This window comes from Dendrobates tinctorius, unplaced genomic scaffold, assembly GCF_039654945.1.
Source record: "Dendrobates tinctorius isolate UK_male_01 unplaced genomic scaffold, ASM3965494v1 ptg000388l, whole genome shotgun sequence".
NCBI classification, from domain to species: Eukaryota; Metazoa; Chordata; class Amphibia; order Anura; family Dendrobatidae; genus Dendrobates; species Dendrobates tinctorius.
Genome location: NW_027362054.1, coordinates 7,326,724 through 7,398,812, shown reverse-complemented (window position 1 = coordinate 7,398,812; position 72,089 = coordinate 7,326,724). Strand labels below are relative to the sequence as shown.

General features: G+C 44.8%; 1 protein-coding gene across 1 annotated transcript; it reads right to left on the bottom strand.

The window, feature by feature from the left end:
- Positions 1-22,019: 22,019 nt before the first annotated feature.
- Positions 22,020-54,575, bottom strand: BLOC1S1 (biogenesis of lysosomal organelles complex 1 subunit 1). The gene is made up of 4 exons (XM_073563445.1): positions 54,370-54,575; positions 53,283-53,355; positions 24,995-25,127; positions 22,020-22,462 (listed from the first exon to the last, which is right to left on the bottom strand). The coding sequence occupies exons 1-4, from the start codon at positions 54,428-54,430 to the stop codon at positions 22,352-22,354; spliced, it is 378 nt and encodes a 125-aa protein (XP_073419546.1). The 5' UTR covers positions 54,431-54,575; the 3' UTR covers positions 22,020-22,351.
- Between the last annotated feature and the right edge of the window lie 17,514 nt (positions 54,576-72,089).

The following is a 72,089-nucleotide window of genomic DNA, read 5'->3' as shown; positions in this document are numbered from 1 at the left end:
CCTGTGCTGACTTTGGCCACTGTGGATCTACACAAGCAGATGATATGGCTCCTGAAACCATCGATTGTGGATACTTCACACTAGACCTTGGAAATCAAGGTCCCAGGATCTGGAGAGAAAAACAATCCAAGCTGCTTAAAGGGCCTTTTACATATAGCGAGATCGCTAGCGATATCCCTAAAGCATCACCGATTTAGTGATGCAATAGCGATATCGCTAGCGATCACGCTACATGTGACACTTACCTCTGACCGCCCCTCCGCTGGATATCGCTGATCGTGCGCGAACATCCTAGGCCATTTTCTTCTCTTTGGCATCCCGCTTGCACTGACTAGCGACGCATGGATGCAGGCGGAAGTCGTCATCATCGCTGCCGTCTGACAGGGAGGAGCGACCACCAAGCATCTCTGGATCGTTGCTGCATCGCTGGTGAGATCTGCCTGTTTGGCAGCTCACTAGCGACCATTTAGCGATGCACCAGTGATCCTGATCATTGTCGGGATCACTGGTGCATCGCTAAATGTAATGGGACCCTTAGGTCTAGTGTGACGTTTCCATAATCAGTGATGGTTTGGGGAGCCATGTCATCTGCTGGTTTAGGTACACTGTGTTTTATCAAGACCAAAGTCAGCGCAGCCGTCTACCAGGAAATTTTAGAGCACTTCATACTTCACTCTGCTGACAAGCTTTTTGGAGATGGAAATTTCATTCACCTGTCACACTGCCAAAAGTACCAATACCTAGTTTAAAAACAACAGTATCACTGTACTTGACTGGCCAGCAAAATCAAAATTTTTTGCCAAATCAAAATCTATTAAACTGTATATTAAAAAAAACAAAACACAAGAGCATTAAACTTATATTTTTCACATTATGCCTTATTCAAGAGTCAAAGAGTTTTACTTTTCACCATCATCGCAGTCAAGATTATAATAACACAGGATCCAAAATTTTACAATGTCATTGCAGCGTTAGCAGCTGGGGACAGAGATCCTTTGTTACCATCTATGCCTTCATGACGGCTGAATAAGCATTGTGTATATAGTATCATAAGCGCTAACAATGCTGCTTCCTCCTCCAGTCCGGCGGCTGGGGCGCAGCAGAAGCTGATGAGTCCTTACACATCCAGTTCAGCTCTAAAATGCAATAGAAAAGCTGAATTTTCCCTGCGAAAGGGACTAATATGCCAGCCTCAGTTACTGGGAAAATCAGCAATATGAAAATGTATTTAAAGTATTGATCTGGTCTCATAAGAAAAGTGACTCTATGTGACTGCAGATTGTCAAATCAAGACATTGGGTATTCGTGACAGCATGCTCACTGCACAATCACATCACAAAAAAGGCAAAAGTTATTTTAATGTCCAAATAATAAAATAAATGAACGCTCAAAACAGCACGTACAAAAAAACTTGAAAATGAGCTGGTTAGGCTATGTGCACACGCTGCGGATTGGTCTGCGGATTTGTATCTGTGGAATCACAGGTAAAATGACCTGCGATTTTACCTGCGGATTGGCCTGCGGTTTTCCCCTGCGGTTTATCACCTCTACAATGAAGGAGATGGTAAACTGCAGCAGAATCCGCAGAAAAGAAGTGACATGTCATTTCTTTCTGTGGATTCAAAACCGCAGCTTTTCCGCAGATAAAAATCTGCAGCATGTGCACAGCAGATTGTAAATCCAATAGATTTACATGCTACTGTACACTGTCTGCAGAACTGCTGCAGATCCGCAGCGGCCAAAACCGCAGCAGATCCGCAGCAAAAACCGCAGCGTGTGCACATAGCCTTAAGATCTTGGAAAGATTGCTTGTTCTTGTACTGGTTAATATAGTGATAGGAAAAGTGTAAAAAATATGATAAAAATTTGAAGAAAAAAAATACAATTAACATAAAACTATCTTTTAGTGTGTGACAGCAGCCAAACATAAAAAAGCAATATAAATTTAGTGTCACTGTAAATCGCACCAACCCGGAGATTAAAGATATTTAGTCACTTATACCACATGTGGAACGGTGTAAAAAAAATAGATAAAACCAATTCTTCACCTAGTATTGATTTGATCATTCTGCCTCACAAAAATCGCAGTACGGCTCGGCTCACATTTATCCTGCGCACAGTGCTGAGCACTTACACCAGGGTTTACTTCTAAATCTCTGAAATACGTGTTTCAAACGGAACCCCTGATGCTAGTTTCCCTATAATTAGGCAGATCGAGACATTGTGGACGCTGTCTGGCCTGTGATCCGTTGGTGTCCGTCTTTTAAAGTGTGCAAAATAGTGCGTTGGCCACAGTTTTGTTCACTTCTGAAAAGAAGGTCATGGCTGAACAGAGGTGAGACAGAGTCCAGAGTAACGCTGCTGCCTCATTATAGTGAAAGGATCCCTCGAGGCTCTCATCTGAATAATGTCATTCGGAGATTTAGATGGAAACCCCAATTTAAAGGCTCAGTGAAGAGCGCATGATAAAAGTGATCCAAAATGTTATGTAAAATGTTCATCGTAAAAGCTTCAACTCAATACAAAAAAAGCAAGTCTCCACTCAGGTCCATCATTTGTCAATGGAAATATAGGGAGCTTGCATATTACTGGTAACACAGAGGGTCTGGAAAAGTGAAATGGCTCTTCTTTTCCCAAAAGAAATCCAGCGAATTCTGCGCTCCCAAATCCAGATACCCCTCTCCCTTCTGAGCCCCACAGTGTACCTAAACCATAGCTAGCATCTACGTTTGGCATTTCTGATAAAAGCCTGCCTAATTTACGGGCTCCATGTCTCAAGAAGCATGAGCTGGGCACACTGTATGGGCACTACAACAGCAGATCTGCAATTTTCACTCAGCAACATCAACTGCTGCTTGTTTCTGGCAAATACCCATGAAGTCAAAATCGTCACTACACCTGTAGATAAATTCCCAGAAAGGTATAATTTCCAATATGGGGTCCCTTGAGTGGAGATTCTGCTCTTCTAGTACTTAGCGGCACTGTATATGGAGTCTGCAAACTACTGTACGATAAATTGTTCTCCAAGAGTCAAATAGTGCTCTATCCGTTCAAAGTCTTACTGTGTGGCTAAGCAGTACTGTACAGCCACATATAGGGTATTGCCACGTTCAGCAGAAATTGTGTGACAAATTTTGGTGCCATTTTTACCCATTTTCCCATGTGAAAATTGAAAATCTGGGGCTCGAACGGGTCTTTTGCCTCTGGTACCACATTTAGATCCCACGGTGAAATTCTTGGGATTGTGACCGGCCTGGACCTACCACAGGATTTTATGAATCATGACACCAATTTTTCTGCCGCAAGATTACAGTTACAATGGGGGAAATAAGTATTTGATACCTTACGGATTTTGTAAGTTTGCCCACTGACAAAGACATGAACAGTCTATAATTTTAAGGGTAGGTTAATTTTAACATTGAGAGATAGAATATCAAAAATAAAATCCAGAAAATCACATTGTATAAATTATATAAATTTGCATTTTGCAGTGAGAAGTAAGTATTTGATCCCCTACCAACCATTAAGAGTTTTGGCTCCTACAGACCAGTTAGACACCTGTCCACAGACTAAATTAATCAGTCAGACTCTAACCTTTCAACATGGGCAAGACCAAAGAGATTTAAGGGTGTCAGGGACAAGATTATGGACCTGCACAAAGCTGGAATGGGCTACAAAACCATGAGTAAAACGCTGGGTGAGGAGACTACTGTTGGTGCAATAGTAAGAAAATGGAAGAAATACAAAATGACTGTCAATCGACATCGATCTGGGGCACCATGCAAAGTCTCATTTTGTGGGGTATTCTTGATCATGAGGAAGGTGAGAGATCAGCCTTGTTAATGATCTCATGGCAGGTGGGACCACAGTCACCAAGAAAAACATTGGTAAAACATTACGCTGTAAAGGTTTAAAATCCTGCAGTGCCCGCATGGTCCCCCTGCTTAAGAAGGCACATGTGCAGGCCCATCTGAAGTTTGCCACTAAAAATTAGCTTTTAATTCAATCATTAAAAAACATTAAGTAGAAATAACTTAATACCTAGGCTGGTTAGAGATCAAAATAAAAGTTGCAAATTCAACATTACAAATATATCTGGTTGTTGACCAAGGGGCAAAAAACTACCATGCCCTAATGAGCCCTAATAAGGCCCTTCCTGACTGCATTGTCCTGTCCTGTCGGCCAGTGGTAATGAGACCCCATTTTTTTGACCCCTGATGAACCCTCACCAAACTGGAGGGGGAAACGCGTCAGGTTTCGTCTGCATCAATGGCTGATAAGTATATTGCTGCGCATTATATCTGACAGACCCTCTGTGGTACCATATGATGAATGGGTATTTGGGCTATTGTGAAATACCTTATGAGACAGAGATTTCTCTGAACAATCTTTTTCTGTTGCAAGAAATACTGCATATTGCATGCAACTTTTTTGTGTGTGAAATGTATTGATATCCTTTACACCTTTTGGGGATGTGAATTAAGCATTACTTCTGTATAGGGTTATTGAACTCCCTTATCCAGTTGCAACAGTTGGTGTTATCTTTGTCATATGAGTATCGGTTCTGGGTACCACAGGAGAAAAGGCCTATTGAGGTGAATTTATTAGCCTCAGGAGGTATAATACTCTACCCTGGTGCATCTAATATTACATATGGTATATATTTTTTCCATGTGTAATTTAATTTTTTAAGGTGGATTTGACCTCAGGCTTTTTAGAGGGTCATCCAAAACCCTTGTTCAGATGCAACAATTGCCACATACTAATGCGGTTTTGTCTGTCTTTGATGTGCAGTGTTTGAATTATTGTATGCGCGTGTCCTTATATTTGGACAAATGAATTTCCATATGTGCTGATTATTATATATTATTCTCTCTGTAGACACTTTTTATTGATTATTCTCATATGGGTCTGCCTATTGCAGCTGGTCAGTATTTTTTGACTGCGAGATAAGTCTTATTAAAGCTGCACATTCTATACCCTTGGCTTATTTTGAGATAAGACTCTAGTCTTTGGGTATTTGTACTACGAGATAAGTTTACAGTTTTGTACTACGAGATAAGTTTACAGCACTTTAGCACTTTTTGTATGAGACAATTAATGTCTCTTCACTTTTTGTTTGTCGGTATCATAGGTGTGAGTATGAGTATTTTTTGTGTCCACTATTTTTGTATACGTAGGGTGGTCTAGGGCGTTACTAGGGATGCCGACGTTGAGCTGGGGCGCCACATCGTCTACAATTAGGGTGCCACCTCCGCAGTCAGGAAGTTTTTTGCCCCTTGGTCAACAACCAGATATATTTGTAATGTTGAATTTACAACTTGTATTTTGATCTCTGACCCCCCTAGGTATTAAGTTATTTCTACTTAATGTTTTTTAATGATTGAAATAAAAGCTAATTTTTAGGGGTTATTTAGGTTTCTGTGCTTTTTGGTTCTACTTGATTATATAATCCCACATCAATTTTTCTTTGGAGGTTTTGTCCCGTCTGAAGTTTGCCAATGAGCACATGGATGATTCGATGAGTGAATGGGAGAAGGTGCTGTGGTCAGATGAGACAAAAATTGAGGCCTTTTTTTCAATAACTCAACTCGCCGTGTTTGGAGGAAGAGAAATGCTGCCTATGACGCAAAGAACACAGTCCCCACTGTCTAGCATGGAAGTGGAAACATGTTTTGGGGGTATTTCTCTGTTAAGGGCTCAGGACTACTTCATCGCATCAATGGGAGAATGGATGGAGCCATGTACCGTAAATCCTGAGTGACAACCTCCTTCCCTCCTCCAGGACATTAAAAATGAGTTGTGGCTGAATCTTCCAGTAAGACAATGACCCAAAACATACAGCCATGGCAACAAAGGAGTGGCTCAAAAAAAAGCACATTAAGGTCATGGAGAGGCCTAGCCAGTCTCCAGACCTTAATCCCATAGAAAACTTATGGAGGGAGTTGAAGCTCCGAGTTGCCAAGCGACAGCCTCAAAATCTTAATGATTTAGAGATGATCTGCAAAGAGAAGTGGACCAAAATTCCTCTTGACATGTGTGCAAACCTCATCATCAACTACAAAATATGTCTGACTGCTGTGCTTGCCAACAAGGGTTTTGCCACTCAGCATTAAGTCTTGTTTGCCAGAGGGATCAAATACTTATTGCTCACTGAAAAATGCAAATTATATAATTTATACAATGTGATTTTCTGGACTTTATTTTTCATATTCTATCTCTTAATGTTAAAATTAACCTACCCTTAAAATTATAGAATGTTCATGTCTGTCAGTGGACAAACTTACAAAATCAGCAAGGGACCAAATACTTATTTCCCCCACTGTATATAAAGCGCCTAAGGCCAAGACAAGCACTTTGAAAGTACTAGTTGCTAATCCTAGCTCCAGCCCTGACTGCAGGAACTCTAGAATGGATCCTACTGGTTCCTTATCCCCTATAGGTTGCTCTAAAAATTCCAGAGATTTCTTCCATGTCCTGAAATAAATCCTTGATGTTATTGGCTTTCTACTGTTTAAAAAGGGTGGAGACTAACCCGAGTGAGAAATCTTTCTGACTCAGTTTTGTCCTCTCAAATTCCAGATGGAAGCCCTTCACTTGAGAGTGGCATACTGGACCCTGGGTGAGAAGGTCCGGGACCACTGGCAGGATCAATGGATCTGACACCGACATTGACCTTAAGAGGGAAAACCACTGTCTTTTCGGCCAGAATGGAGCAATGAGAATCACCCTCGCCTGATCTTCCTCACGACCATTGGAATCATCGCTCCTGGAGGGAAGGCATAGGCAATCCTGAAGCTCCAAGGGACCTGAAGGGCATCTATCGAGTACGGGTTTTGCCTTGGGTTTAGCTATTACATAAGCGCTATTCTGTGGTTCTCTTCCCTTTTTTTTTTTTTAAGGGGGATCCACAGCACTCTCCTAGGCCCCGCCTCCTCCAGTCCCAAAAGCGCCCCTCCAATCCACCCCAGCCAGGACTCGCAGAGTTTCCCACGGTTCCCAGCCAGTATTCTCACCCAAGGTGCCACCATCTTGCGTTCGGCTCGACCCCTCCGACATCACTCGGACATGCCCACTTCCAGTGTGCCTTGCACGTAACATCATCTGAACGCACCCCTGGAGGCACAACCAATCACAGAGTCTGCGAGCGGGAAGACGAAAGAGGGAGAGCGGCGCAGCGGATCAAGACACGCACATCATTGTTGTCTGAACGGCGCTTCCTTTACCTGAATGCCGGTCCACAGGCATACCACCTGCTCTTCTAGTTCTGGGACAGGAGTGGGTAAGACATAAAAAATAAACTCTTCACAGCCGCGTTTCAACAGGAGGGTTCCCATCAAGGACAGGAAACCACTATTTCAGTAGGTTTCCGGGCCTTGCTGGGTGGATCCCTCTCTCGGGTGTGCCATCATGGGTTTAGGGAAAAATGGTAATTTTCCATTGACTCAGTCCAATAATATACAATTCTGTGAATTGCTAGAGGGTTAAAAGTGCTCACTACAAAGGTAGATGAATCCTTCTGAAGCTGCATTTCCCAAATAGGGTTACTTGTAGCGATTTCTGCTGCTTTGGCATGTCAAATGTGACATGGCATCTGCAATTTATTCCAGCCAAAATTGCGCTTCAGAATTCCATTAGCGCTCCTTCCCTTCCAAGCCCTGCAATAGTTTTCCACCACATATGGGGTATCGGTGTACTCAGGAGAAATTGCACAACTAATTGCATGGTTCATTTTCTCCTCTTACCCTTGTGAAATGTGGAGCTGAAGCAACATTTTTACTGGAAAATGCATTTTTTCATTTTCATGGCGCAACGTGTAACATTTTGTGAAGCACCTGTGGGTTAAAGCTGTTCACCACACCTCTAGATAAGTTCCTTGAGGGGTCTAGTTTCCAAAATGGGGTCACTTGTGGGGGGTTGTCACTGTTTAGGCAAATCAGGGTTCTGCAAATGTAACATGGTGTCCAACATCTGTTTCAGCCAATTTTGCGTTACATAAAGGCCCTTTTACATTTAGTGATGCACCAGCGATCCAACCAGCGATCCGACCCGGTCAGGATCGCTGGTGCATCGCTAAATGATCGCTAGTGAGCTTTCATACAGAAAGATCTCACAGCGATGCAGCAGCGACGCAGCGCACGATACTTAACATTCACACACAGCGATCCTGCGTCCTCCCGCCCGCCTCCACGCGTCGCTGGACGTCACAGCAGGAAGCTCAGCAGGAAGCGCCCGACGAGAAATGGAGCCGGACATTCTCGCGCGATCAGCGATGGACAGCGGGGGAGCCGGTCGGAGGTAAGTATCACACATAGCGATATCACTAGCAATATCGCTATAACGTCACAAAACCAGTGACGTTTTAGCGATATTGCTAGCGATATCGCTTAGTGTAAAACCCCCTTAAGTCAAATGGCTCTCCTCCCCAAATTGTATGGTTCATTTTATCCTGTTTCCCTTGTAAAAATGTAAAATGCAGGAAAAATTAAAATGTTGATTTTTTTCCTCCAATATTGCTTTAATCCCTGTGAAGCACCAGAAGAGTTAATAAGTGTCTTGAATGTGGTTTTCAGCACCGTGAGGGGTGCAGTTTTTAGAATGGTGTCAGTTTTGGTTATTTTCTGTCAAACAGGCCCCTCAAAGTCACTTCAAATGTGATGTGGTCCCTAAAAAAAAATTGTTTTGTAAATTTTGTTGGACATCAATTAACCAAAAAAATTAACAAAAAAAAAGTTTAAAAAATGATGCAGATGTAAAGTAGACATGTGGGAAGTGTTATTTATAAATTATTTTGTGCAACATGATGAACTAGTGTAAAGTATACAAAAACTGAAAGTTTGAAAATGGTTACATTTTCACAAATAAAACGCAAAACATTTCAACCTAAATATATCACTATCATAAAGTACATTATGTCACGAAAAAAATCTCATGGGATCCATTGAAGTGTTCGTAAAACCTGGCCTGGTCAGGAAGGTGAAACCCAGCTTGGGAGTGAAGGGTTAAACATTTCTTACCTTCAGCCTTCGTTTTTCAAACTTTAAATGACAAAGTTTGATTTGTCCAATCGTTTGTTGTTATTTCCCATGTTTGGCTGTATATGATCAACGTTTTTATATTTTTAAGTGATAATTTTTCTATTTGCATACAGTTGCACGGTGGCCTCATCCCTGGGTGTTGACTTGTTGCTTTTAACTTCTATACGTGTGAAGATCCAATAAAACTTTGAAAAAAAAACAAAAACAGGACCAATCAATATTCCATATCTTGTGTATAGGTCATAAAGGTCCCAGATGGAACAACAAATATCCTTTAATACACCTAACTTGACATTTTCAAAATTTGTAAGGTAAGTATCAAGGACCTGTCAGCAGTCTGTATTATGAATACCTAATCAGAGCACCACATGAAGACCCCCCACAGGCCACCCGGGGCACGAGCAAATCATTAACTAAAAACTGAAAATAAAGATTAACCCCTTCACCCCCAAGGGTGGTTTGCACGTTCATGACCGGGCCAATTTTTACAATTCTGACCACTGTACCTTTATGAGGTCATAACTCTGGAACGCTTCCATGGATCCCGGTGATTCTGACATTGTTTTCTCGTGACATATTGTACTTCAGGTTAGTGGTAAAATTTCATTCAAATAACTTGCGTTTATTTGTGAGAAAAACGGAAATTTGGCGAAAATTTTGAAAATTTCGCGATTTTCCAACTTTGAATTTTTATGCCCTTAAATCACAGAGATACGGCACACAAAAAACTTGATAACTAACATTTCCCACATGTTTACTTTACATCAGCACAATTTTGGAACCAAAATTTTTTTTTGTTAGGAAGTTATAAGGGTTAAAAGTTGACCAGCGATTTCTCATTTTTACAACACCATTTTATTTTTAGGACCACATCACATTTGAAGCCACTTTGAGGGGTGTATATGATAGAAAATACCCAAAAGTGACACCATTCTAAAAACTGCACCCCTTAAGGTGCTCAAAACCACATTCAAGAAGTTTATTAACCCTATAGGTGCGTCACAGGAATTTTTTTGAATATTTAAAAAAAAATTAACATCTAACTTTTTTTCATAAAAAAATACTTCAGGTTCAATTTTTTTAATTTTACCAAGGGTAACAGGAGAAATTGAACTGCAAAAGTTATTGTGCAATTTGTCCTGAGTACGCAGATACCTGATATGTGGGGGGGAATGACTGTTTCGGCGCATGGCAGAGCTCAGAATGGAAGGAGCGCCGTTTGACTTTTTCAATGCAAAATTGGCTGGAATTCAGATTGGACGCCATGTCACGTTTGGAGAGTCCCTGATGTACCTAAACAGTGGAAACCCCCTACAAGTGACCCCATTTTGGAAACTAGACCCCCCAAGGAACTTATCTAGATATGTAGTGAGAACTTTGAACCCACAAGGGCTTTACAAAAGTTTATAACGTACAGCGGTACAATTAAAAAATCATATTTTTTCCACAAAAATGATCTTTTCACCCCAATTTTTATTTTCCCAAGGGTAACAGGACCCTAAAAGTTATTGTGCAATTTGTCCTGAGTACGCTGATACCCCACATGTGGGGGTAAACCACCATTTGGGCGCATGGCAGAGCTCGGAAGGGAAGGAGCGCCATTTGACGTTTTTGGCTGGAATTGAGATCGGACACGATGTCGCGTTTGGAAAACCCCTGATGTACCAAAACAGTGGAAACCCCCCACAAATGACACCATTTTGGAAACTAGACCCCCTAAGGAACTTATCTAGATGTATGATGAGAACTTTGAACCCCCATGGGCTTCACAGAAGTTTATAACATAAAGCCATACAATTAAAAAATCATATTTTTTCCACAAAAATGATCTTTTCACCCTCAATTCTTATTTTTCCAAGGGTAACAGGACCCTAAAAGTTATTGTGCAATTTGTCCTGAGTACGCTGATACCCCACATGTGGGGGTAAACCACTATTTGGGCGCATGGCAGAGCTCGGAAGGGAAGCAGCGCCATTTGACGTTTTGGGCTGGAATTGAGATCGGACACCATGTCGCGTTTGGAAAACCCCTGATGTACCAAAACAGTGGAAACCCCCCACAAATGACACCATTTTGGAAACTAGACCCCCTAAGGAACTTATCTAGATGTGACCCCCCAGTGCTTCACAGAAGTTTATAACACCCGGGCGTGAAAATAAAAAATTCGTATTTTTTCCACAAACATGATCTTTTAATCACCATTTTTTTATTTTCCCAAGGGTACCAGGAGAAATTGGACCCCAAAAGTTGTTGTCCAATTTGTCCTGAGTATGCTGATACCCCATATGTGGGAGAAAACTACTGTATGGGCACACGTCGGGGCTCGGAAGGGAAGTAGTGACGTTTTGGAATGCAGACTTTGATGGAATGGTCTGCGGGTGTCATGTTGCCTTTGGAGAGCCCCTAATGTACCTAAACAGTGGAAACCCCCCACAAATGACACCATTTTGTATACTAGACCCCCCAAGGAACTTATCTAGATGTGTGGTGAGCACTTTGAACCCCCCAGTGCTTCACAGAAGTTTACAACGCCCGGGCGTGAAAATAAAAAATTCGTATTTTTTCCACAAACATGATCTTTTAGTCACCATTTTTTTATTTTCCCAAGGGTACCAGGAGAAATTGGACCCCAAAAGTTGTTGTCCAATTTGTCCTGAGTATGGTGATACCCCATATGTGGGAGAAAACTACTGTATGGGCACACGTCGGGGCTCGGAAGGGAAGTAGTGCTGTTTTGGAATGCAGACTTTGATGGAATGGTCTGCGGGTGTCATGTTGCCTTTGGAGAGCCCCTAATGTACCTAAACAGTGGAAACCCCCCACAAATGACCCCATTTTGAAAACTAGACCCACTAAGGAACGTATCTAGATGTGAGGTGAGCACTTTGAACCCCCAAGGGCTTCACAGAAGTTTATAATGCCAGGGCATGAAAATAAAAAAAATCGTATTTTTTCCACAAACATGATCAATTAGTCCCCAATTTTTTCATTTTCCCAAGGGTAACAGGAGAAATTGGACCCCAAAAGTTGTTGTCCAATTTGTCCTGAGTACGCTGACACCCCATATGTGGGAGAAAACTACTGTATGGACACACGTCGGGGCTCGGAAGGGAAGCAGTGACGTTTTGGAATGCAGACTTTGATGGAATGGTCTGCGGGTGTCATGTGCGTTTGGAGAGCCCCTGATGTACCTAAACTATTGAAACTCCCCACAAGTGACCCCATTTTGGACACTAGACCCCCCACGGAACTTATCTAGATGTGTGGTGAGCACTTTGAACCCCCAAGTGCTTCACAGAAGTTTATAACACTCGGACGTGAAAATAAAAAAATCATTTTTTTCCACAAAAATGATATTTTTGCCCCCAATTTTTTATTTTCCTAAGGGTAACAGGAGAAATTGGACCCCAAAAATTGTTTTGCAATTTGTCCTGAGTAGGCTGATACCCTACATGTGGGGGTAAAACACTGTTTGGGCGCATGGCAGAGCTTGGAAGGGAAGGAGCACCATTTGACTTTTTCAACTCAGAATTGGCTGGAATTGAGATCAGACGCCATGTTGCATTTGGAGAGCCCCTGATGTGCCCAAACAGTGGAAACCCCCAATTCTAACTCCAACCCGAACCCCAACACGCCCCTAACCCTAGCCCTAACCCTAGCCCTAACCCTACCCCAACACACCCCTAGCCCTAACCCTAGCCCTAACCCTAATGGAAAAATGGAAATAAATACATTTTTTTAATTTTATTATTTTTCCCTAACTAAGGGGGTGATAACGGGGGGTTTGATTTACTATTTATAGCGGTTTTTATGTTTGGCGGCTGTCGCACGCTAAAAGACGCTTTTTATTGTAAAAATAGTTTTTGCATCACCACATATTGAGAGCTATAATTTTTCCGTATTTTGACCCACCGAGTCATGTGAGGTCTTATTTTTTGCGGGACAAGTTGACGTTTTTATTGGTACCATTTTCGGGCACGTGAAATTTTTTGATCGCTTTTTATTCCGATTTTTGGGACGCAGAATGAACAAAAACCAGCGTTTCATGAATTTCTTTTGGGGGGGGTGCGTTTACACCGTTCCGCGTGCGGTAAAATTGATAAAGCGGTTTTATTCTTCGGGTCAGTACGGTTACAGCGATACCTCATTTAGGTCGTTTTTTATGTTTTTGCCGGTTTTATGCAATGAAAACTATTTTATATAAAAAATAATTATTTTTGCATCGCTTTATTCAGCGAGCTATAACTTTTTTATTCTTTCGCTGATGATGCTGTGTGGCGGCTCGTTTTTTGCGGGACAAGATGACGTTTTCAGCGGTATCATGGCTATTTATATGCGTCTTTTTGATCGCGCGTTATTACACTTTTTGTTTGGCGGTATGATAATAAATCATTATTTTTTGCTTCGTTTTTTATTTTTATTTTTTAAGGGGTTCGCTAAAGGGGTTAACTAATGGGACAGTTTTATAGGGCGGGTCGTTACGGACGCGGCGATACCTAATATGTGTACTTTTATTGTTTTTTTTTTATTATTTCCAAAAAATGGATTTATTGGGGAAATATTTTTTTTTTTTTTTCTCATTTATTTGGCGATTTTTTTTAAATTATTTTTACACTTTTTTTTTTTACTTTATTAAATAGTCCCAGGTGGGACATCACTGTCCTGTGACAGATCGCTGATCTGTCAAATCACAGATCACTGTGACAGATCAGCGATCTGACCAGGCACTGCAGAAGGCTTCCTCATGCCTGCGCTTTGCAGGCACTGAGGAAGCCAGCTTCCACAGGCCCCCGTCGCCATCTTGGATTCGGGGGCCTGGAGGAAGGGAGTCCCCCGCAGCAGCGCTGCACATTGCGCTGCCGTGGGGGGCTCAGGGAAGCACGGAGGGAGCCCCCTCCCTGCCGATGCTTCCCTTTAACCCCCGGTACACCGCGATCGTGTTTGATCGCGGTGTGCAAGGGGTTAACGTGTCGGGGGCGGTCCGTGACCTCCCCTGACACATTGTGCCGGGTGTCAGCTGTGATAATCAGCTGACACCCGGCCGCGATCAGCAGCGCTCACCACGTGGGCGCCGCTGATCGCGCCGACGTACTATCCCGTCCCCGGTCATATGGGCCCGGGTACCGTGGACGGGATAGTACGTCGGATGGCAGGAAGGGGGTTAAACAACCACAAGACGGATTTCATCAACCAAGGTATCATTTCAATCAGTATAACGACACCGACCTGACACTGGCTGTAGGTTACTGTGCACAATCCTGCTGACAGGTTCCCTTTAATCACACTTTAAAACAAAGGAAAAAAAAAAAAAAGTTGAAACAATAATGATTACACATATAGACAAATCCCAACTTTTTTTCCCAACAAGTCCAAATAGCTCACAGCTTATTGCTAAAGGAAGAGTTAGGCTGGAGTCACACACAACCATTAAAAAATCGGTCCGATTTTTACGTTCCGAAATCGCACCAAGGTTTCTTGATCAGTGATCCGATTTTTCATCGTTGATCCGCATGAAAGCATCCGTTTGACATCCCTTTTGCGATTTATTTTCGGAGCCTTACTAAATGGACAAATAACGGTTTTTAGGACTGAAACTAATTTAAAAAATCATCCCGCCCTATATTTATGGGCTCTACAACAGGTGTGAGCCTGCTACCTTTGCCATACAGTCAGTGCTTGGATTTTGTTATCTCTGCTTTGTGCTAAACATGACAGACATGCTGACTTTTAACACCACTGAGTGTGTTCTTTTCTATTGGGTTATATCCCGACATTTTGGGCGCAATACCCTGTGATTGTGGATCCGAGGAGGCGTAGACGAATGTGGGTCCATCCGCTTTTAGTACGTAGGATATCTAAAGGCCATTTCCATCGTCTCTATACATCTCTGAGTAGCGATCCGGAGAAGTTCTTTCAATATTGTTGCATGAGCCTTGCTACATTTGATCTTTTGCTCGAGATTGTGCGCCCTGGGATCACGTTTCAGGACACAAGGATGCGCAAAGCTATTTCTGCAGAGGAGCGTCTACTCCTCACCTTACGGTATGTCTTAAAGCAATATGTTGATGATGTGTGAAGCAGCATACAGTTGTGGCCAAAAGTATTGACACCCTGCAATTCTGTCAGATAATGCTCAGTTTCTTCCTGAAAATGATTGCAAACACAAATTCTTTGGTATTATTATCTTCATTTAATTTGTCTTAAATGAAAAAACACAAAAGAGAATGAAGCAAAAGGCAAAACATTGATCATTTCACACAAAACTCCAAAAATGGGTCAGACAAAAGTATTGGCACCCTCAGCCTAATACTTGGTTGCACAACCTTTAGCCAAAATAACTGCGACCAACCGCTTCCGGTAACCATCAATGAGTTTCTTACAATGCTCTGCTGGAATTTTAGACCATTCTTCTTTGGCAAACTGCTCCAGGTCCCTGATATTAGAAGGGTGCCTTCTCCAAACTGCCATTTTTAGATCTCTCCACAGGTGTTCTATGGGATTCAGGTCTGGACTAATTGCTGGCCACCTTAGAAGTCTCCAGTGCTTTCTCTCAAACCATTTTCTAGTGCTTTTTGAAGTGTGTTTTGGGTCATTGTCCTGCTGGAAGACCCATGACCTCTGAGGGAGACCGAGCTTTCTCACACTGGGCCCTACATTATGCTGCAAAATTTGTTGGTAGTCTTCAGACTTCATAATGCCATGCACACGGTCAAGCAGTCCAGTGCCAGAGGCAGCAAAGCGACCCCAAAACATCAGGGAACCTCCGCCATGTTTGACTGTAGGGACCGTGTTCTTTTCTTTGTATGCCTCTTTTTTCTCCTGTAAACTCTATGTTGATGCCTTTGCCCAAAAAGCTCTACTTTTGTCTCATCTGACCAGAAAACATTCTTCCAAAACGTTTTAGGCTTTTTCAGGTAAGTTTTGGCAAACTCCAGCCTGGCTTTTTTATGTCTCGGGGTAAGAAGTGGGGTCTTCCTGGGTCTCCTACCATACAGTCCCTTTTCATTCAGACGCCAACGGATAGTACGGGTTGACACTGTTGTACCCTCGGACTGCAGGGCAGCTTGAACTTGTTTGGATGTTAGTCGAGGTTCTTTATCCAACAATTTTTCTTTTCCGTCCACATCTAGGGAGGTTAGCCACAGTGCCATGGGCTTTAAACTTCTTGATGACACTGCGCACGGTAGACACAGGAACATTCAGGTCTTTGGAGATGGACTTGTAGCCTTGAGATTGCTCATGCTTCCTCACAATTTGGTTTCTCAAGTCCTCAGACAGTTCTTTGGTCTTCTTTCTTTTCTCCATGCTCAATGTGGTACACACAAGGACACAGGACAGAGGTTGAGTCAACTTTAATCCATGTCAACTGGCTGCAAGTGTGATTTAGTTATTGCCAACACCTGTTAGGTGCCACAGGTAAGTTACAGGTGCTGTTAATTGCACCAATTAGAGAAGCATCACATGATATTTCGAACCCTCTTTTTATGTTTGGTGTGGAATTATATCCAATTTGGCTTTAGGACAATTCTTTTTGTGTTTTTTCATTTAAGACAAATTAAATGAAGATAATAATACCAAAGAATTTGTGTTTGCAATCATTTTCAGGAAGAAACTGAGTATTATCTAACAGAATTGCAGGGGTGTCAATACTTTTGGCCACAACTGTATATCCTTACCAGACCTTGAACCTTATTTATTATTGCCATTTTTTATCACATTTTTTCTAGCACATTTCAAAATAAACATTATATGCTTCTGTATTACTTAACCAAGCCATGGCATGTAATTTAATGTTGATCATGCCAACTTTAGAATTCCTAGACTTGAAATGTGATTTAAAAAGCTTTATCTGTTATTTGTCGGGCTGTGTACTCATGTTTTTTTTTTTTTTTTTAAGCTTCCTTTCAACTGGCCTTTCATATGCTGGTCTGCATTTAGAATTTTTAATTGGGAAATCAACAATCTCTGGCATTGTGCGGTCTACATGCTCCGAAATCTGGTCCAGATTCCATCATGTGGTAATGCCGGAGCCCAAAATGGCAGACTGGTTGCGTATCTCCCGTGGATTTGAGGCCACCTGCCAGTTTCCACAATGTATTGGAGCCCTGGATGGGAAGCACATCCGTGTGCGTAAGCCGGCAAACTCAGGGTCCCAATTCTATAATTATAAACAATATTTTTCTGTAGTATTGTTGGCTCTGGTCGACACTCACTACAGGTTTATAAGTGTAGATATTGGGGCCTATGGAAGAACTGGAGACTCCAGAGTCTTCAATTCTTCAATTATGGGTCGGCAGCTGCGTAATAATGAGCTTGACCTACCACCACGTCAGCTTCCAGACTCAAATCTGGAACCGGTGCCTTATGTTCTTGTAGCAGATGAGGCGTTTCAATTGACCAGACATGTCATGAGGCCATATCCACGACGAACCCTTGACCGCCGGCGTCGAATATTTAACTTGCGCCTATCACGTGCTCGGCGACTGGTGGAGTGCGCCTTTGGTATTCTTTTGGCAAAATGGAGGGTCCTACAGTCCGCAATTCAGCTGAGTGAAGCAAATGTCAATTAAGTTATTAAAGCCTGTGTGGTCCTACATAACTTCACAAGAATTCATGACTGCCCCTCACATGATGATGCTGAAGTTGAGTCTGCAAATGTGTCTAGGCCTAGGACACATGTAATCCCACCCCAATTTCCGAACTCAAAGTACGTGATGTGTTCACTACTTATTTTCTAACACCTCAGGCTGCTACTCCCAGGCAAAATGATGCCTTATCTATGTAGTGGTTTGGTGGTGTTGAGTTTTCATAAAGATTTTTTGCCCTTTAGTGTTTTTTTTCTGAGTAATTTTTAGTAGATCTATCTAACACATTACAGAACATGTACGAACAGGAACAGGCACACATTGTGAATGTTAACAAGTTTATTACTTGTTTTTTTTTTGGGGGGGAAAGCCAAAAGCAAATAACCATATTAATGCCATATGGCATGTTTGCAGCACATTAGCAGTTAACATTAAAGACACAAAAAATAAACATCATGTATAAAACAGACAACCTCGAAAAAAAAAAAAAGGCCAAAAGGAAAACCTACAAGTCATGGTAGGTTGGGGGTGGTGAAGGTGGGGGTCCTGTTTGGACATTTGGCCTTGGTTGCTGGGCCACATCTGTCCCCCTGTGCGCTGCCAGGTGGCTGTGCCATCTGTTTCATCCTTGCAGGATCTATTTGGGGGTTTGGGTAGGGGTAATTTTGAAATTGGTGGGGGTACTCATGGTAGGGCTGCCCTAATTGCCCATATCCCCCAATATGGCCATGTCTAACATACCCATGTTGGGGCCACCCTCCAACATTGGGTACGTTAAAGTGGCCATATTGGGCATGTGCGCCCTGGCCCATATATTGGACCTGTGGAGCCACATTGGGGATGTGTGCAGGCTGAGGCGGAGGTGTTGGCACCCGTGGCGGAGGAGGAGCAGGTTCCAAGGATGGTTGACTTGTCACATCAAGTCCAACCAGCCTATCAATTTGATTTTCATCTGACAGCTGCCACCTTTCCAGAAACTGAAACAGTGCGGGGATTATTGGGTGGTGTGCTGGCATCCAAAACGATTTGGAGCCCCTCTGGTACGCAGCCTGTACCCACGGGGAATTGCCCTCAAGTACTGTGCCAGACTGCGCCCATAAGCCTCATCCCCATCATCATGAGCCGCTGTGGACAAGTAGTCCAAGACACCACGGTCAACCTGCCTCCTTGTTCCCAAAGGTGCTCCTCTCCTGCCTCGTCATGGTAGGGCAGAAGGCTGTGGAGAGGGATCCAGAGGCATGGTGGGGCTGCTACTGTTGCCCTGGTCATGCTGTGCTGCCTGGCTACCAGATTCTGGTGGTGGTGACCTTGGTGGTGGTGTGGCTCTGGGAAGTCCTGCAGATGGGCCAGACCCTGCAGAAACATCCGACTCTGGATCAATCACCACCTCAGAGTCGGAACCAGTCTCCCTCTCTGTGAGGTTTGACTCGGTGCTACAATTAAAAAAAAACATTTAGAGTTTGCTTAGCGAAAAAAAACAAGTACTACATTAAACCCTGCACTTACGGTCTCAGATCCATCACAGGAGCAAGGAAATGTAGGCGGTCAAAGTAGAGGTATTTCCTCTTTGTGGTTCCGGCCGCTCCACTACGGGCCCTCAGCTGTCTCTCCCTCCTATATGTGTCCTTACAGCTGCGCCAACGCCTTGTCACATCAGTCACTACAATGTGAAACAAAACACAGAATTTCCTAAGACCACACATGGCTATGTTATCAATGGTTTACATACGCTTAGGCACACATTTTGAAACTTATATGAATATTTCTGATGGCTCGACACCAATACTACCAAAATAAGTAACAGGTTGAGGCCTACTACAAAAAAGGACCTTCTAAACCACCGAATTTCTAAGAAAATGTTGAAAACCTGTGGTAATGATGCAAAAATCTATTATATTTAGAGACAAAAAACCAAAGATATATACTGGCTAAGATACGGACCAAAAAACAAGGAGAGCACTGCATTTGGTGGCAGAACAATTAGCTAAGTATTTACATTTTTAGAACCAAAAATCTTCATGGGCCACCAGTCAAGGAGGTGTAATTTAGATGTTGAAAATATGCACACATTAAATGGCGTAGGAATTTGTTACAGATATGTGAGCAATGACGCCACATCTTGTAACTTACATTGAGCATATTACATTAGGGTTTTTGATTATGTGTACACATTATTTAACTTACTAATTTGCTCCTGCTCCTCCCGAGGTCTTGCCGCATAGCCACTGAACATCTGGGCACAGATTCTTCTCCACGTTGCCTCCTTGAGTGTCCGGTCAGCATAGTGGGGATCTCTCTGGTCCCATAGTTCTGGCCTCTCCTGGACCAGAACTATCAGCATTTCCACATTCACTGGCGTGGACATGATGGAGGACTCCGTGAAGGCGTCCTTCCTGGGTTTTTTTTATGCTGCAAGTGTAATTTGCATCCCAAAGCTTCCTGCCAATGCCTGATGCTATTTCCTGTTGACCAGAAGTGTTGCGATTTAATCGCAAGTCACACGTGTGGGCCGATTTCAATTTGATTTTTAATCGCACCCATAGACTTGCGTTGGCGAATCCGATCCAAAAATCGCAGCATGCTGCGATTGTCTTGGTCCGAGGAACAGATCAGATAAAAAAAAAAAATCTGATGATGGGAGCTAAACCATAGAATAATATTGGGACAAAAGCAATGCGATTTTTTATCGCTTTGCTTTCGACCGATTTATTCGCTAGTGTGACTCCGGCCTCACTCTTTTACCCCTCTATTGATAGCAGAATTCTGTTCAGTTGAGACTGTACAGACAAAACTTCTATACTGTACATTAATAATCATAACCCAGGGAAACAACCCAATTATTATAGAACAGTGGAGCGGACAGATGGTCAGGGCACATAGTACCCAATGCTGACATTAACGGCTAACTTGTATCCCTAGTGGAGGATAAAACACAAGGCATAACACTGGCTTTACAACCATGCTGAGGGAAAACAGCAGGTGTTCAGAATAGATCAGCTCTGCCTGTAAAAGAGACTGAATACACAGCGGAGTGATAACATCAACCAGCTGCCTCTGGTAAATAGGTGAGGGCACAAAATGACAGGTCTAGAAATAGAATAGCCTTGGGCATTACCGCCCCAGTCATGTCCTTAGTTGCCATTTGTGTCACTTGTATTTTTTAGCATCTTAGGCCTCGACATCCTGATGGAAATCAGAGAGAATACAATGTCCTTTACAGCAGTCTATCATTCTAGATTTATTTGATCTTGTCATGGTGTATTAGAATTGTACGGCGAGAAATAAATATCCAATTACAAGTGTCTGATGTGCGTAGTTCCATAAGCCATGCCTTACTTTTACTAGCCAGACCCAATTCTCTCACTATTGAGCGTCACATGCCCTTGTGACTCAGCAGAAACACCCTCCATATCTGATAATTACGCTCCCAATTTTTTTTTATAACTCACTCTATAATACAATAAGATGATGGAAACACTGAGCTAATAGGACACAGAAATAGTTCAAGGGAACCTGTCACCCCCTGGGACATAGATGACCTATTAATATGGGCATACAGGTAATAGAAATGTTAGGCGTGGATCACACATGCAAGAAACACAGACAAGTCTCACATGTTAATACCTGGCACTGCCGCCGGCACTCGGGAGTGCTTCATGTATCACTACGCTCTGTCTCCGCAAGATAAATGTCCCCATACAATGTATTGGGTGCGGTGATTCTGTATGGTTGAATGAACACATGCGGAATCACCTGCGGCACTTTGGACGGAGCTGACATGTGCCGCATAAAAAGCACTGCCGTTTACTGACCGTGGGAACATACCCTCTGGAGGTTCTGAGTTAATAGAGGTGAGTAAACAGGAATTTAGTGAGTGAGAAATATGTCTGAAAAAAGCCCATCGTTTTCCATGGGAAACAAATCATGCTTCATTTGCCCAGCAGAGGAACTTGAGTGTAATAGAATGCATTCTGCCCTAGACTTAAGCTGCTACTGATTGTACCAATGTATTCTAAAATCAGCTAGTTGTTGGAAAATCAGTTTAATAAAGCGGACAACCTCTTTAAAGCGAAGAACAGACCAAGTATGGACCACGATGTCTAGATCTGGATTCACAACTATATAGGTCTACTCAAGGCTGTTAATTGTGGTAAAAAGATGCTGGGCTAGTGCAGAAATCAGGGTCCTTATTTGGACTGTGTTTTTCAGAGATTTATGCATTTGCACTTAAGAGGACACATTTTAAGCATCTTCATGTCACGAGTAAATGAACGCTGCTCTCTGACTTTCTACACAGCATTGGAGAAGTTTCCATAAATTCATCACAGTACTTAAACAGCAGAGAAAAATTTATTAAAAAAAAAAAAAAGTTAGTTCAATAAGTTAATTGAAAGAATTGGCAAGAAAAACGTTTTATCTTCAAATAGCTGAAATCATGAAAGCACATTTATGAATCCTGGACATGTTGTAAAAGCTGTTAGTACCGTTATTACTTGTACCCAAGAAGCAGGCTGCGCTTGATACATATTCTATCCCCTGTAAGATGTAGCCAGGACACTTCCGTGTCAGGAGTGACGCAGTCTTGGAAGGATTGCACAATAAAATGTTCAGTGTATTAAACAGCAAGAAGCAACTTTACAATGCCGCCACATTAACTTAGGATTTCTTCTTCAGGAAAAACCCAAAATACTTTTGAAGGCATTGCAGTATGAAGTTATTAGTCTCTTCTTAGGAGGCAGAAGACTGTAGCTGGCCTTTATACACATATTCCAAAGCAGTGGCAATTATACGCATGTCCTTTTCAATACTTCTGGCCCAGTTCTCAACATCACCAATTTCCTGTTTAAAAAAAACAAAATAAACAAAAAACAAAAACGATATACGGTCAAACGTGGCAAGACAGGATCTAGCGCTAGATTCTTCACCAATTACAACTGTGTCTACTACAAGGTCCTGATATATTCACAATTATGGGTATACTCAATGTCAGAACATCTTTGACACTAGTGTTTATTATACAAATGACAGAAAAAACTGACGGCACATGTAGAACTAGTCTGAATAGGTGCATACCAAAAAACAGTTTACATATCAAATAAGGAAATGGTTGCACTCAATTGCATTAAAGCATATCAAATATGAACTATATTAAGTACGAATAGCAAAATGGCTTTTGTAATCTAGACAAAACATGTGTGCTACTTGGCACAAAATTTGGCCAAAAGATGTGAGCCCATTCACCAACGTCAAGATGATCTCATTGAACGAGTCTCTATTCTAACTGCCTAGTGTGAACTAACCTCTGGGTAATAACATGGTAAAGCCTGTATTTATAGGACGATAGGAACCAAAATATGATTGGATGCAATTAAAATCACAGCTTGATGAAGGGCGGAGTGCACCTATTCAGACTAGTTCTAGATGTGCAGTCAGTTTTTTCTGTCATTTGTATGTTAGCTTTCTGACTGAGCACTCCGCCCTTCATCAAGCTGTGATTTTAATTACATCCAATCATTTTGGTTCCTATCTTCCTATAAATACAGGCTTTACCATGTTATTAGCCAGAGGTTAGTTCACACTAGGCAGTTAGAATAGGGACTTGTTCAATGAGATCACCTTGACGTTGGTGAATGGGCTCACATGTTTTGGCCAAATTTTGTGCCAAGTATCTCATGTATTTTCTAAATTACAGAAGCCATTATGCTATTCGTACTTCATATATTTCATATTTGATATGCCTTAATGCAACTGAGTGCAACCATTTCCTTATTTGACTAGTGTTTATTATGTCACATGGTTGCCCATTAACACATTTAATGACAGCTTGTCAGAATAACTAGGAATTTAAGGTGTAAATTGTTTCAAATTGAGAAATCTCTAAAGATTTAGCAAGAACTTATTAGGTAGCATAATACACGGAAGATTGTGAATTTAATTCTTGTAACAATGAGGTTTTTCTCCCTCAAGTTCAGGCTTAACATAGCATAATATGAGCAATGTATGCAAAATGTCAGCGTGACCACATTCACTATCATTAGCTGCAATTTAGCACTTTGACATCTTTATGTCATGCGGCCAAAGTCACATTTTGCTGTAATCTAATAGGGCGGACTGCATGGATGTCTCAGTGACCATGGTCATAGGTTTCTGCATGTGATTTAAGACCTCTTATGAGAGCATTTTAGAGAAGGCCCACATAGCCGGGGACAGCACCATAATACCCGGCACTCGGGAGCGGAGTGTGCGGCTCCATGTGTTTCTATGCACGGCAGCAGTGCGGGGTATTAAGATGTGAGACTCGTCCGAGTTTCTCGCATGTGTGATCCCGGCCTAAAGGGCCTGTCACACTAAGCGATATCGCTATAACTTGTGACGTTATAGCAATATTGCTAGCGATATCGCTGTGTGTGATACTTACCTACAACCCGCTCCCCCGCTGGTTATCGCTGATCGCGCGAGAACAGGCTGGACTGTTTCTCGTCGTCAGCTTCCTGCGGCGCTTCCTGCGGTGACGAGCGACGCGAGGAGCCGGGCGGGAGGACGCAGGATCGCCTCGTCTGACAGGTAAGTAGCAATCCCCGTCCCCAGCGATGTCGCTAGTGAGATCTGCCTGTGTGGCAGCTCACTAGCGACCACTTAGCGATGTACCAGCGATCCTGACCGCGTCATATCGCTGGTCGGGATCGCTGGTACATCGCTAAGTGTGACAGTACCTTTACACGTAGAAAAGGACATTACTCAGCTTAAGGCCGGTTTCACATTAGCGCATTTTATGCGCGCGCACGGCCGGGGGTAGCTCCGCCCCCGATCCGGCTCTCTGCCCGGCGTGCCCGCCCCTTCCTTGTAGCGCCGCCTCCTAGCGGACAGCGGCGCCTGCGATCGGCACACCCTATCTTTAGCATAGGGTGCGCCGATCGTGCGCAGGCCGTGCGCTAGTTGCGCTTTGACCTGCGCTGCGCACTTATGACGGTGCGCCATGCGCGCCAAAATCCGAAAAGTTCGATTTTGGCGCGCACGGCGCACCGTCAAAAGTGCGCAGCGCAGGTCAAAGCGCAACTAGCGCACGATCGGCGCACCCTATGCTAAAGATAGGGTGCGCCGATCGCAGGCGCCGCTGTCCGCTAGGAGGCGGCGCTACAAGGAAGGGGCGGGCACGCCGGGCAGAGAGCCGGATCGGGGGCGGAGCTACCCCCGGCCGTGCGCGCGCATAAAATGCGCTAATGTGAAACCGGCCTTAGACTCTTGTAAGCATGATGCACATTGTCAGCTGGAAAGACTCCAGACCTCCGTTCTTCTCTATATACAAGCCCTATGTTTGACTGGTGGTCTATAAGCTTCTCAGGTTTCTATGTGTAAAACGTGACGACTCACTTTCAACGCCTGATTAAAGTTTTCCACTAGACTGATCCATTGTGTTGTCTGCTTTGCAAACTGGGAGGCTTGGGTCTGCAGTATCTTCACTTCATGGTCCAGCTTCCTTTGATTTACATATGCCTGGGCCACACTGCATCCGAGAAAAAAGGAAACAAGAATGATGTTCTAGCTACATGACAGTTTGTCATAGTAATTCAACCCTCTTAATTTAATAACATCGTACAAGAACGCCATTAGAAATTAATTAAAAATCAAGAAGAGATCTGAGCTGAAAAGAGCCCATTGTTATTTGTAAACACACAGTAATCTCCAGCGATCTCAGGCAGGAAGGTAGTTGTGAAAAATATTCCTTTATTTCTTTTCGTTAAAAGAACATGTTACAGGTAGTAGATACCCCAGTGGATGGTAAAACATCCAACGCGTTTCAACTCAAAAGAGTCTTAATCATAGATTACAAATTCTGAAAAAATGTGCCATTTTAAAAGTCTCCAGACAGGAGTGAGGAGGTGGTAGGCAATGCCCTCATTAGCATGTTTAATTGATGTAGCCAATTATCCACAGCCAACCTCCAGGTTGAAGACAAGTTAAAAAGAGAGAAAGAGGGGGGGGGGGGGGGAAGAAAAAAAAAAAAAAAAAAAAACACTCCACAGTATCACACCATCACAAATATTATTAACCCCTTCGCGACCGCCCACAGTAGATAAACGTTGGCGCTTGCTGGGCTTTGTGCAGTGCCGACGTTTATCTACTGTCAGCGGTTTTGTGCCCCCCGGGACCCCCTCATACCTTATAACGCGGGGATCCCGGTGCACAATGCATGCTGGGACCCCCGACGTCATCGAGACCTGATTGGTTCAGGTCCTGATGACGTCGCGTCACAGCAGCCAATGAGAGAGCTCGCTGGGAAAGCTGCTTGTTTCCCGGCGATCTCCCTCATTATAACGCGACTTCTCCTCTGAGCTCATGCTGACAGATGAGCAGAGGTGAAGCAGCGTTACAGTGTGACTAGATCGCTGCCTGGCACAGCTGATCGCTGCCTGGCACAGCTGTGTCAGGCAGCGATCTTGTCACACAGTAACGCCGCTTCACCTCTGCTCATCTGCCAGTGTGAGATCAGAGGAGAAGTGGCGTTACTATGAGTCAAAAATACAAAAAATAAAAAACACAAAAATAAAAAAAAAAGTAAAGAAAAAAAAAGCAGGTAGGCAGGCTAGGTCTAGGGTTAGGGTTAGAGTTAGGGGTGTGTTGGGGTTAGGGTTGGAATTCGAATTGGGGGTTTCCACTGTTTAGGTACATCAGGGGCTCTGTAAATGCAATATGACGCCCGCAGACCATTCCATCAAAGTCTGCATTCCAGAACGTCACTACTTCCCTTCCGAGCCCCACCGTGTGCCCAAACAGTGGTCCCCCCCCCCACATGTGGGGTACCAGCGTACTCAGGACAAATTGGACAACAACTCTTAGGGTCCAATTTCTCCTGTTATCCTTGTGAAAATAAAAATTGGGAGCTAAAAGATCATTTTTGTGGAAAAAAATGATTTTTTTTTTATTTTCACGGCTCTACATTATAAACTTTTGTGAAACACTTGGGGGTTCAAAGTGCTCACCACACATCTAGATAAGTTCCTTGGGGGGGGTCTAGTTTCCAAAAAGGGGTCACTTGTGGAGGATTTCCACTGTTTAGGCACATCAGGGGCTCTGCAAACGCGACATGACACCCGCAGACCATTCCATCAAAGTCTGCATTCCAAAACGTCACTACTTCCCTTCCAATCCCCACCGTGTGCCCAAACAGTAGTTTTCTTCCACATATGGGGTACCAGTGTACTCAGGACAAATTGGACAACAACTTTTGGGGTCCAATTTCTCCTGTTACCCTTGTGAAAATAAAAAATTGGGGGCTAAAAGATCATGTTTGTGGAACAAAAATGATTTTTTATTTTCATGGCTCTACGTTATAAACTTCTGTGAAGCACTTGGGGGTTCAAAGTGCTCACCACACATCTAGATAAGTTCTTTAATGGGTCTAGTTTCCAAAATGGGGTCACTTGTGGGGGTTTCCACTGTTTAGGCACATTAGGGGCTCTCCAAATGCGACATGGCATCCGATCTCAATTCCAGCCAATTCTGCATTGAAAAAGTCAAACGGCACTCCTTCCTTTCTGAGCTCTGCCGTGTGCTCAAACAGTGGTTTAGCCCCACACACGGGGTATCGGCGTATTTGGGAGAAATTGCACAAAAAATTTTGTGGTTCATTTTCTGTTTTTACACTTGTGAAAATAAAAAAAATGGTTCTGAAGTAAAATGTTTGTGAAAAAAAGTTAAGTTTATTTTTTCCTTCCACATTCCATTCATTCATGTGAAACACCTGAAGGGTTAATAAACTTCTTGAATGTGGTTTTGAGTACATTGAGAGGTGCAGTTTTTAGAATGGTGTCACTTTTGGGTATTTTCTGTCATATTGACCCCCCAAACTCACTTCAAATGTGAGGTGGTCCCTAAAAAAAAAATGATGTTGTAAATTTTGTGGTAAAAATGAGAAATCGCTGGTCAACTTTTAACCCTTATAACTTCCTAAAAAAAAAAAAAGAAAAAAAAAAAAATTATGTTTCCAAAATTGTGCAGATGTAAAGTAGACATGTGGGAAATGTTATTTATTAACTATTTTGTGCAATATCACTCTCTGATTTAAGGGCATAAAAATTAAAAGTTTGAAAATTGCAAAATTTCAAAAATTTTTGCCAAATTTCGATTTTTTTAACATAAGCGCAGTTCATATCTAAGAAATTTTACCACTATCCTGAAGTACAATATGTCATGAGAAAACAATGTCAGAATCAGCAGGATCCGTTGAAGCGTTCTAGAGTTATGGCCTCATAAAGTGACACTGGTCAGAATTGAAAAAATTGGCCTGGTCACGAAGGCAAAAACAGGCTCAGGCGCGAAAGGGTTAAGAAATATGTGCCACTATTATACAAGGATAAAAACTCTGCAATGTCCTACAGAAAAACAGAGTTCAATATATAGCCAAGCGGGCTCCTATTTTGGTGGATAAATTATCCCCTAGCATTGTAAGGCTGGTTTCACATTTGCGTTAAAACAACGCTGCGCCCTGCGTCGTTAAGCCCCGCCCCGAGCCGGCTCCCTGCCCGCCCCATTCGGGATCACCGCCTACTTTCGCATTTGCACGCATGCGATCGGCGCACCCTATCTTTAGCATAGGGTGCGCAGATCATGCGCTGCCAGTGTGAAAGTAGCGTGCTGCGCACTTTTGACGGTGCGCCGTGCGCGCCGAAATGCAACATGCTGCATTTCGGCGCACTGTCAAAAGTGCGCAGCACGCTACTTTCACACTGGCAGCGCATGATCTGCGCACCCTATGCTAAAGATAGGGTGCGCCGATCGCATGCGTGCAAATGCGAAAGTAGGCGGTGATCCCGAATGGGGCGGGCAGGGAGCCGGCTCGGGGCGGGGCTTAACGACGCAGCGTTGTTTTAACGCAAATGTGAAACCAGTAATACTTTCTCACAAAATTCAACATGGCTCTCATATAGGGGATTTCTTAAACGCGGCCACAGTTGCTGCATCTCTTGTTCTTATGCACTTAAAAGTAAGTCTACGTGCACACACTGCAGATTAACCTGCGGAACCGCAGGTAAAGTGACCTGCGGTTTCACACCTCTACTATGTTAAAGGTGTGAAACCGCAGCGGAATCCGCAGAAACAATTGACATGCTGCAGTTTATAAACCGTGCGGAAAAAACCGCAGCGTGAGCACAGCGGTTTTTAAAACCCATAGGGTTACATGGTACTGTACCATGTCTGCGGAACTGCTGCGGTTCCGCAGGGCCAAAACCGCTGCGGAACCGCAGCAGAATCCACAGCGTGTGCACATAGCCTTAGTCTTTCACATCGCTACAAACTGGAAACTCTTATCCCATTCATAGTTTTATAAACTGTAATACTCCCGATGTCATATATTTAACTCAGTGCATGGAATGTGAGGTGCAGTAAGTACACTGTGTTCCAAATTATGCAAAAAAAAAATATTTCCTCATATTTTCTCTAAATTACCTATATGAATTGCAGTCATTGTTATTTTCCAGTCATCTAATATTCTAGTATAATTGCAATGTTTTTGAACAAACTGCCTATGAAAACAGTATATATTTAAAAAGAAACTCAAAATGCATGTTCCAAATTATTATGCACAGCAGAGTTTTCAACCTTTGTATTTTTATTTTGAACAAAAAAAATGGTCAATTGTGAAATTATAAGCATTATCAGCTTATTACAAAATGAAATCAAAAACAGTTTTCAAGTCAAAACTTTATTCTAGGTGATGTTACATTTGCACATAGGACCCCTTGTTCGAAAGAAGCTTCTGAACTCTCTCGTCCATTGAATTTGTCAGTTTTTGGATGATTTGTGCTTCAGTTGTTTTGCCTGTGGACAGAATACCCTCCCAGAGCTGTTGCTTAGATGTGAACTGCCTCCCGCCATCGTAGGCACTCCTTTTGATGATGCTCCAGAGGTTCTCAATGGGATTGAGGTCAGGGGAAGATGGTGGCCACACCATAAGTTTGTCCTCTTATGCCCATAGCAGCCAGAGATGCAGATGTGTTATTTGCAGCATGAGACAGTGCATTATCATGCATGAAAATGCTCTTGCTGCGGAAAGCACGGTTCTTCCTCTTGAACCATGGCAGGAAGTACTGTTTTAGAAACTCCACATAGATTATGGAGTTCATCTTTACCCCTTCAGGGATCCTAAAGGGGCCGACAATCTCTCTCCCCATGATTCTAGCCCAAAACATTACTCCACCTCCTCGTTGGCACCTTAGCCGTGTTTTCATGGGGTGTCCATCAACCAGCCATCCTCCAATCCATCCATTTGGACCATCGAGCGTTGCACGGCACTCATCGGTGAACAAAACAGTTTGGAAGTCAGTCTTCATGTATCGTTTGGCCCACTGGAGCCGTTTCTGCTTGTGTGCAGTGGATAGAGGTGGTCGACAGGATGGCTTATGCACAGCTGCAAACCTCTGAAGGACCCTGCATCTTGTTGTTCGGGGGATGTTGGAGGCACCAGCAGCTTCAAAAATTTGTCTGCTGCTATGCCAAGGCATTTTTGCAGCTGCTCTTTTAACCTGATGCAATTGCCTGTTGGAAAGAGTCCTCAATTTTTCCTTATCAGCACGCACACGTATGTGCTGGGGATCAGCTACATACTTCTTGATTGTGCGATGATCACAATGAAGTGTATTGGCAATGTTCATTGTAGTAATGCCTTGACCTAAATACTCCACAATTTGTTGCTTCTCAGCAGCCGACACATCCTTTTTCTTTCCCATTTTGGCAAAAAACGTAGGCTGCTTAATAATGTGGAACAGCCTTCTTAAGTAGTCTTGCCTTTATTTGGACACACCTGCCAAACTAATTTGCACCGGTATCTGCAATTGCTTTCAGTGATAAAGAGCCCTGACACACATCACCATCAATGAGTTTAAATGACAAACAAAAAAATTCTAACCTTATCACTCCTAAACTTTTTGCATAATAATTTGGAACATAGTTTAGGTTGCACTATTACTCCCTTAAAGAAACGTATTAGAAGACATCTGTCCGACAATACTAATCCTGATGCATTGAATGTCTCTGCGGTGTCCAAGCATTTCATTAATTGTCATAACCGAGACCTCACCCATTTCAGATTTATTATTCTGCACTATAGGAACAAAAGAGCACAAATAGGGTCTTATCCGATGATAAAGTTATAGAGGTATATAGAATCTACTCATCTGCTGTAGAAGAGTAAAAGCATATAGAGTTAGTGATCAGCTGCTGCACGTCCAAGGGTCAAACAAGTGACCGCCAACACATCAGATCCTATGGAGCTTTTTTTGGACTTCCTGCGCCGCTTAACATATTGCACAATTACCGATGTATTAAAAGATCAATGTTTTTATTCCCAACGCGTTTCGAAGCATGAACTACTTCTTCCTCAGGGGATGACATACATCAATGCGCACAAAGTCCAAAAAAAGCTCCATAGGATCTGATTTCAGATTTATTAGCATAGAAAAAAATAAATAAAATCCGTAAGAGGTGGAAATTTTCAGAGAAAAACCCTCAATCGGGAATCTTACTGGATATTTAAATTATGTACAAGAGTCCCAACAGGTCTGAACACCAGACAAGATTTGATCATGCAGTACAAGTAAAATAATACCGTCAAAATAATTGTTTTTGCTGTGTCAAGCATGTATTTAACTGTTTAGAAACGAATGTGTATAGTCCTCATATATTCTTTTAATGTATTCCCTTTTTGCTATTGCATGTAAAGTAAATAATTTTGAGAGGGTTTTTTTGTAGGGTCCCCCCCCCCTCTCTTTTTAACTGGTCTTCAACCTGGAGGTTGGGTGTGGATAATTGGCTACATCAATTAAACATGCTAATGAGGGCATTACCTACCACCTCCTCACTCCTGTCTGGAGACTTTTAAAATGTCACATTTTGTCAGAATTTGTAATCCATGATGAAGACTCTTGAGTTGAAACACGTTGGATTTTTTACCATCCACTGGGGTATCCACTACCGGTAACATGTTCTTTTAACGAAAAGAAATAAAGGAATTTTTTTTTTTTTTTTTTTTTTATATATAACTACCTTCCTGCCTGAGATTGCTGGAGATTACTGTGTGTTTGGACTTTTATCCGTCAGGCCAGGGCGCCTCCGTGCGACGGTGTGGTTCCTGCTATCCAGAGGACGCTAAGGGGTGAGCTGAAACATTTTTTTCATATTGTTATTTGTAGTGTTGGGAGCTCTCTTAAGACAATGGGGCTGATGTAGACGGCAATGTATTCATGATTAAACACCGCCACCTGGTGGCCACAAGATAGAGCACATAGCATTTACTGGATAGCCAAGGCCAAGTTCACATACTGAGTTTTTGCCCTTTTCCTGCTGCATATTTTCAGGCACAGAAAACGAGAGAATTACAGTTCCAAAAAAGTGTATAGGATTTATATCAACCTTATGCCCACTGTACATTTAAATAACGCTATGAAAACTTACCAGCAGCGAGTTTTTGAAATCTGTAACATTTTTGTCTGGAGGGTCAAAGGTTTTATTTGCAGATTTTCCCCACAGACTTGAGTGGGATGCATAAAATCGCATGTAAAACTGCTATCATTAAAGTTTTATCAAAACTTAGCAAACAAACAAAAACAGGTGCAGAAATGCAATTAGCCCAATTTAGCTAATATGTAAAAAAGTTGAATATCTGCAACATCAAAAACGCACCAAATACTCAGTTTTGGAACTTAGCCACATGGATTCTGGTCCTGTAACGGCAAGAAAATTCAATGCATACTCCCGGACACATTCCAACTTCCAGTATAAGACAAAGACAAGTAACTAACACAGAACACTAGAACTGAACTTTGTCTTCTTACAATCACATTTGCTGCAGCTCTCACAGCGCTGCTGTATTACAATCTTGTCTGCCTGTAAGCTGAGAGGGACCTGCAGATGGGTCAGGTATAATCACACACAGCTCTGCAGTGAGATCAGGAGAGCAGAGAGCGGCCATCACACATCACACTGGTAACTCCACCTTCATGTAAAAATAATCTCTGGAGGCAGAGTCTCGTGCAGATCAGTGTCCGGGCCATAGCCTGAAACAGCTCATTTACACATAAGAAAAACGTGGATTTCTCTGCATTAAGCCATCGGTTTACAGATATCAAGGTACCATTGTATTCAGCTTCCTATGACAGGCATGCCCATATAGACGGCTAAGAAAGGTTGATCCTACTGACAGATTCCCTTTAAGATCTGGATTATGGTCCGACATCTGCATTCAAGAAGTCTGGTCTCGGCTCTGAACTTATTTGTAATGCTATCGTGGACATAAGCCATGAGACCAACAATGTTGCCAAAAGATTAGAAGTCACTGACAGATATACACAGGTCACAGAGCTCACAGGAGAGTTAGAATATTCTTATTATAGGAGGAACACTTATTTTTAATTACATACTCAGCTGCAGCAAAACCCCTTTTTGTTGAAGAGAAAGTTGGTTCTTCATGGGGGGGGGGGGGAATAAAGGGGGAAAAAAAAAAAAAAAAAAAAAAAAAAAAAAAAAAACACTTTCAAAATAACAAAACCATTTGTTGTTGTTGTTGTTATCAACATACCACCCATATTATTATTTATTTATATAGCACCATTGATTCCATGGTGCTGCACATGTGAAGGGGTTACATACAAATTACGGATATCACTTACAGTAAACAAACTAACAATGACAGACTGATACAGAGGGGAAAGGACCCTGCCCTTTCGGGCTAAAGGTCCCTTTACATTTAGCGATGCACCAGCGATCCCAACAACGATACGTCCCGGTCAGGATCGCTGGTGCATCGCTAAATGGTCGCTAGTGAGCTGCCACACAAGCAGATCTCACAGCGATGCAGCAGCGATACAGCGGTCGTTATTTACCTTTCAGACGCGGCGATCCTTACGTCCTCCCGCCCACGCGTCGCTCGTCGGCGCCAGCAGGAAGCGCCCGACGAGAAATGGAGCTGCGCGATCAATGACAGACGGCGGGGGAGCCGGTCAGAGGTAGGTATCACACATAGCGATATCGCTGCTGCGTCACAAAATCGGTGATGCTTTAGCGATATCGCTATGTTTAAATCCCCCTTTAAGGCCCCGTCACACATAGCGATCTCGCTAGTGAGATCGCTGCTGAGTCACAAGTTTTGTGACACAACAGCGGTCTCACCAGCGAGATCACTGTGTGTGACAGCGATCAGCCCCCCTGCCGGTATCGCTGATTGCTCTTGGAAAGCCCTGGACATTTCTTTGATCGCTGGTCTCCCGCTGGCCAGCACGCATCGCTGCGTGCGACAGGTGGGAGACCGGCGATCAGCTGGTAACTAACGTGCGTCCCTTAGAAACCCGATGTGTAAGTCAGTTACCAGCGCGCTGATGCAGGGAGCTGGTAACTAACGAACACAGCTACGCCGCGCGCTCGGCATCGCTGTGCTGGTCGCTGGTGAAGCTGTCGGACAGCTTCACCAGCAATCATGTACCGACTCACCAGCGATCCTGACACTTTGATATCGTTGTCAGGATTGCTGGTGAGTCGTTATGTGTGACGGGGCCTTTACATGCTACAGGATGGTGGGGAAGGAGACAGTAGGTTGGTGGGTTGCAGCAGTTCCGGTGTTGGTTGAGGTGATATCTCCGGTAGAGGTGAGGAGGTAGTGGGTTCATTGCAGGCTTTCTTGAATAGGTGGGTTTTCAGGTTCCGTCTGAAGGATCCGAATGTGGTTGATAATCGAACATGTTGGGGCAAAGAATTCCAGAGGATGGGGGCTATACTTGGAAGCGGTTGGGTGAGGAGCGAATAAGTGTGGAGGAGAGAAGGAGGTCTTGGGATGACCGGAGATTACATGAGGGAAGGAATCGGGAGATTAGTTCAGAGACATATGGGGGAGACAGGTTATAGATGGCCTTGTAGGTCAGTATTAGTAATTTGAACTTGATACGCTGAGGGAATGAAAGCCAGTGAAGAGATTTGCAGAGGGGAGAAGTGGAGTAGCAGCAAGGAGAGAGATGAATTATTCAGGCAGCAGAGTTAAGGATGGACTGGAGAGGTGCGAGGGTGTTAGCAGGGAGATCACAGAAAAGGATGTTGCAGTAGTCGAGGCGGGAGATGAGGGCGTGCACAAGCATTTTAGTAGATTGAGGGTTGAGGAAAGGACGGATTCTGGAAATATTTTTGAGCTGGAGGGAACAGGAGGTAGAAAGAGCTTGGATGTGTGGTTTGAAGGACAGGGCAGAGTCAAGGGTTACTCCGAGGCAGCGGACTTCCGGTACTGGGGATGTCATTGTGATAGATAGGTCAGGTAAGGAAGATCTGTGAGATGGAGGAAAGATGAGGAGTTCAGATTTGTCCACATTGAGCTTGAAGAAGTGAGAGGAGGAGGATATGGCTGATAGACACTCTGGGATTCTGGACAGCAGAGAGGTAGATCTGAGTGTCGTCTGTATAAAGGTGGTACTGGAATCCATGGGCCTTTATGAGTTGACCCAGGCCAAGGGTATAAATTGAAAAGAGTAGGGGTCCTAGAACAGAGCCTTGGGGGACTCCAACAGAGAGATGTTGGGATGAGGAGGTAATGTGGGAGACGCTGAATGTACAGTTTGAAAGGTATGAGGAGATCCAGTATAGGGTGAGGTCTTTGATGCCAAAGGAGAGGATCTGTAGTAGGAGGCAGTGGTCAACTGTGTCGAATGCAGAGGACAGGTCTAGAAGCAGGAGTATATAGTCCGTTTGCTTAGGCTGTAAGTAAGTAGTTGGTAATTTTGGTCAGGGCTGTCTCAGTGGAGTGATGGGGGGGGGGGGGGGGGGGGCGGAAACCAGATTGTAGATTGTCAAAGAGCAAGTTGAATGAGAGGTGGGAGGAAAGTTCAGAGTGGACGTGCAACTCCAGGAGTTTGGAAGCGAATGGGAGCAGTGATATTGGGCGATAGCTGGACATAGCGGTGGGGTCGAGGGTTGGCTTTTTAAGGATAGGCGTGATTGTGGCATGTTTAAAAGCAGAAGGGAAGGTACCGGACGTTAGAGATAGGTTGAAGAGGTGGGATAAGTGCGGTGGTGATGTTGGGGAGGAGGTGGGATGGGGTCAAGTGCACAGGTTGTGAGGTACAATTTGGAGAAGAGGCGATTAAGCTCCCCTTCAGTGATGTTGGAGAGGGAGGTTATGTGGTTTAGGCATTGGTCTGGTATACAAAGGGGTTGTGGTGGTTGAATAATGAAGACTTGCCTTGTTTGGTCGGTCTTATTTTTTTAAGTGTGTGGCAAAGTCCTCAGCACAGATGAGGGAGGTTGGAGGGGGCAGTGGTGGGCGGAGGAGGGAGTTAAAAGTTTTTAATAACTGTTTGGGATTGTCGGATAGGGAAGATATGAGGGTTGTGAAGAAGGCCTGTTCAGCAGAGGTGAGGGCAAATTTGAAAGAGTATTGCCTGTTTGAATGCAGTGAAGTCATCTTGCAAATTTGTTTTCTTCCAACGCCGCTCTGCTGCCCTGGGCACTTGCCGGAGCTTTTTAGTGGTGTTATTGAGCCAGGGTTGTCTGTTGATACGTCGCATTCTGCCATAGACGAGGGGCGACCGTGTCAATAGCTGATGCAAGAGTGGTATTGTAGAAAGCAGTGGCACTGTGTCTTGGAGTGAGGATATGGATGCCAGTGGTAGAACAGAGTCAGAGTGAGTGGGTGTCTAGGTGTGCAAGGTTTCTGCGGGGGTGAGCATATTGTTGGACATGGGTGCCAGGGGAGGAGGACAGGGATGAGAAGGTGAGTAGATGGTGGTCAGATAGTGGGAGAGGGGAGGTGGTGAAGTTAGAAATAGACCAGAGGCGGACTATAAGGCGAACCGGACCATAAGACGCACCCCAAATTTTCAGAAGAAAAATAGGGAAAAGCAGGAGGTGGTCAGGCTCATCCCTGGCTGGTGCAGCAGGTTCGGTGGTGTGGGGGCTCTGCCATTTTGTGAAAGTCCCCACATCCATCCTAGGATGATGGGCGGCGATTTGGCAGATGATCGGTGGAGCGGGGGCTCCGCCGGCATTGGTGGAAATCCCGGAGCCCCCGCACATCCATCCCGGGCTGGAGTGGCACTTTTGCAGGTGATCGACGGTCCAGGGGCTCCGCCGGCCTTTTGTGAAAGGCCGGAGCCCCCACGCTTCCATTGTTGCAATGCTGAATTTTGGTTCATGAAAATGGCCACGCATAGTGAGATCTTGGGAGACGAGATCTGGTCTCCTGAGATCTCACTCTGCGGCCAACCCTCCTAGCAGATGTTAGTGCTACTAAGAGGGCCATTTTGAGTGACAAGTATTTTAGAGATACAGTATCTATGGGTTCAAAAGGGGCATCTAGGACCAGTTTAAGTCCCAAGGAGGGACTCTAGGTATGTGGACAGGAGCCATTCGTTCACAAGCTGTGATAAATCGGGACACCCATTTGTTCTCTGCTATATTATGGCCGAAGAGGGCCCATAATACAGATACATGGACTTTCAATGTATTTACTGACAGATCCAGTTCTTTTCCTTTTTGTAGAAATTCCAAGATAGGCCCTATCGGAATTTCTGTGGGATGAGAGGTTGTACGGAACTGCAGGAATTTTCTCCATATTTTGGTGTAAGTTTGGGTGGTAGACTGCTTCCTGCTCTGTAGGAGCGTACCAATTAGTGTTTCGGAGAAACCTCTTGAAATTAGTAGCTCCCTCTCAAATTCCACGCCGTCAAGTGTAGGCTGTCCACTTGGGGGTGGAAAAAAAAGGGCCTTGGGAGAGTAGGTTGGGGATCGAAGGGAGGACCCAAGGATCGACATGGTTTGTAGCCATGAGAACCACGGTCCCTTGGGCCAAAATGGTGCTATTAAAATTATCCTTGCCTTGTCCTCTCTGATCTTCCGAATGACCTGTGGTAGTACGATCAGAGGGAAGGCATATGCCAGGTTGAATTTCCATGGGGCCTGAAGGGTGTCTAGTATGTCTGGATGATCCGCCAAGGATAGGGAGGCAAATTTTTCTACTTGTCTGTTCTTTCTCGTGGCAAAGAGGTCTATTTGAGGCTGCCCCCATAGATATACTATGTCCTTGAAGACGCAATGATTTAGGCACCACTCCCCCTGCCGTAGTGTATATCGGCTTAAGAAGTCGCCTTCTTGGTTGTTTTTCCCCCTGATGTGCAGGGACAACAAATACTTTTCGGCTAGGTTTAAGATTTTTGCTGCGGAAAACATCAGGAGTCTCTGATCGAGTACCTCCCTGTCTGTATAAATATGCCACTGTGGTGGTGTTGTCCGATAAAATCCTGACATGTTTCCCACGGAGCTGTGGAAGAAAATGATGTAATGCATAATCTACTGCCGTCAGCTCTTTTAAGTTAGACGAATATTGTAGTTCCTCTTTACTCCACCTTCCTTGACAGAAGCTATTCCCCATATGGGCTCCCCATCCGTGGGGGCTAGCGTCGGTGGTTAAAGTATGGGATGGTGATATTACCCATGGAACACCTGCGGCCAAATGGTTATCTTCTTCTCGAGGTGACCGCAAAGCAGTCTATCCTCTTGGAGAATGTGATGTTGCAGTGTGCGGATGTGATATTGGGCCCACTGAACTGCCGGAGTACAAGAAGTGAGGGACCCCAATAGCGACATTGCTTCTCTAAGATATGCGTGGTCTGTCCATTGCTGCTCTAACCTTATTTTTAATGAGCAAAATTTTTACCTGAGGAAGTAGACACCTTTGGGGCATGGAGTCTATGTGGAACCCTAAAAACGTCTGGAGGGAGAGTGGAATAAGTCTGGACTTCTGGAAGTTGATGATCCAGCAAAGATGAGACCGTATCAGCCAGACATCTAGCATGCTGGGTGGTCGAGTTCCCAATAACTAAGAAATCATCAAGGTAAGGCACGATTAAGGTGTCTGACGAAGATAGGCCATCACCTCCAACATCACTTTGGTGAAGATCCTCGGTGCTGTAGAGAGAGACCGAAGGGCAGAGCCGTATACTGGAAGTGACGGATTTCGCCTTCGACAGCTACCCTGAGGTATCTTTGGTATCTGTTATGGATAGGAAGATGATAGTAAGCATCTTTTAGGTCAATGCCCGCCATCATGCAGTTTAGAAACAGAAGCCTAATGGTGGACCTGATTGACTCCATTTTAAATTTATAGTTTTTGATAAACGTATTGAGCTTTTATATATTTATGATTGTTCTAAACGAACCATCGGGTTTGGGAACTAAAAATAAAGGCGAGTAGAATCCTCTACCTTCTTGTCCCTCTGGGACTTTCACTAAGACCCTCTTGGATAATAGACTCTGAATTTCCATTTCGAGGGCTTTTTGTTGTATTGGTGAGCCAAGGGATGTTATAATAAATGAGTTGTGGGGAATACAAAGGAATTCTAATTTTATTCCTTCTTTGATTAAATTTAAAATCCACGAGCTAGATGTTATTCTTTCCCATTTCGGGAAAAAAAAAAAAAAAAAAAAAAAAAAAAAAAGTTTGTCTACCCCCTACTGGGGGGACTGGTTGTTCAGTATTTATTTTCCTTGCGGAATCCTGAACCTCTAAACATGGTACCCTTTTGCTTTTCTTCTTTTGTGGGCCATCTTGTTGACCTGTCCGTTTGTCTCCTCTTGTGATAGAAGAGTCAGGGAAAGCCTTTCCTTTCTTTTGCTTTGGCGAGTATGTCGTCTAGGGCTTTTCCAAAGAGAAACTCACCCTCACACAGGATAGCGCAGATCTCAGATTTCGACTGCGTGTCCCCCTTCCAGCTTTTCATCCATAATGCCCGCCTGGCACTATTCACAACACCCGCCGATCTTGCTGCTAGGCGTAGTGTGTCCGCAGATGCATCAGCCATGAAGGCTGCTGCCCCTCTAAAGTAATAGCGGCACGCAGATTTTCCCTAGACACTTTCTGCTCAATCTGTTGGTCCAATTGGTCTAACCATACGAGAATTGATCTGGCGGTGCATGAACTGGCCACTGCATGACCCAGCCTATTTTGACCTTAATGACCTGGCCATTTTTTGCAATTCTGACCAATGTCCCTTCATGAGGTAATAACTCAGGAACGCTTCAACGCATCCTAGCGATTCCGAGATTGTTTTTTCGTGACATATTGGGCTTCATGATAGTGGTAAATTTAGGTCGATAATTTTTGCGTTTATTTGTGAAAAAAATGGAAATTTGGTGAAAATTTTGCAATTTTCAAATTTTGAATTTTTATTCTGTTAAACCAGAGAGTTATGTGACACAAAATAGTTAATAAACAACATTTCCCACATGTCTACTTTACATCAGCACAGTTTTGGAAACATTTTTTTTTTTTTCGTTAGGAAGTTATAAGGGTTAAAAGTTGACCAGCAATTTCTCATTTTTACAACAAAATTTACAAAACCATTTTTTTTTAGGGACCACCTCACATTTGAAGTCACTTTGAGGGGTCTATATGGCAGAAAATACCCAAAAGTGTCACCATTCTAAAAACTGCACCCCTCAAGCTACTCAAAACTACATTCAAAAAGATTATTAACCCTTCAGGTGCTTCACAGGAACTAAAGCAACATGGAATGAAAAAATGTATATTTTAATTTTTCCAACCAAAATTTTCTTTTAGCATCAGTTTTTTCATTTTCACATGGGTAACAGGATAAAATGTATCCTAAAATTTGTTGGGCAATTTCTCCTGAGTACACCGATACCTCATATGTGGTCATAAACCACTGTTTGGGCGCACGGCAGGGCTCAGAAGGCAAGGAGCGCCATTTTACTTTTTGAATGCAAAATATGCTTGAATATTTAGCGGTTGCCATGTCTTGTTTTAAGAGTACCCGTGTGCCTAAACATTGGAGCTCCCCCACAAGTGACCCCATTTTGGAAACTAGACCCTCCAAGGAACTTATCTAGATGCATAGAAATACACTTTGAACCCCCAGGTGCTTCACAAATTGATCTGTAAAAAAAAAAAAAAAAAAAAGTACTTTTTCACAAAAATTTTATTTAGCCTTAGTTTTTTCATTTTCACATGGGCAACAGGTTAAAATGGATCCTAAAATTTGTTGGGCAATTTCTCCTGAGTACATCAATATCTCATATGTGGTCATAAACCACTGTTTGGGCGCACCGCAGGGCCCGGAAGGGAAGGAGCGCCATGTGACTTTTTGATTGGAAAATTAGCTCCAATCGTTAGCGGACACCATGTCGCATTTGGAGAGCCCCTGTGTGCCTAAACATTGGAGCTCCCCCACAAGTGACCCCATTTTGGAAACTAGACCCCCGAAGGAACTTATCTAGATGTGTGGTGAGCACTTTGAACCCCCAAGTGCTTCACAGAAGTTTATAACGCAGAGCAGTGAAAATAAAAAATCATTTTTTTTGCTCAAAAATGATTTTTTAGCCCGCTATTTTTTATTTTCACAAAGCTAACAGGAGAAATTGAACCACAAAAGTTGTTGTGCAATTTGTCCTGAGTACACTGATACCCCATATGTGGGGGGGGGGGGGACCACTGTTTGGGAGCACGGGAGAGCTCAGAAGGCAAGGAGCGCCATTTTGGAATGCAGACTTTGTTGGAATGTTCTGCGGGCGTCATGTTGCGTTTGCAGAGCCCCTGTGTGTCTAAACAGTAGAAACCCCCACAAGTGACCCCATTTTGGAAACTAGAACCCCCAAGGAGCTTATCTAGATGTGTAGTGAACACTCTGAATCCCCAAGTGCTTCACAGAAGTTTATAAATGCAGAGCCATGAAAATAAAAAAATATTTTTTTTCCTCAAAAATTATTTTTTAGCCTGCTATTTTTTATTTTCCCCAAGGGTAACAGGATAAATTGGACCCCAAAAGTTGTTGTCCAGTTTGTCCTGAGTACACTGGTACCCCATATGTGGGGGGAAACCACTGTTTGAGCGCACGGCATGGCTCAGAAGGGAAGGAGCGTCATTTGACTTTTTGAATGGAAAATTAGCTCCAATCGTTAGCGGACACCATGTCGTGTTTGCAGAGCCCCTGTGTGCGTAAACTTTGGAGCTCCCCCACAAGTGAACCCATTTTGGAAACTAGACCCCCTAAGGAACTTATCTAGATGCATAGTGAGCACTTTGAACCCCCAGGTGCTACACAGAAGTTTATAACGTAGAGCCATTAAAATAAAAATATTTTTTTCCCCTCAAAAAATAAATTTTTAGCCTGCTATTTTTTATTTTCACAAAGGTAACAGGATAAATTGGACCCCATAAAGTTGTTGTCCAGCTTGTCCTGAGTACGCTGGTACCACATATGTGGGGGGGGGGGGGGACCACTGTTTGGGCACACGTTGGGGCTCAGAAGGGAAGTAGTGACGTTTTGAAATGCCGACTTGATGGAATGGTCTGTGGGCATCATGTTACGTTTGCAGAGCCCCTGATGTACCTAAATAGTGGAAACCGCCCACAAGTGACCCCATTTTGGAAACTATATCACCTAAGGAACTAATCTAGAGGTGAGGTGAGCACTTTGAACCCCCAAGTGCTTCACAGAAGTTTATAACGCAGAGCTGTGAAAATAAAAAAAAAAAATCTTTTTTTTTCCACAAAACTAATTATTTTAGCCCCCATTTTTTTATTTTTCAAAGGGTAACAGGAGAAATTAGACCCCCAAAGTTGTTGTGCAATTTTTCCTGAGTACCCTGATACCCCATAAGTGGGGGTACACCACTGTTTGGGCACACGTCGGGGCTCGAAATGGAGGGAGCACCGTTTGACTTTTTGAACGCAAAATTGGCTGGAATAAATGGTGGCTCCATGTCGCGTTTGAAGACCCCGTGATGTGCCTAAACAGTGGAAACCCCTCAATTCTATCTCCAACCCTAATCATAACCCCAACACACCCCTAACCCCACCCCTAACCCTTAGTCCAACCCCACCCCCACCCCTAACCCTTAGTCCAACCCCACCCCCACGTCCAACCCCACCCCTAACCCTTAGTCCAACCCCAACGGAAAAAAAAAAAAAAAAAAATTTATTATTTGTCCCTACCTATGGGGGTGATAAGGGGGGCGGTGATTTACTTTTTTTATTTTGATCACTATGAAAGTTTAGCATCGTGATTAAAATAAATGAATCTGCAGCGTTGCAGATTCGATTCAGCGCACTGCGCATGCGCCCGCCATCTTCCAAGATGGCGGCGCCCATGACACTGGACGGCGGGACACCGGGACGGATAGCGGGAGGCCGGAGGGGCAGATTATGACGGCGGCTGCCGATCGGTGCCGTCAGACAGTGTGTGTGTGTGTGTGTGTGTGTGTGTGTGTGTGGGGGGGGGGGGGGGGTCGGGTTTCGGTGTCCAGCCATGTCCGATGCTATTTCAGCATCGGCCATGGCTGGATTGTAATATTTCACCAATTTTCATTGGTGAAATATTACAATCGCTCTGATTGGCAGTTTCACTTTTAACAGCCAATCAGAGCGATCGTAGGCACGTGGGGGCTAAGCCACACCCCCAGGTGTTAACTCTGAAGGTCCTTTGTGTGCGGGTTGGGTGACCTTTCAGTGACCCCGGTCACCTGACCCGCAGGGGGGCTATTTATAGCATGACGCCTACGTAGGCGTCATAGGTCGTTTGGGCACTGCTTTTCATGACGCCTACGTAGGAGTCATAGGTCGTGAAGGGGTTAAAAATGCCAGGAGTTGCCTACCATGACCTTTTTAATGATGACTCTGCTTTACGGTCTAGTGGGTCAGAAAGTAGGCCTGCATCTTCTACCGGAAGAGAAAACTGTTTAGAGGTGGAGGCCACAGCTGCATCCACCTTAGGAATTTTTGTCCATTTTAGCAGCTCTTTGTCACTAAAGGGGCATTTCCTTTTTGAGGCCTATGGTAGGAAACTTCTCTGGACTGGTTTCTCCCATTCTCTCTTAATCAGGGCCTTAATTGCCGGAAAGGCTCTCCTTTTTCTCTCAGCCAAACCCGCAAACATTATATCTTGCGTGTTTTGAGCGCCCTTTGTCCCCTCACATTCCATAGTGTTTCTTATGGAGGTCACCAAATTATCTACACTATCCAGGGGAAAACATGATCGTCCCTTAATTTCTGAAGATGATGATGTGAGTGAGGAGTCTGAGGCTCTCATGTTCCTCCTCAGAATCTAAGCTGGGAGTTACTTGTTTCTTGCTCTTACCCTCTGGGGGTGTACTAGCAAAGGCGATAGCCTGTAATTCTTCTCTAATTATGGTCCATATGTCTTTAGACGACACTGCGGCTCCCTGCCTGGTCTCCCTAATGCATTGCTTGGAAAGTTTCTTGGGGTAGGAGTCAGGGAGAGACTGAGTGCATAAAGCACTCTTCTTTTGATTTTACCTTTTTCTTGGCCTGAAAAGGGGGAAGACATGGCGAGGAAAAAAAAAAAAAAAAAGAAGGGGTGTCAGCTTGATAGGCAGAGTTTTGTGCGCACTCACCCAGTGAAGCTTACGGTACCGGATCAGATGGCTGAGGTACAGTCCTGGACCTTGAGTCTGCTGCGTCTCTTCTGCGAGCGGTATCCGTGGATCCGCTGCCGGAGCGGTCTCAGGAGGTGCCGCCACCAGCAGAATCCCCTGCCGGAGGATGCGCATCTCCTGGGGATGACAATTTCACCGCCAACCGCCCCGTGGCGGTTTAAATAGGTTATTATATATTTTTTTTTCCCCTGACCTGGAAGTTCCCTCTAGTTCCGGGTCAATTACCGCCGCTTCGTGCCTGTGCAGCAGCGCTTGCGGGCGCCGCTGTACCTCCGCCATTATGCCCCGGAAGTTCACCCTTTACTTCCAGGGCTGGAGCATCCCCATCGGGCAGCGCATGTGCAGGCCCGGCTTCATGCACCGGGTCGCGCCCCCCAGGCCCCGGAAATCTGAGTCTTGTTTATGACCCCGCACAACTGGCGCTCTCACACGAATTTACTACGGCGACTCCATGCTCCCAGAGCCGCCGCTGAGCTTGGACAGCAGCTGTGCCGGAGCTCCATGCGACCCCCCGGTGTGCTCCTGAGTGAGACCAGGCGGCCCTCCCCAGACCCGGTCATCTCTCCAGCCATCCATCAGACGAGGGGGGAGCCGTCTAGTGGAAACTCCCCCAACGCTGCTTCTGGACCAAAGCCCCTGCCGTTCCGCAGATCCTGCACAGGCAGCATGCATTGGCCCAGGTATGTCCTCTGTAGGATTCTTCCTGAGGTTCCCCTAGGAACAGGAAACCAAAAAGGAGAGGAGGAGAGGCGGACACCACATAATAATAGAGAGTGTTCCTTAAATAGAGAGTAAATAAGTTAAATATAAAATGGTAGAACTTTGCCTAACACTTGGCGGTCCTGCTGGTACTCTGAAATACAACTAAGGAGGAGAGGCGGACCGCGCCCTTTTATTTTTTCTGTAGGTTTCCTGTTCCTATGCGGTGGATCCCTCTACCTCCAGTGGGTGCGGTCGTGGCGACTGGCGAAGGGTAAAACTAGCATTTTGCAAGCGTAATTAGCTTGCAGAATGCTAGCGTTTTCCAAGCGATCTGTAGCATCGCTTTGAAAACTGATTGTTTAACAAGTGGGACCAACTTTTTACTATTGAGGCTGCCTATGTAGTAGTAAAAAGATATAATGTTAAAAATAATTCCCTATCCTCGCGATGCTCCCGGCAAGTCCCGTTCCCAGCGATGCCTTGCGACAATGACCCCAGATGACGTAGCATCACGCGAGACCACAACGTCATCACAGGTCATTGTTGCAAGTAGACATGAGCGACTGCTTTTTTTCAGGTCGAGTCGGGTTTCATGAAACCCGACTTTCTCAGAAGTCGGGTCGAATGAAAATCGGCCGATTATCGTGAAAAGTCGAAGGCCGACTGAAACACAAAACCCAATACAAGTCAATGGGGAAGAAAAGTCGGCAGTGAGTGGAGGACAGGAAACACACCTACAGTGCCCATTTTAATGCCAAAAACAGAAATTCTTATTACTTAAGCTTGTCAACCTTAATTTACTTTATAATAATAGTTAGGCATTGAAAACTGGGGGTTATTTGGCTAAAGTTGTGGGGGGGGGGGGGGGGGGGTGTAGGGCTGGCTCCAGATTTTCGTGGGTCCTGGGCCAAACAGTGTCACTGGGCTCTTTGAACACATGCCACAATTCATGATCCTCTGATACGGCAGAGAAATAGCGGTATAGTACAAATGAAAAATACTTCACTTCTTTCATCTCATGACTGATATCCATTTTAAATTCCCCAACAGCTCCAAAAACAGACAGTATATTACTCCATACAGTATTATGGCCACCGCATAGTGCGCTATACAGAGTAATGAGGCCCATATATTTCTCCATACAGAATCATTCGTCCCATATAATGTTTCAAACACTATATGATGAGCTACACATAATGCTACAGTATATGATGGGCCCCATGGATGAAGCTCCACTGTCTAATGGGCCCAAATAATGCTCCCTATATAATGGCCCCATTTCTAATGCTCCAGTGCATAATGGGCCCTGTAAATGCTGCTCCAGTGTCTGATGTCCACCTTTGGAATGCTCCAGTGTATGGTGGGCCTCATATATCATTCTCCAGAGTATAGTGCTCCCCAAAAATAGCTGTCCCAACATTGAAAACAATTAAATAAGTCTCCTCGCTAGGGAATCTCTGTACTAGTCTGGACTCCTTGTCGTCCCGATCTTCCATCTCACTGCACTTGGACTGTTTAGGCAGAGGGCATACAGACGTAATGTCATCGCGCTCTGACCAGAATGTCACTGTCAGGAAACGCGGAAGACGTCACGGCGGTGGAGCAGGGAGAGGCAAGTATTTCAGCTTTGCAAGTGCTGTGATCCTGATCCCCCCCCTTGTTGGCGACGGCACTGGCACAGGGCCCCTCATAGTACGGCGGTGTGTCTGACAGCCCTCCCCCTCCCACCGGCAGAGACACTTTTGCGTACTATGAGGGGCCCTGTGTCAGTGCCCCCGCCCATGAGTATGCCCCCCCCCCCTGCTCAAGGAACTTGCACTTTCATCTGCACCTTCCTCTTTATCACCGTGTAAGGTGGTATAGTATGCGGGAAGGGGAACCTGAGTTTCATCAGGGTCAGATTCTGGCTGTGTAGAGTGCGAGGGGAATGTACCAGCAGAATCATCTAGCAGTGGCTGGGCATCAGTGCACTTGTGGCGCCCCCAAGAGTACGGTCGCCACAGTGGCATTACCTTCCTCCTAAGGAGTGTGATGTCATGCTTGGGAGCCACGAAGGATCTCTCTAGCAGTTAAACCAACACACAACACAGTAACAACTCCAGGCCAGCAGGGAAACCTCTGAACCTGACTGAGGAGCTTCTCTCTGTGGTCGGGAGGAGGGAAGTTAGGGCAGTCTGTGAAGGGAAGGGGAAGTGTGTGGATGTGAGAAGGGGAGCTGAGGATGAGCAGAGTTAAGGCTCACTCCTAGCTGGAGCGCATGGTCAGGATTCCGGTCTCAGAGTTTGTAGGGACACTGACGGTCCTGCAGCAGAAATCGGAGGAAGTAGCAGCTGTAAATGCTCTGTTCCCAACTAAGGCTCGGAGGCCCCAGCAGCGACGTGTGTGAGCCAGAAGGAAAAGGCTATGGCTGCCTGCCATACGAGAAAGTTCCAAAAGAGTAAACAGGGGGAACTTCAGTGAACTCAGTACTGCGAGTACCTCAGATAAGCGCTAAAACGGAGGACACACTACCTATCTGCAGAGAGAGAATTCCTAATTTGCTTCCAGGCTGACCAACTCCTTCTCCATCTGTACTCTGGGTCCTGGACGGCACTTACCAAGTACAGGTAAAGGAACTGCACGACTGTGTCTGTCATCTTTCTCCTGTGCCTGACGCACGGCTTTGCTACATCCTGCACTGCACACCATCTACAAACTCTTTCAACTGCTCTGCGACTGCGGCCCTACCTGTGCAGGGCTTCTACATCTTAGCTGCACCACAACATCTGTCCAAGAGAAGCGACACTGCAGCGTGGGTCAATCTGATCAGAAACCACAGGTGGCGTCACGTATCATTCACCTATAAACGTTATTCACCCCTTTGCATGGACGCCCAGGGCCACGGAACGGGTCATCACCACCAACGTGACACATCCCTCTGAGACACTGGCCCGGTACCGATTAACCCTCTGTCCTGGCTGGCCACCCACACTCCATGTCAGATTCATCTTGGACTGGGAAATTCACGATTTGACTTGATAACCCAGGCATGGTATGATAGAAAGAGCTACATGGACTAATGTGAAGTGTGGCCTGCTGCATCATTCATTTTTGGTGGGGGTGAAGGACACAAGGAAAGGGGTTCTTCCTGACCAGGAGCCAGCACTTGACGACTCAGTGCTTGCATTTTTTGAAACTTCAGAAGAGGGGGGCATATTTGCTGGAGTCTGTTTTGGCAATGTAAGCCCAAACCAGTTCCTGATGCTCCGGCTTTAAAAGCTGTTAAGCTACTCCCAGAAAAGGTAGCCTTCCAGGCGTTCCAGAGCCAGACCATGACGCAGGCTCAACACCTCCTGCCTTAGCTGCCATTGTGCTTTTGCTACTACCAGCAGATGCACCACCACCATCAGCACCAGCTGCCCCCCCACGCCCTCTTCCACCAAACTTCAAAATGTTGCAGAAAATGAACCCAAAACATCAGATATATGGTACTGTATCAGAAGCGTACAGCTCTATACAGTCGAAGGATGATTGTCAATCTCCCTATATATACACACACCATCAGTCACACAGATTCTCACAGGCTCAGTATGGATTAGACAAGAATATAAAAAGTAGAAAACGTGTACAGTATCATCAGGTAGCAGGTATATATAGTATAGTTTAAATATGCTAAATCTCTGTAGATATTTCAGGAGGCAGACACAGACGCTCTCAGGCTCAGTATGGATTATAACACAATATAAAAAGTAATGGATCTGAAGATTACAGCTATACACAGTGTAGGGGTCATTGTCAATCTCAGTATTTATTTCCACAGTCAGAAAATAACTCTCACTTGGTCAGTTTGGATTAGACCAGAATATAAAAAGCAGTAAATGGGTAATGTATACAGATCTACGCTTGTGATACACTAGTGTTGGGGTAATTTTTAATGTACATCTAAAATTGCAGGAGTAACCCACAGACTGTCACACGCTCAGGATGGATCACACCACAATATAACAAGAAGATCCGCAAGAAATAATCACATGTGGGACAATGTTCCAGGTGTCAATGACACACTTAGAGTGGTGGGTGGAGGAGGACTTCCTGGCAGAAAGGGTACAGTATCACCAGATATATAGCATAGTATAAACATTAAAAATGTACGTCTAAATTTTCAGGAGTAATGTTGAGCCACCCAGTTAGTGTTCCAGTTCGTTGAACACGAGGCAAGTTCGTCGAATGTTTGTCGAACACCACTGTAAATAATGGCAGGCAAACACAAACACATAGAAAACAATTACAAAACACCTTAAAACGTGTCCCAAAGCAGACAAAATGCTCAGAATACAAAAACAACATTGTCAGGAACACCGCATTGCACTTGCTCACTGAGCCAGTGCGCATGTCCTGAGTACAAAGACTGTGCACAAAGATACCTGCGGAGTGGGCAGCAGTGGTGACAATGCATGCTCCAGGACCTGAATTAAGTGACTGCTGGGGGCATGGCCTAAGCTCCACAGAGCTAGGAGCTGCAGGGAAACTCCTAGAAAAGGTAACTACAGGACAATGTTACCAAGGGGCATAGACAGAGACAGAAACCAGATCAAGCCGAGGTCAAAGCACGAGATAGCAATACAGTACCAAAGGATTAGACAGAATGGATAGTCAGGTCGTAGCAATGGATCAGAAAACCAGAACGGGCATTAGACGGTACAATAGGGATAAACTGAAATGGAATAACGATAGATAAGCCAGGAGGTCAGAACCATAAAAGACAATAGTACAAAAACGAGAGACGGAGTACAGAGTGAAGGAACAAGCCGGGTCATACACGGGAAGCAAACAACGCAGAGTACACGCACACCAGAACAGCAGTATAAGAGGAAGAGGCAGAGGAAGAGGCGGAGGAAGAGGAAGAGGAAGACAATAGGGTAAATCATCACGCAATGTTGCAAAAGATGTTGGTTGTTCAGTCAGCTGTGTCTAAAATCTGGACTAAACACAAACATGGGAAGGTTGTTAAAGGCAAACATACTGGTAGACCAAGGTAGACATCAAAGCGTCAAGACCGGAAACTTAAAGCAATATGTCTCCCAAACAGGAAATGTACAACAAACAAATGAGGAACAAATGGGAGGAAACTGGAATCAACGTCTGTGACCGAACTGTAAGAAACCGCCTAAAGGAAATGGGATTTGCATACAGAAAAGCTAAACGAAAGCCATCATTAACACCTAAACAAGAAAAAAAAAAAAAAAAAAAAAAAAAAAAAGGTTACAACGGGCTAAGGAAAAGCAATCGTGGACTGTGGATGACAGGATGAAAGTCATATTCAGGGATGAAACGCGAACCTGCATTGGGCAAGGTGATGATGCTGGAGCTTTTGCGTGGTGCCGTTCCAATGAGATTTATAAAGATGACTGCCTGAAGAGAACATGCAAATTTCCACAGTCATTGATGATATGGGGCTGCATGTCAGGTAAAGGCTGTCATTACATCTTCAATAAATGCACAAGTTTATGTTGATAGTTTAGACACTTTTCTTATCCCCATCAATTGAAAGGATGTTTGGGGATGATTAAATCATTTTTCAAGATAAGTCATCCTGCCATAGAGCAAAAACTGAAAATATTCCTTGAAAAAAAGACACATAAGGTCAATGTCATGGCCTGCAAATAGTCCGGATCTCAATCCAATTGAAAATCTTTGGTGGAAGTTGAAGAAAATGGTCCATGACAAGGCTCCAACAAGCAAAGCTGATCTGGCAGCAGCAGAGAAAGTTGGAGCCAGATTGATGAAGAGTACTGTTTGACACTCATTAAGTCCATGCCTCAGAGACTGCAAGCTGTTATAAAAGCCAGAGGTGGTGCAACAAAATACTAGTGATGTGTTGGAGTGTTTGTTAGTTTTTCATGATTCCATAATTTTTTCCCTCAGAATTGACTGATTCCATAATTTTTCCCCTATGCTTGGTTTAAAAGTAACCATTACTGACTACCACATTTTTTGTTCTTGATTTCTTTTAGTGTTTCTTGAAGCCAGAAAGTTGCCATTTGAATTGACTTTAGTTTTGTGCCATGTCTGTGATCTGCTTTTTTTCTACAAAATGAAACAACTGAATGAACATCCTCCAAGGCCGGTGAGTCCATAATTTTTGTCAGAGGTTGTACAATAGATGAGCACTAGACAAATGCAGACACCAGATACAAGTACGTGAAGCTCAGGCGTGTGAATGGGGCCCAACATGCAAATCAATGATCTGGACGTATAATACTTAGAAGTGGGACCCTAAGGGTGTGTGCACATGCTGCGGATTCTTTCGCACAGATTTTGCAAAATCTGCAGGTAAATCCGCAGGTCAAAAGACCTGCGGATTAGCCTGCAGTTTGACACCTCTACAATGGAGCAGATGTAAAACCGCTGTGGATTCTGCAAAAAGTAGTGACATGCTGCGGTTTTGAAACCGCAGCAAATCCACGCGGAAAAATCTGCACTGCGGTTTTTGTTTTCCATAGAATATAAAAGGTACTGTACACCGCAGCAAAAACTGCTGTGGATCCACAGGGCCAAAACCGCTGCGGATCCGCAGCATATGCACACACCCTGAGAAATGCTCGTTTGCAGCCTCGCAGTGCTCCAACTAATTGACAGAAGTCACAAACAAGGCAACTCCGTCTAATCCAGACTGCTCCAATGCTGTCCTCACATCTAGCAGTCTAGTCATGTTCTTTGTTTTGCATGAATTTCAGCAGCACTGCAATGCAATTCCTATCCATGTAGCAAGGTAAGGTCGCATTTAGACGTTAATGATTTTTTATGGTACACAGATTCAGTTTTTACCATTGGTGGATTTCCTCATTAAAAAAAAAAAAAAAAAAAAAAATTAAATATGTTACAAATCTTCTCCTAACCTAATGAATGTGAACACCGGACGGCCATGTGTGCCGTCAGCGACTTGTATGGGTCATTTTGATCCGTGACTTTGTTGTTGCTTATGGGCCACTCGGTCCGCAAATAACATGGATACGTGAACAGCCATAGAGAACAACGAGGGCACGTTATCTGCAATAAACAGATCGTACAAGTCTGTGATTCTCAGATGTCTGAATGAGGCCTGAGGCACATTGCTCTTCTGTGGCATCTACACACCCGAATAGGAAATTAGACACTTGTTTCTGCATTTTACATATTTGGAAACAATTTGTAAGATCTGGGCATAACTACATTCTGGCAAGGGAGGCAGAGAAAAATAGTTTACAGAGAAGCATCCAACATGACAAGACCTCACTCACACTATTCCTAAAGCACCACTTCAGTTATTTTTTTCACTAATATAAGTTCCCTGCCCCTAGTCGTACACTTACCAGCCTCCATCTTCACCTGTTATCAGCGCTACTCCGGTCCCACGACGTCATCTTGTGACCACAACTTCTTACTGGCCAGAAGTCAGAGGCAGCGGTCACAAGCTCTCAGTATAAGTCAATGGGAGAATTGTTCTGGCTCTCAGACTTAAGGCCCCGTCACATACAGTGAGATTGCCAGCGAGATCGCTGATTTTGTGACGCCACAGCGATCTCGCCAGCGAAATCGGTGTGTGTGACATGTATCAGCGACCGGCCCCCCTGCTGGGTATCGCTGATCACGCTCGAACGTCCTAGGCCGTTTTTTGATCGTTGGTCTCCCGCTGGCCAGCGACAGACCAACGATCAGCGACGCTGGGAGCTGGTTTCCAATGTAAAATATACCTTGGATACCAGCTTACTCGCTGGTGAGTGTCTATGTGACAGCTCACCAGCGATCAGTTAACTACGTCCCAGCGATCCCATCCACGTCGGATCATTGGTGGGATCGCTGGGACAATGATGCTTGTAACAGGGGCCTTTACATTGAGTAATGACTTCCAGATTGCCCAACAAATACAGGATCAATCCGGCAGGTAACAACCCGCAGAAAAAAAAACGACGATAATGAGTGGTAAGTATAAGACATGGGGCAGGGAGCTTTTGTTAACTACTCCAGCGCCGAAATAACATATGCAAAATTGGTGCTTTAAAAAGGGAACTTGTTACCTTTGCACCCGCAGTGCTATGTGTGGGCTGCTCGTTATACGCTGGAGAACTCGAGCAGAGTCATTGTGTTGATTTATATTTTAGGAGTCCAGTGGGCAGGCCTACTAAGTTACAGCTTTCTCTGCTTGCAGTCATACGGGGAGGCTCAATCATTAAGAAGGCCCGCCAATTGGACTCCTAAACAAACAAGGAGCTGGTAGTTAGGCCGGGTTTAGGTGTATTTTGCAGCCCATATACAGACTGCAATGTCCATAATGTGGGTCTCCTGAGCCAAACTTACAGTCTCATATGTGTCTACAAGGCTGCAAGTTTGGGTTGGGAGAACCACGTCAGTAGGGGCATTGCAGCCCGGACAGTGAAATACGCCCATCTGAACCCGGACGAAAATTAATAAGATACAAGTCATATAGCAATGTAATCACCTCCTCCACTCTATAACATGCTGCCTTCAGATCAAATCCCTACAGATATCCACTCACCCAACGTTTAGATGATCTACTAACGCCTCGGTGAGGCTTGTGGCCGCAGCAATGGCCTCTTTTCTTCTTTTCTCTGTTGAAAAGAAACAGTGTTACTTAGTACTACAGCACTGACGGGTGTAATGTCAAGGACCGAGCCGGCTCTATGGTCATACCCACATCATTTCACCCATCGGTCAAAGAAAGCTGTATATCTAAATATTAAACTAATGTCATCAGGACTTCTGCAGGTGAAATGTCAATGCTGTCAGTAGAGATGGACGCGAGGTCCTGTTCACACCGGGCTGTGTCAGCTATAATTAGGCATCAGCAGATCTTAACATTTTTAGGATCAAATAGTTTCCTGTGTGAAGAATTACAATGTATTTGCACAGGGGTGATCCGTGTGGGATCCGATTCCTTGTATGCACGAGTGGTATCTGAATAACAGGAGAATAGCGCACGCTGGGATACTGTCACACCGACATACTAAGCAGCCCTAGTATATAGCAGAACGGACCAAAAATAGGGGCACGTGCCTTCAGCCTATGACCGCCAGCCAGGTCCCCAGTCCTCGACAGTCTATGGCCGGGTTCCCACGAGGAGATTTAGTGGTCTGTATACAGAGCTCAATGCCCGGTCTGCCTGGGGGTCTCCAGACTCAAACGCGTGTCCATGAGGCTGGAAGTTCGGGTTGGGGACCTGCGGTCTGACCGGGCACGGCAGTCCGTGTATGGACCATGAGATACGTTTGTGTGAACCCGGCCTTATGATGGTTAAGCACTGCAGATAAATATGAGGAGCAGGCAGAAGGGGCCCCTGCTGAGGACACCATGGGGGCCCCAATGTGCCTGTCACAGCAGCAGCCACTTGTTTTGGAGGTGTAAGTGGCCCCCTCACCTCCAGCCACAATGATATACATACACACTGGAGACAGGTCTATATATCACACACTGAGGAGGAACAGGTCAGGGAGACACCACACATAACCCGGGCTGAGCGCGCACCGACTTCCGCCCACAGTGACTGACAGCAGCGCCCTCCTATCAGGCCCGCACAAGGACACTTTATCCCGAGGCCTCGGAGCAGGAGCGGGCCCGGCGCTCACCTTGCAGCTCCTTCCTCTCATTCTGTTTCGCCTGGTGCTCCTTGAGCAGCCGGGACAGCATGGCGGCGGGTGTCAGGCGCCAGGCGGGAGTCAGTCAGGGGAAGAGCACACGGCGGAAGTGGAGGCAGATCCTGTGCCGGAGTCTGGGCACACGCTGACATCCAGCGGCTCATGTGAGGAGAGGAGCGCGGTGAGAGTCACCTGCCCGCCCTGCTCTTATGTACCCGCCGCTGCTATGACCAAGCCGCCATTACCCTCTCCCCAGAGACGTCACTTTATCATTTTACTAATAATGCAGCTACATGAGTCTTAATTATGAGCTGGAGTGGATTTTTTTTTCTAGCTGCATGGTATTCTAAGGCCACGTTCACACCCTCAGTATTTGGTCAGTAGTTTACCTCAGTATTTGTAAGATCAGCAGCGGTGTAAGATGCTTATCACCATAAATAAAACCCTCAGGGGTTAAATATGAATAGCTAGGAGGATTACCCACTTCATAAAACATAACCTCAGCCATTAAAACCTAAGGCTGGTTCATACACAGCGTTTTTTTAGCGGTTTTTACCGCGGTTTTCACTATAAAACCGCTAAAAATAAGGTGCACAGTCATTTCTATGCATTTTGCACTTTTTGTGCACATTGATGCGTTTTTTACCGCGAAAAAACCGCATCGCGGTAAAAACCGCAGCATGCACATTAATTTTGCGTTTTTTTCCGCGGTTTAGGCTTCTCCCATGCTTTTCGAAACCGCTGCGGTAAAAAACGCATCAAAACCGCCGCGGAAAAATAGGTGCGGTTTCTGGGAAGGGATTCAGGTTTTTGTGCAGAAATTTTCTGCAACGTGTGCACTTAGCCTAAGACTTCACAAAAAACAAACATAATAATAGTAGTGCTCGTGCAAATCAGTGCTCATTAAAAAAATGCTTCGATCTCACCATTAATAACGGACGTGAAAATCCCGGTCTATTTCCAGATGTGTCCTTCCGGGTACTGGATGCAGTCGGAACAGGACAGTAAATGTGGAAGGGATATAGATGTATAATGATCCCTATCCTCCCTGTCGTGCCCAAGTTTTGCTCCTGTCCACACAAGGACAGGCCCCGAGTGAACCCTGTAGTGTCACCCCCAATATGTTATGAGGGGTCCTTGCTCCCTACACGTTTCCTCCCCAATAATGGGGATTCATCAGGGGAGTTAGATAAATAAGATAGGGGGTTTATTCTAGGATTTGTCCGTATATTATGTAAAGGCCCCGCAGTGGCTGAGCGCCTTGTCCAGCAAAGTGACTGTCCATGTCACTGCCAAAAATGAGTTCTCTGTGAGGACAGGAGCAAAACTTGGGCACAACAGGGAGGATAGGGAACATTTGACATTTATATCCCTTCCACATTTAGGCTGTGTTCACACACAGCGTTTTTTTTAGCGTTTTTTACCGTGGTTTTCACGATAAAACCGCTAAAAATAAGCTGTACAGTCATTTCTATGCATTTTGCACTTTTTGTGCACATAGATGCGTTTTTTACCGTGAAAAAAACGCATCGCGGTAAAAAACGCAGCATGCTCATTAATTTTGCGGATTTTTCCGCGGTTTTGACTTCTTCCATGCGTTTAGAAACCGCTGCGGTAAAAAACGCACCAAAACCGCTGCGGAAAAATAGGTGCGGTTTCTGGGAAGGGATTCAGGTTTTTGTGCAGAAATTTTCTGCAACGTGTGCACTTAGCCTTACTGTCCTGCTCCACCGACTGGACTCAGTATTTGTAAGCCAAAACCAGGAGTGGAACAGTATAATAGAGATGCGTCACCACTTCTGTATATTTTACTCTTTCCTGATTTAGGCCTACAGATACTGAGGTAAAAAACTTAAAAAATACTAATATTGTGACCATGGCCTTACCCTTTCCTGATTTTCTATTTTTGCATTTTCAATTTTAACTCCCCTTCCAAGAATTATAAATTATTTTTCCATCCTCATAGCTGAAGGAGCACTGATTGTTTTTTTTTTTTTGTGGGACAAGTTGTATTTTTAGATGACACTGTTCATTTTACCATATAAATTACTCGAAAACAGAACAAAAAATCCAAATGGGATGAAATGGTTAAAGGGAACCTGTCACCCCCCCCGGGCGGTTTTAAGTAAAAGAGCCACCTTCAGCAGCACTAAGGCTGCACTCTAATGCGTCCCATAGGCATGTTGTATCCCCCTGTATCAGCCGCCTCCCAGCCGTCCATCATGCCCCTGTTGTGTCTGGCACTGCGCATGCCCGAGAACTGTTGTCACAAAGCAGGCGTCGGCATACAACAGAGGAGGAGGCGGCGGCGCACAGGGGCATGATGGACGGATTGGAGGCAGTGCCCAGACGCAAGACGGGTATGATGGATGGCTTGGAGGCAGCGCCCAGACGCAAGGCGGGTATGATGGACGGCTGGGAGGCGGGTGATACAGCGGGACACAACAGAGGCATGATGGGAGGCGGCTGATACAGGGACACACACCATACCTATGGGACGCATTACAGGTATGAGTACCTATTTATAAAAGTCAATATTTCGGCATTACTAGGGGTCAGAAACAAAAGAGCCACCTTCACAGAATGCAGCCTTAGTGCTGCTGAAGGTGGCTCTTTTACTTAAAAACGCACTGGGGGGTGACAGGTTCCCTTTAAAGAAAACTTAACCCCTTAATGACCACCAAAACGCCTTTTAACAGCAGCAAGTAAGGTGACTTATTCCTCAGCGGCGCTTAGAAATAAATGTATAGTGCCTCCAGGATCGGAAAATCTCTGGGGCCTCGGCTACCGGACCATATTGATGGAAAAAATAAAAAAAATATATGGCTCAAGCAAGAAGGGGATCAAAAATTTCAATTCAAAAACAGAAAAACAAGGTGAAGGGGTAAAAAAGCGTCTTTTAGGGCTCTTTTACACGTCCTGATATTTCGGGTACTGAGAAAACCAGTACCGGAGTTATCCGTGTATGTGTGTTTAACCCCTTAGTGACCGAGCAAATTTTTACAATTCTGATCACTGTCACTTTATAAAGTTAAAGCTCTGGAACGCTTCAATGGATCCCGGTGATTCTGAGCCTGTTTTTCGTGACATTGTACTTCACGTTAGTGGTAAAATTTCTTCAATATGACTTGCATTTTATGAAAAAAACGGAAATTTGGCAAAAATTTTGAAAATTTTTGCGCCCTTGCATCATGGAGTAATGTCACATAAAATGGTTAATAAATAGCATTTCCCACATGTCTACATCAGCACAATTTTGGAAAAAAATTTTTGTTAGGACATTATAAGGGTTAAAAGTTGCCCAGCGATTTCTCATTTTTCCAACAAAATTTACAAAACCAATTTTTTAGGGACCACCTCACATTTGAAGTACCGGATTTTTCGGACTATAAGACGCACCCCAATTTTCAGTAGGAAAATAGGGGAAAAAAAATAATGTGTCAAATGGGGGTCCGTCTTACAGTCCGAATTCAGCTTACCTGGGAAGGGATCCGGCACAGGTGGAGAAGTAGTCACAGGGGTCATTCAGTGGTCCAGGCTCATGCGGTGGCGGCTCTGTGCTGGGGCAGCTGCGCTGGGGTAGGGGCAGCTGTGCTGGGGCAGGTGGGCTCTGCGGTGGTGGCAGCGGGCGGCGCTCTGCGGTGTGGTGGTGGCAGCGGGCTGTGCTCCGGTGCAGGGGCGGCGGGTCCGCCGGCATTTCTTCGCAGCCCGGAGGCCTCCGCAGTTCCCTTGCTGGCCGCCGTCATGTTGCGGTGGCCTCCGGGAGCATGGACGTCGGAAAGATGGCCGCCGGGACGGCGCATGCGTGGGATCAGATCTCGTCCCGAGATCTCGGGGGACGAGATTCAAATCTCAGCAACGAGATCTCGTCCCCCGAGATCTCGGGATGAGATCTGAAGCTGCGTATGCGCCGTCCCCAGACCGGCGGCCATCTTCCCGGCGTCCATGCTCCCGGAGGCCACCGCAACATGGCGGCCAGCAAGGGAAGTGCGGAGGCCTCCGGGCTGCGAAGAAATGCCGGCGGACCCGCTGCCACCACCGCACCGCAGAGCGCCGCCCGCTGCCACCACCGCAGAGCCCCGCCCGCTGCCACCAGCCACAAGGTTAGACCGTGTATTGCGACCATAAGACGCACCCCCCACTTTCCCCCAAAATTTTTGGGGAAAAAAGTGCGTCTTATGGTCGGAAAAATACGGTAAGTTTGAGGGGTCAATATGACAAAAAATACCCAAAAGTGTCACCATTCTAAAAACTGCACCCCTCAAGATGCTCAAAACCATATTCAAGAAGTTTATTAACCCTTCAGGTGCTGGAAGGAAAAAATGAACATTTTACTTTTTTCACAAAAAATTTACTTTAGATCCAAACTTTTTTTATTTTCACAAGTATAACAGGAGAAAATGGATCACAAAATTTGTTGTGCAATTTCTCCTGAGTACACCGATATCCCGTATGTGGGGGAAAGCCACTGTTTGGGTGCATGGCAGGGCTCAGAAGGGAGGGAGCGCCTTTTGACTTTTTGAACCCAAAATTGGCTTAAATCAATGGTGGGTGCCTTGTCGCGTTTGGAGACCCCCTGATGTACCGTAACAGTGGAACCCCCCAATTCTAACTCCAAACCTAACACGACCTTAACCCCAACACACCACTAACCCTAATCCCAACCATAACCCTAACCTCAACACCTACCTAACCCCAACCATAGTCCCAACCCTAACACTAGCTCTAACCCCAACCCTAACCCAAATGAAAAAATACATTTTTACCTAGCTAAGGGGGTGATAAAGGGGGGTTTGATTTACTATTTTTTTATTTTGATCAATGTGATAGGGTCTATCACAGTGATCAAAATGAACCAATAGGAAAAATCTATTGTTGCCGGGTGCCGGCCGATCTTGGTGGGCATACTGCGCATGTGCCCACCATTTTCTTCCAGGAAGAAGACGCCGGGGGACAGAGTTGGAGGTTCCAGGGACACCGGAGGTACCTGGTGGTGGCTCAGGGGACCCCATTTCTCTCTCCTCTGGTATGATAGATCATATCAGAGGAGAGGAAAGTAAATGGGAAATCAGACTTTTTCTCCAGTCATCTATGACAGCAGCATCGGAGGAAGTCTCCCCGCCCTAATGGGGGACAGGAAACACAAAGAGGTTAAATACCCCTCCCCTTCCTGAACCAGCAGTGTTTTTCCTGTTCCCTATGGGGCATGAAGAGGTTCCCTGACGATGCTGCCGTGGCCGGCGATTTGGAGCACCCAGGTCTATTCACTTACTACCGGGCAGCTGAGGTTGAGGGCTCTGCTGTCCTCCACCTGCTGCTCCCATCTCCTTGCATGCCATGTGATTCAGAACCCTCTATTCCCGCTCCTCCTGCACCTCCTTGAGGGGTAAAGTGGAGTGGTGATGTGCAGCCAGGGTCATAGCTCCGGTTACAGCGTGCATCGGAAGTGACGTCGGGTGAACTTCCGGTTCACTTCTTGTGCGTTCCACAGTGGAAAGCACGCACTCCACGGCGTGTGCTGGGATTCTCCAGACCTGTCATGTTTGGGGGCGTTCCCTTTGGGATCCCCCCTCCTACAACCTGGAGGAGGAGGAGCACAACTGTCTAAGGCTGGGACCTCGGTTATTTAATCCTGGTCGGGGATGCCTCCAGGTAAGGCTCATTGTCTGTGTCTCTGTGTGACCACTGATGGACTGACCATGGACGGCGACAAATCCTCCCTTTCTGCCTGCGCAGAGCCCAGCGTCCACCCTCCTGTAAGTAGTGGATGAAGGTAATTTCCTATTTGGGTGTCCTTAGGCGAGACTTCGTCCACCTTTCTCGTTTTAGGGAGACAGGGTCCCTGCCCCTAAGAAGGATAGAGGGTCCAGCCGCAAGTGTGGCATATGTGCTATCAAGCTTCCCTCAGCATATAAGAAGAAGCTTCGCCAGCCCTGCACTGATGTATTGCGTACCGAACAGCCATCTCTGTTGGACAGCATCAAGACCCTCATTAAACAGGAGGTTCAATCCTCTGTTTGCCCTGTCACAGGCTTCAATACCACAGCCCCCTCCTAAGAAAAGGAAGTTGGCATTTGTGGAGTCTGACTTAGGCGAGGTCCTTACCTCTGATTCGGAGGATGTTTGGGAGAATGAGGGTTCCACTTCCACCCCTAGGTCCGATAATAAAAAATATTTTTCTTCCGAGGATATGGAGGAATTAATCGGTATGGTGAGAAGCACCATGAGGGTTGAGGAGGAGGAGGTAAAGCAGTCAGTGCATTATGAAATGTTTGGGGGGCTAAAACCTAGAAAACATAAGGGTTTTCCCATACATGAAAACATTCAGAACCTTACCCTTCATGAATGGATCTTCCCGAGAAAGGGCTTAGTGTCCCGTCGGAATTGAAAAAAATTTTTTCCCCTAGACAGAGATTGTTCTCTTTGCGAGACTCCCAAGGTAGATGTGCAGGTATCCAGGGTGGCAAAAAAGAAGGCCCTTCTGTGAAGGGTTAATACTAAAATCAGAGCGGAAGTTTTGTTTTGTCCATTCTCTGAAGGTTTCGTCTCTTCATTTTTGTTGCTGTAAGATACATTTTTGTAATTGGCAAGGGCTGTCATGAAACCAGACTGTTCTCATCAGGTGCAAAGATAAGGGAGGCGGGAGTGTAAAACTCTGAAGAATATGCCACTATACTACTTTCTATGACGGACATATATGTAGTTTCCGGTTTTCTTGCAATATTATTGGCTTACAAAGTGAAGCATTACCATGATGTTATTGGTACTTGAGAACCTTGCATAATTAAGCAAAAGATTATAAAAGATGTGACTGAAATAAATAAAGGGGCTTAGTGATCTGCCTCGATCCTCCCGTACAGAGACCCCCGTCTCCATGTGGTCATTTGAGTTGCTAGCAACACTAGAATAATTTGGACATCACTGGCTCAACCGTGAAGGGTTAATTTAGCCCTCCCTAAATAGCTACCTCGACGGTGGCGCCCAACGTGGGGCCCCCGAACAGGGACGCCTCTGCCCCCAGAGGACAACAACACAAAGGACCCTCAGAGCAGACACAGGTGCTGGAAAATTGGGACTGATCATCCCCCACGACAACCACAGTAAGTTGGCAGTTATACTGTTCAGACTGACCGTTGGTGTGGTTTTCCTGTGCTTGTTGCTGCAAAGAGGATCTGTGGTTTGTCCCCTGGTGGGGTGATTCATGGGTGGAATCATATAGAGGTGTAGTCCCGTTGGGGGCCCAGTGTGTTAGGAGTGGCGGAAGGCACTAAATAAAAATTATGAATAAAGTGCCTTCGCCACCCGGGGTCCACCGTGCGGCAGATGGTAAGACCGCTGCTAGGCGATGGCAGAATACAAGGTTAACGTCACCCTGGTGCACTAGGCAAGCTCAGTTTAGCTCACAGAGCTGCCAGGATAAACAGAAATGCAAAAGTGCTGAGTCTGTTTAACTCACAGAGGCTCAGCTACACAGACGCGGTAACTGGTCACAGGAGGGGCGTGAGCTGACGGCACCAACTCCGTCTAGACCTACCATATACATCTGTGACAGAGACGTCGCAACTGCGAACGTACACTGTGCTGCTACAGCAGCGTGGCAGGAACATAACCGCTAAGAAAATGCTGCTATCAGGCAAGCGCAATATGGACGCTAGGCTGCTGACGCAGGGATGCAAATGGCGCGCTGGCGCTGTAACTTGACTAAGACCGACTCACTGTCACCATTCGTAATAACCAAGGGAAGGGGTTTCATAATAATTCAGTCACCAGTCCATGCATCCATCACCATACACAGCATAATATGCTACATTAGCGCATGGCGGAACGGCCATGCGCACTTTTTATAGCGCACGGGAATTCCGTTGGTTGGCACATGAATTGTATAATGAAGGTTATGTGGACATTGAACAGCAAGTGAATTCTGATTGTTTCTGTTACTGCTATGTTGAAGAAGGAAAAATTGTCTATTATTATGGCAAGGACGGGATGTATTGTGGTTCAAGCAAGTGACTGTGGTGTGAGGAAGTGATTAAGAAGGAACTAAGATTGATAATGTCAGGCAGACAGATGGTTAAGAATGATTTGAAACAAGAAGTTTCCCTGCTAGATGATAAGGTCCCTCCCCAGGAAATCAAGCCTCTCCTCCCGACTGTAAGCTCTGTGCCCCTTAACCCTAAGGCACCGATGTATCCTGGAGTACCGAAACTCAGTATGCCCCCACCCTATGATCCTGCCGGGTGGATCTGTGCTGTATGTGGAGTTACTAATCCTCAGTGGAGAGAGGTCTGTTATAATTGTGGCACAAGGAGACCGGGAGAAGCAGTCCCCACCCCCACCTTTCCTTTGTTAAACTCTGACGGTACCTATTATCATCCGCCGCTAGCCTCAGTCCCCGCTATGTCTAATATTGCTAGTGGTTATGAGTATAATCCCTTCACCCCATCACAAATAGACACTGTTCGCAATCAATTACCCGATCCAGAGACTTCCCCCATGGCTTTCTACAGACAAATGGCATCAAATCGAGACATTTATTCCACTCCCCGAAGAGATCTATTACACATACTTTGAGTAAAAGTTGGGGAGGGGTATTTTCCAATTATTGAGGGTGGCATAATATATAATATGAATCTGGATGGGGAACTTATGAGAGTGGTGTTGATTTCTGCAATGCTTTAAAGGTTTGGGCACAAGATAAATTAGCAGACCAAGCTATCTCTCTCACAGATATCACACAGGCCAAAGGAGAGACTGCCGAGAAGTTCTATGGGTGTCTTTTGGTAGTATTTATATAGAGATCTGGGATTCTCACTGTATAATGAAGCCCATACATATCTTTTTGTGGCAGCTTTGATGTCCGGCCTCAGACCCGAATTGCAAGAGGCAATAATTTCAGTTAGACCTGACGTTGAGAATTCCACTCCAGACAATGCATTGAAAGTAATAAAAAGTTTTCAGAAGACTTTAACCCGCTCTGTTCACAGAGAGAGAAAAAAAAAGCAAACTAGCAAGCTAGCAGCTGCTTCAGTACTCCCTCCCATCTTAGCCCACACCATATCCCCATTTGCCCCCACAGCAGCTGCGAGTACACAGCCAGTCTCTTAGCAGTATCACTGGAGCACACAGCAAACTCTGGCCCCCCCTCAGCTCCTGGGAACCCTGCTCCTCAGCCCCTCCCTGCTAATGGCGCTGCGGGCGACTTGGTCACTTTCAGAGAGACTGTCACACTCCCGCTGATAGATGCTACCCTCAAGTTCTCTCTTCCAATCGTAATCTAAATACTGGGAACCCTAGAGGATACCCCGGTTACGGACAGCCCCAAAATCCTGATAATTGTCCATACTGAAGGGGTGGCCAACCAGGGTCTGCCATCACAATGTCCTCCACCAAACCTGGTGCATGCTCGTCCGTCACGCTCCCTGTAGGGGACACCCTTGTTAAGTTCATGGTAGACACTGGGGCGGCCAATTCTATAATCAAGTCATCAGATGTACCTACGGATACCCCTATTCAATTCTCAGATCAAGAGCTTGTTTTAATCGGAGTAGATGGTAGACCCAATTAATATACTTTTATAAACCCTATTTCTGTGGGACCTTTTCCCAAGGTTACTGTTCAGTTTGTAATCTCTCCCACATGTCCAGTAAATTTACTGGGGGTAGATTTATTATCACAGTTCCGCTCCAGAATACAATTCCAAGATGATGGTCAGATGGCTCTTACGTTATATAATCCCTATGTAGATGAAGACAGTGAGGAAATCTGTATTTTGCATGCCCTTCCTACAGTTATGATGGCCCTGATAGGCTCAGATCCACCCCAAATATTGCCTGAGGATCAATGACTCACCCCATACCTCTCAGAGATACTATCTAAACTCTGGTCAAAAGGGCCAAATGATATAGGGAAAATGCCTGTAGAACCAGTAAAAGTGTTTCTCAAACCTGGTGCCTAATCCACATACTCTTTTGTCCCAAATACCCCAGGATGCTGCTTGGTTTACAGTTATTGATCTTACCAATGCCTTCTTTAGCATTCTGTTACACCCAGATTGCTAGTTTCTATTTGCATTCACTTATCAGGCACGACAGTTAACATGGACAGTTATGCCACAAGGGGCCCAAAACAGTCCCAACCAGTTTGCAAAAAAATATGAGCAGGTGTCTTTTGCCATTGTTGTCATTGTTAGCCTCCTTAAGTATCTGGCAGCACTGAACTGTCGGGTTTCGGCCTCAAAACTTCAGTTCTGCCTTGGTCAAGTGATATTCTTGGGTCACTGTCTCCTTCAGGGTGCCAAACATCTCGCAGAAGAAAGAAAAATAGCTGTCAGCTCCCTTCCTTTCCCAAAAGATGAAACTGAACTCCAGCGTTTTCTTATGCACTTATTGTTGTCAGTGGATACCGGATGCATCCCGCATAATGCAACCCCTTTACAATGCCTTGAAAGACGGTATAATGAACTATAAGGAAAGATGGCAGTGATGAGGATTACCTCCAATATGATTGTTCCCAACTTCTGACTGAAGAAACAGCTACTCCACAAAATGTCAGTGAGAATCCACTTCCAAATCCTGATCTGGTGTTATACACGGATGGTTCAAGATATGCTGATGAGTTTGGTAAATTCCACACGGGATATGCTGCTACCACAGAGGACACTGTAGTGCAAGCAGCTTCACTCCCGCCCTCACAGTCAGCACAAGAAGCAGAACTCCAGGCTCTGTCTACTGCATGTACTTTGGCCAAGAACAGACGGGCTAATATATACACGGACTCACGGTATGCATTTGGTATTGCTCACGATTTTGGGGCTCTATGGGCCAATCGAGGGTTTATTATTACTGCCGGAACCCCAGTGAAAAATGCTGAAGCTGTTAAAACCCTCATGGACTCAATCAAATTACCTACTCAGGTGGCCATTATCAAAGTTAAGGCGCACGGTCCTAGGACCAGTCCACAGACTGTTGGCAACGCATTTGCGGATATGCAAGCAAAAGCCGCCACTCTCTTACCCGTTGAACCAACCATACCAACTATGGTGACCACACGCTCTCAGCGTAAACAGTTACAAGAAGTATTGACCCTACAAGAACCTGATGATCTACAACAGACTGAAGTTTTCTGTCGGACCCTGCGAGACCGCTTAATGATGATGCAGAGAATGTCTCCAAAGGAAGAGGTGAAGCAATGGAAGACTGATGGGGCACGTATGGATAATGGTCTCTGGAAAAAGGACCAACTCGTGTGTCTCCCTAAGCGGATGTACCCTGCTATTGCCATATGGGCACATGGACCTACACATCGAGGAAAGAATTAGGCCCTCGCACTGGTGCAAAAATTCTACTGGGCCCCGGGAATTTCCACAGTTTTGTCAGCGCTCAACCGTGCCTGTAATATCTGTCAGACTTGTAATCCCGGTCACCTTCAACGTGTGCCCCCGAAGCATCTTGCTAAGCCCGACTATCCTTTCCAAAGGCTCCAGGTGGACCATATCACGTTGCCTAAGTCTGGAAGGTATGAATACTGTTTGGTTGTTGACATGTTCTCCAGTTGGCCGGAAGCATTCCCTGTTACCAACATGACTGCAAAAACTACAGCGAAGAAACTGGTGATGGAAGTTATATGCAGATATGGGGTTCCAGAAGTTGTTGAAAGTGATCAAGGCCCGGCCTTTTCTTCTCATATGTACTAAGAAGTTCTGACAATGCTTGGATCCACTGTAGCCCTCCATACTCCGTACCACCCACAATCCAGTGGGGAAGTTGAGAGGTTGAATGGCACACTGAAGGGACAACTGACCAAAATTATGCAGGAGACTACGGCTCCATGGCCAGAGCTCCTACCCATTGTACTATACCACATTCGTACTACCCCTATTGCAAAGTATGGCCTGTCCCCATACGAGATATTGTTTGGTACTAGGCCCCCAGTTGCAAATTTCCAGCCTCAGCAGTTATCAAAAGAAACTGACCGTGCTGTTCAATATGTTATTCAGCTTAGTAAAAATATTGCTAACACCTATGTTCTAGTTTTCTTTTCTTTTTCAGATTCAGCAGAAACCGACACCTGTTATAACCTGAAGCCTGGTGATTTGGTAGTCGTGAAAAGGCATGTCAGGAAGCATGGACTAGAACCCTTGTATGACGGTCCCTATCAAGTCCTCCTCATCACCCAACAAGCCAATAGCAAATGAAGGGACATAATGTTTTGGTTTTTCGCATTTTCCATATTATTATTGGTAGAAGTTAAAAGTTAAAGTTAGAAGATATTCAATGACTCAGAGATCAATACGATAAAGATAATGATCGTACTAAGGAGAGTTAGTGGTCAGACACCTTCTCCTTTCTCAATCCAGCCAATTGGTTTAAGGGAATTGGGGGCTGGATAGCTGGGATCTTACAAAGCTTGTTACACATTGCTGCCTGTATCCTTGTTGTATATGTGATACTAAAACTTGTTCTTTGGTGTATTTCTGTATGTATTAGGAAATTCTACACTAAGCCAGCTAATGTTGATACCAAAGGTGTCGTTGCCCCTGCTCTTCTCTACACCGATCTTAAAAGGCTACTTGATGAAGATGTTGAAGCCAAGCGCATGGCTACTTACAAAAGTTCTCCACCACCGTCATCAAAAATTGTTATTCGTGAACTGCAGTATACAGGGGGATGGGTGCGCCGCGACAGCCATGACTGGTAACATGGCATCAGTCATGTGAAGACCAGTACCCCTCAAGCTGTTAGCTTGGGATAGCACCTCTGATGCTGCAAATGTGTTAACAAAATTTATCTAGGGGGGAATGTGAAGGGTTATTACTAAAATCAGAGCTGAAGTTTCGTTTTGTCCATTCTCTGAAGGTATGGTTTCTTTATTTTTGTTGCTGTAAGATAAATTTTTGTAATTGGCAAGGGCTGTCATGAAACCAGACTGTTATCAGGTGCAAAGATAAGGGAGGCGGGAGTGTAAAACTCTGAAGAATATGCCACTATACTACTTTCTATGACGGACATATATGTAGTTTCCGGTTTATTGCTATATTATTGGCTTACAAAGTGAAGCATTACCATGATGTTATTGGTACTTGAGAACCTTGCATAATTAAGCAAAAGATTATAAAAGATGTGACTAAAATAAAGGGGCTTAGTGATCTGCCTCGATCCTCCCGTACAGAGACCCCCGTCTCCGTGTGGTTATTTGAGTTGCTAGCAACACTAGAATAATTTGGACATCACTGGCTCAACCGTGAAGGGTTAATTTAGCCCTCCCTAAATAGCTACCTCGACACTTCCATTTGAGGCCTCATCTCAAATCAAAGATCCTATGGATCGTAAGATCAAGAGCTTTCTGAGGAAGTCCTGGGATACCTCCACTAATCTGCTAAAACCAAGCGTGGCTTCCACCTGTGTCGCAAGATCTCTAGTCCGCTGGCTCCATACTTTAGAAGATCACCTCAATTGGAACTTCTAGGGAGCAAATTCTTGCCTCTCTTCCCCTACTTCAGAAACCTACAGGGTTCCTTGCCGATGCTTCTGCAGAATCAGTACGTGTAGCAGCCAAACCAGTCCTCTCCAACTCAGCTAGGAGGGCTCTGTGGCTGAAATCATGGAGTGGTGACATCACCTCTAAGACCAAGCTCTGCGCTATTCCCTTTCAGGGATACTACGTTTTCGGTCCGGCTCTCGATGAGATCTTAGAAAAAGCTACAGACAAAAAGAAAGTGCTCCCTGGACAGAAGAACCCTAGGAAATGTTTTTTTCATCTCTCCCGAGATCAGTCTTCCCAGAGGGAATATAAAGGGAATGGCAAATCTGGCCGTTGGAGCTATCCAAAGTGTGGTAAGGGCAAAAATATCCTTGTCCCCCACCACCAGCAAGCCCCAGACAAGCAGTGACTGCTCCCCTTGCGGGGGTCAGCTCTCGGACTTCCTCACTCAGTGGCAATCCATCTCCAGGAACCAGTGGGTTCTCCGTACCATTCGAGACGGATTAAAGCTAGAGTTCGTCAGTCTTCCCCCTTAATGGTTGAGAATTAACTCATTACAGAGTCTACGCCTTCAAAACTCCTTGCTGTAAGATCTTCAAGGTTTGCTTCAAGCAAATGTGATCTCGCAAGTACCCCTGCAAGAGATAAGCAGAGGCGACTATTCCTGCCTCTATGAAGTAATAAAAATAAACTAGGCACTCAACTTAAAGATGAATTTTTTTGACTTTTAATGTAGTCAAGGCAAAACGTTTCGGCCGCATTTGGCAATTATCAGTGTCCGCTGTCCAGGCACGTGCACACATCCAGGTCCCCTGGCTTGTTTACCATTGGGGATTTTCCTCTTTTAATGCCCCATACTCTTGTGAAAGTGACCATACCGTAATTGATAAAGGCCAAATGCGGCCGAAATATTTTGCCCTGACTACATTAAAAGTCAAAAAAATTCATCTTTAAGTTGAGGGCCTAGTTTATTTTTATTACTTCATGGTGTGGGATCCTACTACGGCACCTTCCTTAGTAGTGCACACGGTTCTCTGCTAGTACTATTCTTGCCTCTTCCTGGTCGAGAAGCCCTCAGGGAAGCACAGTGTTATCAATCTGAAACCCCTGAATCAAGTGATCACATACAGACTGTTCAAGATGGAATCAATCAAGTCAGCAATCCCCCTTGTTGGACAGAGTTGGGTAATGGCTACGATAGATCTGAAGGATGCCTATTACCATGTACCAATCCACCCTGACCATTGGAGGTTTCTCAGATTCGCAGTTTCACATGGTCACCGGCTCGGCCATTACCAATTCAATGTCCTCCCATTTAGCATTTCATCAGCACCACGGGTATTCACCAAAATTATGGCAGAGGTAGTAATCTTCATTCGTCATGATGGGATTTGCATTGTTCCGTATTTAGATGATTTCCTCATCGTTGCACCATCTATTCCCTGATTAAAACTACAACCCCTGGCAAAAATTATGGAATCACCGGCCTTGGAGGATGTTCATTCAGTTGTTTAATTTTGTAGAAAAATAGCAGATCACAGACATGGCGCAAAACTAAAGTAATTTCAAATGGCAACTTTCTGGCTTTAAGAAACATTAAAAGAAATCAAGAACAAAAAATGTGGTAGTCAGTAATGGTTACTTCCAAGCATAGGGGAAAAATTATGGAATCACTCAATTCTGAGGGAGAAAATTATGGAATCACCCTGTAAATTTTCATTGCATCAAATTAGATCTGCACGTTAGTCTGCACCTAAAAAGGAGTGGTCACACCTTGGAGAGCTGTTGCACCAAGTGGACTGACATGAATCATGGCTCCAACACGAGAGATGTCAATTGCAACAAAGGAGAGGATTATCAATTTCTTAAAAGAGGGTAAATCATCACGCAATGTTGCAAAAGATGTTGGTTGTTCACAGTCACCTGTGTCTTAAATCTGGACCAAATACAAACAACCTGGGAAGGTTGTTAAAGGCAAACATACTGGTAGACCAAGGAAGACATCAAAGCATCAAGACCGGAAACTTAAAGCAATATGTCTCCAAAACAGGAAATGTACAACAAAACAAATGAACGAATGGGAGGAAACTGGAATCCATGTCTGTGACCGAACTGTAAGAAACTGCCTAAAGGAAATGGGATTTACATACAGAAAAGCTAAACGAAAGCCATCATTAAAACCTAAACAGAAAAAAACAAGGTTACAATTGGCTAAGGAAAAGCAATCCTGGACTGTGGATGAAAGTCATATTCAGGGGTGAATCGCGAATCTGCATTGGGCAAGGCGATAATGCTGGAACTTTTGTTTGATGCCGTTCCAATGAGATTTATAAAGATGACTGCCTGAAGAGAACATGCAAATTTCCACAGTCATTGATGATATGGGCTGCATGTCAGGTAAAGGCACTGGGGAGATGGCTGTCATTATATGTTCAATAAATGCACAAGTTTATGTTGATATTTTGGACACTTTTCTTATCCCATCAATTGAATGGCTGTTTGGGGATGATGAAGTCATTTTTCAAGATGATAATGCATCCTGCCATAGAGCAAAAACTGTGAAAACATTCCTTGAAAAAAGACACATAAGGTCAATGTCATGGCCTGAAAATAGTCCAGATATCAATCCAATTGAAAATCTTTGGTGGAAGTTGAAGAAAATGTTCCGTGACAAGGCTCCAACCTGCAAAGCTGACCTGGCAACAGCAATCAGAGAAAGTTGGAGCCAGATTGATGAAGAGTACTGTTTGACACTCATTAAGTCCATGCCTCTTAGACTGCAAGCTGTTAGAAAAGCCAGAGGTGGTGCAACAAAATACTAGTGAGGTGTTGGAGTGTTTTTTTGTTTGTTTTTCATGATTTCATAATTTTTTCCCTCAGAATTGAGTGATTCTATAATTTTTCCCCTCTGCATGGTCTTAAAAACTAACCATTACTGTCTACCTCATTTTATGTTCTTGATTTCTTTTAGTGTTTCTTAAAGCCAGAAAGTTGCCTTTGAAATGACTTTAGTTTTGTGCCATGTCTGTGATCTGCTTTTTTTCTACAAAATTGTACAACTGAATGAACATCCTCCAAGGCTGGTGATTCCATAATTTTTGCCTGGGGTTGTAGATGTGGCAAAGACTCTGGAAGTTCTGGAATCTCTGGGCTGGATCCCAAATCTCAAAAAGTCAGATCTTCATCCTTCCCCAAGGAAGAAATTCCTGGGTATACTCAGGGATTCAGAAAAAAAGAACATCCTTCTTGTCCAGAGATCGACAGCTCGATCTTTTTCAGAAGATCTCAAAATTCAGAGACCAGACGGCTCCCACCCTAAGGGACTCGATGTCGATCCTGGGATCATTAACATCATGCATCCAGGCAGTACCCTGGGCCCAAGCCCATACACGAGTCCTCCAGACTCATATTCTTTCTTTTTGGGACAGGCATCAAGATTCTCTGACCAAGAGAGTTCCTCTTCCCGGTTATGTGACGTTTTCCCTTGCGTGGTGGCTAAACTACCGGAATCTCCAGCGAGGGGTCAGCTGGTATCAGCTTCCCCTGAAGATACTTCGGATGCCAGTCAGAGGGGCTGGGGAGCGGTGGTAAAGAAAACCCACTTTCAGGATTTATGGTTCCCAGAAATCAGAACCAGTTCCTCAAACCTCAGAGAACTGAAGGTGGTAGAACAAGCATTGAAAGCCACATCTGCATTTGTCCAAGGTCATCATGTACGTGTCTACTCCGACAACATGACCACAGTGGCATATCTCCGTTACCAGGGGTCACAAAGTATGTCGGATTGAAATTGGTCGCTGCAAAAAAATTTTCCTGGGCAGAGAAACATCTTCTGTCCATTACAGCAGTCAATCTGAAGGGGTCCGCCAATACTCAGGCAGACTTCCTCAGCAGAAGGGACGTCCATCCGGGGGCATGGTGCCTCGACCAAGCAATCTTTCTTTCCCTAGTAACAAGGTGGGGAATTCCAGATGTGGATCTATTTGCCAATGGCCAGAATGCAAAAATGAAGACATTCTCCCTGAATTCCGCAGACGGGGCATTAGGCATAGACGCCTTTTTTCACCTTTGGAGGTTCAACCTGGCCTATGCCTTCCCACCAATCCCGATTCTGGCAAGGACTTTACAGAAGATATGGACTAATCAAGTCACCACGATTCTAATCGCTCCCGGGAATGAGTTGGTACAGCGCGCTGATGGAAATGGCCCAGGAGGGTCCACTGCCGCTTTCC

Coding starts and splice junctions, on each gene's coding strand:
- BLOC1S1 (XM_073563445.1), bottom strand. CDS start 54,430: ATGCTGTCCCGGCTGCTCAAGGAGCACCAGGCGAAACAGAATGAGAGG. Junction 25,128..53,282: donor GTAGATCATCTAAACGTTGG/GTGAGTGGATAT, acceptor TCTCGGATGCAG/TGTGGCCCAGGCATATGTAA. Junction 22,463..24,994: donor ACTTTAATCAGGCGTTGAAA/GTGAGTCGTCAC, acceptor TTTTTTAAACAG/GAAATTGGTGATGTTGAGAA.